This window comes from Dendrobates tinctorius, unplaced genomic scaffold, assembly GCF_039654945.1.
Source record: "Dendrobates tinctorius isolate UK_male_01 unplaced genomic scaffold, ASM3965494v1 ptg000037l, whole genome shotgun sequence".
Lineage (NCBI taxonomy): Eukaryota > Metazoa > Chordata > Amphibia > Anura > Dendrobatidae > Dendrobates > Dendrobates tinctorius.
In genome coordinates, this window is record NW_027361705.1 from 4,688,105 (window position 1) to 4,760,193 (window position 72,089).

The following is a 72,089-nucleotide window of genomic DNA, read 5'->3' on the forward strand; positions in this document are numbered from 1 at the left end:
GGATTCCTGCAGCCCGTAGAGAGCGGCAGCATCAGCTGATGTTGCAGTTCTCTACCCAAGATCTTCGTGGGACACACTCGTGGGCTGCTTCGGATCATGGGTGAGTATTTTTGTGGTTTGTTATGTTAATATTTATTCCGTAGACGACAATGGCTTCGGGGAACAATGTGACAAGTATTGGTAAGCATGTTACTCTATGTTATATGTACTGTATGTCTATGTATGTAGCATGTATGTAGTATATATGTGGTATGTATGTAGTATGTATGTAGCATGCATGTAGCATGCATGTAGCATGCATGTAGTATGTATGTAGCATGTAGCATGTATGTAGCATGCATGTAGTATATATGTGGTATATATGTAGTATGTATGTAGTATGTATGTAGTATGTATGTAGTATATATGTGGTATGTATGTAGCATGCATGTAGTATGCATGTAGTATGTATGTAGCATGCATGTAGTATGTATGTAGCATGTAGCATGCATGTAGTATGTATGTAGCATGTAGTATATATGTGGTATGTATGTAGCATGTAGTATGTATGTAGCATGCATGTAGTATATATGTAGTATGTATGTAGCATGTAGTATGTATGTAGTATATATGTGGTATGTATGTAGCATGTAGTATGTATGTAGCTTGCATGTAGTATGTATGTAGTATATATGTGGTATGTAGTATGTATGTAGTATGTATGTAGCATGCATGTAGTATATATGCAGTATGTAGCATGCATGTAGTATATATGTGGTATGTATGTAGCATGTAGCATGCATGTAGTATGTATGTAGTAGGTATGTAGTATTTTTTTTTTTTTTTAAACATTTAACACATTAGCCGGATGATGGGACTACTACTGTCCCATCATTGGCTAATGTGTCAATCACTGTCATGGTAGCAGGCATCGCCAGATGGGACTTGTAGTCCCATCGGACGATGCCTGCACAGACCCCCGGACATCAGCACAGCCCCCCGGCAGGCCGGTACAGACCCCCACAGGGTGCACAGACCACCGGCAGGCCGGCACAGCCCCCCGGCAGGCCGGTACAGACCCCGGGCAGTCCACACAGCCCCCCGGCAGGCCAGCACAGCCCCCCGGCAGGCCGGCAGAGACCCCCGGAAGGCCCGAAATGACGGCGCATCATGATGCGCACACACCGCGCATCATGATGACGTCATTTTGGCTGTCAATCAACTTTGAACTTCCGATTCCGATGCCCGATATTGAAAAAATATCGGATGTCGGTATCGGAATTCCGATACAGCAAGTATCGGCCGATACCCGATACTTGCGGTATCGGACTGCTCAACACTACTTAACACTCAATTTTTAACCATTTTTATATCACCTATTCCAGAGAGTTTCTTCTTGTTGTTCTTCTCTTTTCTCCACCTAGAAAAAAGATATTTGATACTAGTTTTAGCTATTTACACATGATTTTAAACATTTTCTCCTTACTTTCCAGTTTCACATGTAGCATAGTGGACTAATACCATGAGTTATATCCTCTGAGGCAAGTTCTAATCCACCCCAGGACTCGAGAGCCACTTTTTAATCTTTTACCTCGTGATCCCCCGTGTCTTTTTAATTTTTAATCACGTTTTTTATACCAACACTCTTTTTATGGCATTTTAAACATCGTTTTTAATGTGGTTGTAATAAAGTTTTATTGTTTTGTATGATTCATGTATATGTATCCATGCTGACGTGTCACCCCACTATTCTTGGTGCCTCCCCTTTTTTTATGTATATATACCCCTGCAATGATCTCCTGTAACATGCCCTGATGAAGTGAGCTGGGACTGGCTCAGGAAATGCGTTGGCAATAAAGATATCTTGAATTCTACCACAGCAGCGCAGTCTCTTATTGCACTACCAGCCTTCTCTTTGAACCTATGCAATGTGATAGAGTTTTGTCTAGGGCGCAACGTCAGGAGTTCAGAAGGCATAATAAGCTGTGTTTTTTCTGTGGAGATGCCTCTCATATAATTTCTGTCTGCCCTAAACGAGAGAAACGTTTTGCACACACATTTGCTGTGGGTGGTGTTCAACCTAAGTTTCTTCTGGCAATTACTCTGATCTACTCCCTGTCCACATTTTCCGCTAAGGCTTTTGTGGATTCGGGAGCGGCTCTGAACCTGATGGACTTGGATTTTGCTAAACGTTGTGGGTTTCCTATGACACCTCTGCGGACGCCTATCCCTTTGAGGGGTATTGATGCTACTCCTTTGGCGAAGAATAAACCTCAGTTTTGTACCCAGGTGGTAATGCGGGTCCCTTCAGACCATCAAGAAAATTGCAGATTTTTGGTGTTGCATAATTTGCATGATACCATTGTTCTGGGATTTCCCTGGTTGCAAATCCATAATCCAGTTTTCGATTGGAAATCTGTGTCTGTGGTGAGTTGGGGTTGTCGGTGTGCTCTTGGTGACGCTCCTGTTTTCTCCACCTCTCCCCAGTCTCATGATGTTCCTGACTATTTGGCTGATTTTTATGATGTATTTAGTGAGAATAAGACTGCGTCTTTGCCTCCTCGTAGGAGTTATGACTGTGCAATTGAGCTGAGCCCTGGGTGTAAATTTCCCAAGGGTCGACTTTTCAATTTATCTGTACCCGTGCACGAGGCTATGCGATCTTATATTAAGGAGTCGTTGGAGAAGGGTCACATTAGACCATCTTCTTCACCCTTGGGTGCTGGGGTTTTTTTTCGTGGCCAAGAAAGTTGGTTCATTAATGCCTTGTATTGACTATCGTTCCCTCAAAAAAATTACTGTTAAATATCAGTATCCGTTACCCCTGATTTCTGATCTATTCTCCAGAGTTAAAGGTGCTTGCTGGTTTACCAAGCTTGACCTCAGGGGGGCGTATAATCTTATTCGCATTAAGCATGGGGATGAATGGAAGACGGCATTTAATACTCCGGAGGGACATTTTGAGTATCTGGTGATGCCTTTTGGGCTCACTAATGCCCCTTCTGTCTTCCATTGCTTCATGAATGATATTTTCCGGGACTTTGTGGATACATTTTTGATCATCTATCTGGATGATATTTTAATGTTTTCCAGGGATTGGGACTCTCATGTGGAACATGTTCGGACTGTATTCTGGATTTTGAGGGAGAATTCCCTGTATGTTAAGGGATCAAAATGCCTTTTTGGTGTACAGAGGATTTCATTTTTTGGATTTATTTTGTCTCCGTCAACAATTGAAATGGACCCGGCCAAGGTACAGGCCATTTATGATTGGGTTCATCCCACTTCTTTGAAGGCCCTCCAGAAGTTTTTGGGTTTTGCTAATTTTTATCATAAATTTATAGCTAATTTTTCTGGTATTGCCAAACCATTGACTGATTTGACTAAGAAGGGTGCTGATGTGCTGAATTGGTCTCCAGAGGCTGTTTCTTCCTTTCAGGAGCTGAAGCGGAGGTTCACTTCTGCTCCGGTTTTGCGGCAACCTGATGTCTCACTCCCATTTTCAGGTAGAGGTGGACGCTTCTGAGATTGGTGCAGGAGCTGTTTTCTCCCCAAAAGATCCGGTAACATCTAAAATTAATCCCTGTGCTTTCTTTTCCCGAAAGTTCTCCCCATCCGAACACAACTATAATGTGGGGAATCGGGAACTGTTAGCCATGAAATGAGCATTTGAGGAGTGGAGACATTGGTTGGAGGGAGCTAAACATCAAGTCTTGGTCTTTACTGACCACAAGAATTTGATTTATCTTGAGTCGGCCAAACGCTTGAATCCTAGACAGGCTAGTTGGGCCTTGTTTTTCACACGTTTTGATTTTGTGGTCTCTTTTCTTCCGGGCACTAAGAATGTCAAGGCAGATGCCCTCTCTAGGAGTTTCTTTGCTGATTCTCCTATTGTGACCAAGCCTGCTACCATCTTAGGTGAGGGGGTAGTTCTTTCTGCCATCTCGCCCGATGTGAGACGTGCTCTGGAAGAGTTTCAGGAGGACAAACCTGAGCGTTGTCCCATTGGAAAATTGTATGTTCCTGACCAGTGGAGCAAGAGAGTAATGTCTGAAGTTCATTGCTCCGCATTGGCTGGTCATCCAGGTATTTTTGGTACTAGAGATTTGGTGAATCAGTCTTTTTGGTGGCCCGCCTTGTCTCGTGATGTCAGGAATTTTGTGCAGTCCTGTGGGACTTGCTCCCGGTCTAAACCTTGTTCTCGCTCTAGTGGGTTGTTGATGCCTTTGCCGGTGCCCAGGAGGCCATGGACCCATATTTCAATGGATTTTATTTCTGATATGCCTGTCTCTCAGAGAATGACTGTTATTTGGGTGATTTGTGATAGATTCTCTAAGATGGTCCATCGTGTACCACTCCCTAAGTTGCCATCTTCCTCAGAGTTGGTGCCCTTGTTTTTGCAACAGGTGGTTCGCTTGCATGGGATTCCTGAGAACATTGTGTCTGACAGAGGAGTTCAGTTTGTTTCTAGATTTTGGAGGACTTTTTGTTCCAAGCTGGAAATTCAGTTGTCCTTCTCCTCTGCGTTTCACCCTCAGACCAATGGGCAGACGGAGAGAACAAACCAGACTTTGGAGTCTTATATGAGATGTTTTATTTCTGCTGATCAGGATGATTGGGTTTCATTTTTGCCCTTGGCCGAATTTGCTTAGAGCTAGTTCTGCCACTTTGATGTCACCTTTTTTTTTTTTTTGTAACTTTGGGATTCATCCTCGATTCTCTTCAGGGCAGGTGGAGTTTTCTGCCTGCCCAGGTGTTAACACTGTGGTGGAGAGAATGCACCAGATCTGGGACCAAGTGGTGGATAAGTTGTCTCTCTCCCAGGAAAAGGCCCAGCGGTTTTCCAACCGGCATAGGACCATTGGTCCCTGGTTTAAGGTGGGTGATATGGTTTGGTTGTCATCAAAGAATATCTCTATGAAGGTGGCTTCTCCAAAGTTTAAACCTAGATTTATTGGACCTTACAAGATTTTGGAGATTCTTAATCCGGTCTCTTTTCGATTGGCTCTTCCTGTTACATTCAAGATCCATAACGTGTTTCATAAGTTTCTGTTAAAGAGGTTTGTTGAGCCAGTAGTTCCTGTGGTGGCACCTCCTGACCCTGTATTGGTTGAAGGTAATGTGGAATATGAGGTTGAGAAGATACTGGATTCTCATCTGGCTAGACGGAGAATCCAGTATTTGGTTAAGTGGAAGGGTTATGGCCAGGAGGATAATTCTTGGGTTTCTGCATCCGATATTCATGCAGAAAGATTGGTTCATGCTTTTCATCGGGCCCATCCTGATCGCCCTGGTGGCATGTATGAGGGTTCGGTGACCCCTCCTCAAGGGGGAGGTACTGTTATGAGCTCATTTTCTCCTTCACCTTTGATGTCCGATGAACTCCCTCTGCTGGTGAAAGGAGGTAGTGAAGTTGATTTGGATGGGAAAAACCTGTCATCTGAACAGGTGGAGTGTGATTGGACATCCGGAATCTCTGAGTGGATATAAGGCTGCCGACGCCCTGCTGGGTTGCTGGTGATCCTCTCTGCTCTGAGCTCTGGCCTCCAGTTTAGTCCTGTCTACTAAAGCTAAGTTTTTGCTCTGCTATTGTTCTATGAGATTTTGTCTGTTTACTTAGTGTTTGTGTTCAGCCAGCCCTGGTTGGGACTGGCTGAACTCCATTTTTGTCTCTGATCAGTTGATCTCTTTGCTCTGTCTTCAGAATATACCTGAGTGCTGATATAGTGATTTTGAAGTCTAGTGACTTCAGGGCCTTTTCTATCAGACGTGTTGGACATTATTTTTGGCAGGGTTTTTGTGTGATTGCAGACTGTTGCTTTTCTTTCCTGTCCTATCTAGTTAGTGAGGGCCCCATCGTTTGCTCAGCCTGTCTTTCTGTCTGTGTTTGTGTTTTCATCTGTTTTCACCGTCAATACTTGTTGGGGGCTGTCTATTGCTTTGGGGTCTGCTCTGAGGCAGTTTAGATTTCCCCTTTCTTTCTTTAGGCTTATTTAGTTCTCCGGCTGTGAACGAGGTGTCTAGGACCACCGTAGGAACACCCCACGGCTACTGTTAGTTGTGAATAGGATCAGGGGTCTGCCATCCACTAGCTACCAACCTCTCCGGTTTTCTGGACTTAGCTTGTATTTTTGTTTCTTCCTCCTCCGGTGACTCATTCATAACACTCTTCCTTTGCGGACATCAACTACCCCTCTGGCTGTCAGGACAGTGGGCCGGCTATCAGAGTACACTGGCTCTACCAATGCTGGGTAATCTTTTCCTCTGAGGTCTATGGCTGCCCGACACCAAATTAACATTTCACATCTGGGGGGTATCGCAATGGGGAAAGAATCACTCACTCTGACGCTGCCAATTTCTCCACCAGACAGTTCTACCTGCTGTCTTTGCATCAGGGCCTTGATCTCCTTCTGCAGGACTCGTTGTTCACTGGAACCAGCAGTCTCGGCTACCTGTTGCAACAGAATAATAACCTCAGCAAGACAATTTTCAACTACATTAGTACCTAAGGTCATCATTGGGTTACATTCCCGTCAATCAATGTCTACAACTATCAGACCTTGAGATTTTAACTCCACTCGCCCCACTTTAACCCCTTCATGACCCAGCCTATTTTGACCTTAATGACCTGGCCATTTTTTGCAATTCTGACCAGTGTCCCTTTATGAGGTAATAACTCTGGAACACTTCAACGCATCTTAGCGATTCTGAGATTGTTTTTTCGTGACATATTGGGCTTCATGTTAGTGGTAAACTTAGGTCGATAATTTTTGCTTTTATTTGTGAAAAAACAGAAATTTGGCGAAAATTTTGAAAATTTCGCAATTTTGAATTTTTATTCTGTTAAACCAGAGAGTGATGTGACACAAAATAGTTACTAAATAACATTTCCCACATGTCTACTTTACATCAGCACAATTTTGGAAACAATTTTTTTTTTTGATAGGAAGTTATAAGGGTTAAAAGTTGACCAGCGATTTCTCATTTTTACAACAATATTTACAAAACCATTTTTTTTAGGGACTACCTCACATTTGAAGTCACTTTGAGGGGTCTATATGGCAGAAAATACCCAAAAGTGACACCATTCTAAAAACTGCACCCCTCAAGCTACTCAAAACTACATTCTAGGAGATTATTAACCCTTCATGTGCTTCACAGGAACTAAAGCAACGTGGAAGGAAAAAATGGACATTTTATTTTTTGCACCACAAATTTTCTTTTATCATTAATTTTTTTCATTTTCACATGGGCTACAGGATAAAATGGATCCTAAAATTTGTTGGGCAATTTCTCCTGAGTGCACAGATACTTTATATGTGGCTATAAATCACTCTTTGGGCGCACGGCAGGGTCCGTAAGTGAAGGAGCGCTATTTGACTTTTTGAATGGAAAATTCGCTCCAATCTTTATCGGACACCATGTCGCATTTGGAGAGCCCCTGTGTACCTAAACATTGGAGCTCCCCCACAAGTGACACCATTTTGGAAACTAGACCCCTTAAGGAACTTATCTAGATGTGTAGGGAGCACTTTGAACCCCCAGGTGCTTCACAGAAGTTTATAAGCAGAGCCGTGAAAATAAAAAATATATTTTTTTTTCTTAAAATATTTTTAGTCCGCAATTTTTTATTTTCACAGGGGTACCAGGATAAATTGGACCCCAAAAGTTGTTGTACAGTTAGTCCTGAGTACACTGGTACCCCATATGTGGGGGGGGACAACTGTTTAGGCACACGTCGGGGCTCAGCAGGGAGGTAGTGACATTTTGAAATGCTGACTTTGATGGCATGGTCTGAGGGTGTCATGTTACATTTGCAGAACCCCTGTGTGCCTAAACAGTAGAAACCCCCGGCATGTGACCTCATTTTGGAAACTAGATCCCCCAAGGAACTTATCTAGATGTGTGGTGAGCACCTTGAACCCCCAAGTGCTTCACAGAAGTTTATAACGCAGAGCCGTGAAAATAAAAAATCATTTTTTTTCCTCAAAAAAAAAAGATTTTTAGCCCGCAATTTTTTTTCACAACAGTAACAGGATGAATTGGACCCCAAAAGTTGTTGTACAGTTTGTCCTGAGTACGCTGGTACCCCATATGTGGGGGGGAACCACTGTTTGGGCACACGTCAGGGCTCGGAAGGGAAGTAGTGACATTTTGAAATGCTGACTTTGATGGCATGGTCTGCGGGCGTCATGTTACATTTGCAGAGCCCTTGATGTACCTAAACTGTGGAAACCCCCCACAAGTGACCCCATTTTGGAAACTATACCCCATAAGGAAGTTGCCTAGATGTGTAGTGAGCACTCCGAACCCCCAAGTGCTTCACAGAAGATTATAACGCAGAGCCATGAAAATAAAAAATAATTTTTTTTTCCTCAAAAAATGATTTTTTAGCTCTCAATTTTTTATTTTCACAAGGGTAACAGGAGAACTTGGACCCCAAAAGTTGTTGTCCAGTTTGTCCTGAGTACGCTGGTACCCCATATGTGGGGGGGAACCATTGTTTGGGCACACGTCAGGGCTCGGAATGGAAGTAGTGACGTTTTGAAATGCAGACTTTGATGGAATAGTCTGCGGTCGTAATTACGTTTGCAGAGCCCCTGATGTGCCTAAACAGTGGAAACCCCCCACAAGTGACCCCATTTTGGAAACTAGACCTTCCAAGGAATGTATGTAAGATGTGTTGTGAGCACTTTGAACCCCCAAGTGCTTCACAGAAGTTTATAATGCAGAGACGTGAAAATGAAAAAATCATTTTTTTCCACAAAAATGATTTTTTAGCCCCCAATTTTTTATTTTCCCAAGGGTAACACGGGAAATTAGTCCGCAAAAGTTGTTGTGCAATTTTTCCTGAGTACGCTGATACCCCATATGTTGGGGTAAACCACTGTTTGGGCACATGTCAGGGCTTGGATGGGAGGGTGCACCGTTTGACTTTTTGAACGCAAAATTGGCTGGAATCAATGGTTGCACCATGTCGCGTTTGGAGACCCCCTGATGTGCCTAAACAGTGGAAACCCCTCAATTATAACTCCAACCCTAACCCCAACACACCCATAACCACAGCCCTAACCCTAACACATCCCTAACCACAAGCCTAACCCTAATTCCAACCCTAACCCTAATTCCAACCCTAACTCCAACCCTAACCCTCTTTCCAACCCTAACCCTCTTTCCAACCCTAACCCTCTTTCCAACCCTAACCCTCTTTCCAACCCTAACCCTCTTTCCAATCCTAACCCTCTTTCCAACCCTAACCCTCTTTTCAACCCTAACCCTCTTTTCAACCCTAACCCTAATGGAAAAATAAAAATAAAAATATTTTCTTTACTTTATTAGTTGTGCCTACCTATGGGGGTGATAGTCGGGGGGTTTATTTACTTCTTTCATTTTGATCACTGTGAGAGTGATCAAAATGAAAGAATGGAATCTGCAGCCGGCAGATTCGGGCGGGCGCACTGCACATGCGCCCGCCATTTTCAAGATGGCGGCGCCCATGAACCGGACCCGCCGGACACCAGGAGCGACAGGGGGACTTAGAAGGTGCTGGGGGAGGTGATATGGGGTGAGGGGGTTATCGGAAGCTGGCGGGAAGCAGAGGGAATGGGAGGGGGGCAGATGACAGCGGCGGCAGATCGCCGCTGTCATTCAGTTGCGGGGGGGCGATCGTCGGTGGGGGGGTGGAATCGGTGTCTCCAGCCATGTCCGATGCTACAGCAGCATCGGCCATGGCTGGATTGTAATATTTCATCAATTTTCATGGATGAAATATTACTATCGCTCTGATTGGCTGTTTCACTTTTAACAGCCAATCAGAGCGATCGTAGCCACGTGGGGGCGAAGCCACGCCCCCTGTGGCGAAGAACAAAGCCCCCTGTATCTGCGGGTCGGGTGACCTTTCAGTGACCTAGGTCACCCGACCCGCAGGGGGGCTTTAAAGTCATGACGCTACATAGGCGTCATGGGTCGTTCTGGCACGACTTTTCATGACGTCTACGTGGCGTCAAAGGTCGTGAAGGGGTTAATGGTAATATCTTTACATCCCACTTGCGGTAAAGACTGACCATTGCTGGCAACTACTGTCAGCTCATCATTTGGGTCGCGAGTAAGTTCAGAGTCAGCCCAATACTGTTTTTAAAGGATATATGGCATAGTTGTCACCTGAGAGCCAGTGTCCAGCAAAGCGTTCATGGGGATGCCATCAATCACCACTGGGAGGACCGGTCGCCCTCCAACATACTTGGCTCGTCAGTTCTTTGGGCCTTGTGGTCCTACTCCTGAGGGTTGGCCCTCTGCCCCAGGGGATGCTTGTTTAAATAACAGAATCTTGCGATGTGGCCTGCCTTGCAGCTGTGACGACAGATGGGACGTCCGTCCTGGTCATAGCGATCGTTGTCTCTCCCTCGGAGTGTGGCGGGATCCTCTTCTTCCGTAGCCATGGGGCATCCTCTGGACTGGAGGCCAGCTGGATCTTCTCCTTTGAGGACACCTGCATGGACTGCACAGTTTTGGCAAGTGCAGCCATATTTTTGGTCAGCTCTTGGATCTGAAGGTGCAGTTCTGTAGATGGATCATTATCCAGAGTCTGTGCGTAAGCCTCCACAGGGCTCGGAGGGAAAGATGCTGCTTCTTGGTGGTATGTGATCGCTGGGCGCCTAGAGGGTGCTGTACAGCTGACATTTGGTTCATGCAGCACCCGGATAGCCCTATCTTTAAAGTCTGCAAAGTCTAGATCAGGGTTCTGTAGGGCTATGATGCGCAGCTGTGCTCTGTTGGTACTAGATAGGAGTCCCTCAATAAATTGCTCCTATAACAGCCTGTCTCCATCTTTCACACTGTCTGGGTCAATCTGCTTTATGGCTCGCAGCGCCTCCTGCAGGTTAAGAGCATAGTCCCCTATATTGTCCTGCACTCTTTGCTTACACCCAAAGAATCTCATTTTTATTTCAGCTGCAGTGCGAATGTCAAAGGTGCTTCTTAGCTTAGCCAGAATCTTTTTAACAGTCTCTTTATCAGTGTCCTGCCAGGACTTTACTTCTCTTTGCGCTGCACCAGTTAGCTGCCCAATAAGGATGTTCACTTTTTGGCTTTCAGACAGATATTACACCTCAAACTGCACAGTCTCGCTTTGAATTCACTCAGGGTATGTGACTCCCCTGAGTACTGTGGTAACCAGGCCGCTCCTGGTATATAGGGCATGGACAGCGGCATTATGGGGACTGCTGCGGTGGGCGCTTGTTCTTGCGATTCTCTACAGGCGGCGCTGGCCGCTGGATTCTGCGGTGTCATTGGAGCCGCAGCTGCGCTGGCCTTTGCATTTTGTGGTGCTGTGGGGGTGCAGTGGCGTTCACCGCTGCATTTTCTCTTGCCTCAGATATTCTCTTCCCTCCCTAATTAACGTTGGCCAGGCCCCGTGTTTCAATGGCTTACCGTTTGCCACTCCGCAGGCTGGATGATCCGGGGACGCCGGGACTGCAGGCCTCTGCTCCTCACTTCCCACCCGCTGGTCTCTTCCCGCGCAGCACCTCACTTTTCGCGCTTTCTTACAGGCTCTGCCCACGACGGCACACCCCTCTGGCTTCCCGGGCACGCCAAGTGGCGGGGTAATGGCGGCAATTGCACAATAAGTCTATGGCACACAATACAGTCTCTGGCACACAGGACCCGGGGGCACCGAGCTTCGCAAATCCTGTTCGTGACGCCAAAATGGATCGCTCACCAGGGCAGTGGGCTTACTCGGTACTGGGCTGGCGTCTCAGAGGGATGTGTCTCGGTGGCGGCGACCCGGACCGTGGCCCAGGGTGTCCATGCAAATGGGGTGAAACGTGGCTGAATAAAGTTTATAGGTGGATGATACGTGACACCACCTGTGGTGCTCGGCAATGAAGGGGATAAGCCGACGCTGCAGGCCGATCCTCTGGGACAGATGGTGTAAGGCAGCAAGATGTAAGAGCTCCCCACAGGTAGAGCTGTAGTCCCAGGGCAGTAGTAATAGGTGTTGAGGAAGAGGGTGCAGTGTTAGGTACAGAGATGTAGCAGTGCTGAAAGGGTTGCAGGAAGAAGGCAATGGCACAACAGGGTACAGTTTCCTTTACCTTTTTACTTTGCTTTGTAAGTGCAGTCCAGGATCCAGATTACAGATGAAACAGGAGTTGATTAGCCTGGAAGCAACTTAGGAATCTCTCTATGCAGATGGCTTGTGTAGTCTCCTTTCTAGCGCTTATCTGAGGTACTTGCAGTACCGACTTACACTGAAGTTCCTCTTGCTTGCTCTCTTTAGAACTCCCCTCGTATGGCAGACAGCCGTAGCCTCCTATTTCTGGCTCACACAAGTTTCTGCTGTGCCTCCGAGTCTTAGCTGTGAGCAGAGCATTTACAGCCTCTTGTTCCTCTGGTTTCTGCTGCAGGACCATCAGCATCCATACAACCTCGGATACCGGACCCCGGACCATGCACTACAGCTAGAAGTGAGCCTGAATTCTGCTTAGTCCTCCAGCTCCTCTCCCTCCATCCACACACTTTATCCTTTCAACACGAACTGAACTAACTTCCCTTTCCTGGCCCCAGAAAGCAGCTCCATCCCCAGTTTGGTTCAGAGCTCTCTCTGCTGGCCTGGAGTGGGAACTGTGCTGTTTGCTGGATTTACCTGACAGAGAGATCCTTCATTGCTTCCAAGCATGACATCTCCCTCCCTAGGAGGAAGGTAATGCCACTGTGGCGACCATACTCCTGGGGGCGCCACACATGCGTATGCAAGGACATGCCTACGCATGCGTTGGAAACGCATGTGTTTTTCACATAATGAGACACGCCCATTGAGTGTGGCTTGTGTCAAGGAAATTCTCCAAATGCATGTGCTGAAAAAAAAAAGTAAACGCATGCAAAAAAGCATGCAAACGCAGTTTTTTTGCCGTTATATGTAAGCTGATGTGGATAAAAAATGCTGCGTAAACATGCGCTTGTACGCGTTTTGACATGCGTTTGCTCATGCAGACGCTGCGCAAACAAACGCTATTCTGAACCTTGCCTTATACTCGAGTATATACGGTAGATTTTTTTCCACAGCCTCTTTTGAAGCCGAGCCACAGCCTGGGTTTTAAGGGAGCCCCATAATGATAAGCATGGAGGTCGTCAACAGGCCTCAGGATGTTATAGCAACCCAATGGTGCCCTAGGCACACGGAGCACAAATAGGCTCATAGAATGATGCGCCCCAATGTTGGCACGCTTTTAATGCCACTGGCAGAGTTTAACAGCAGCATTTAACAGGTTAACAATTGAGGATAGCACTTCACTCTACCCATAACGGTTAGGGTCAGGTCCTGGCTGTAACAGACAGCCATGACCTGCTGGGTATGGAGGAGCTCACCCCGTAAGCCTGCTCCATACACCCACTACCAACTCTCACCTTACATGTACAGTGGATTTCGGCAAGGGTTTATAGGCAAACCTTGGCTCTTGGTTGTTTTTTTAAATGTACCTACCTCCTACCTAAACTTTGTTGCAGACCAAGTACAGCCCTTTACAGCAGGAGTATTCCCTAAAGACAATGATCTCTCTAAGCAAAATAATGCATCATTTCTTGCAAAAACTGTTAAGGAAAGGTTTGAAGTACGTGATGTTGAAGTGGCCTCCAGACTCTCCAAATCATATCCAATTAGGCATCTATAGAATGTGTTGGAAAAACAGACGTTCAAAAAGAAATGGTGCAGTATCCTCTGATGGTGCAAAGTTGGGGACAGGTGGATATTTCCAAGAGCCCATCACTTTGTTCCTCTGGTCATCAACACTGCATGAACTTGTGTAGGAAGCGCACAACATTAGGCACTGACTGGGCTTCAAGCAATTTTGGTTTGATATTTTTTGTTTCTATTAAGATGATATACAACAATGTAGAGCAACATTTTAGGTGATATACCCTACATCAGGTATAAACAGTTTGAAGGGAGTAGAGGAGAGTTGCCACACTGCTGCTATTTTATCTTTGGGGTCCCTACATCTAATGGTTTGTCTTAGGGAATACCACCCCCAACTTTGGACTCTTGACTAAGCCGTCCTCCACTATTCTCTTCAACCTCTGTATGCCTGACGGAGGGTATGTTACCCAAAAGTAGTGTTGAGCGATACTTTCCGATATTGGGAAATATTGGATCGGACCGATACCCAAAAAGTATTGGGTATCGCCGATTCTGATACCGGAAACCCATGCAAGTTAATGGGGCAGAAATATCGGAATTAAAAAAAAACCCTTTCTTTACTTGCACATCCAGTTCGGGAGGGGGGAAGAGTGTGGGTGGTGCATGGGTGGAAACTGTGCGTGTCTGTGTGAGCGGGTGGGGTCTTACGGGCCTCTCAGGGGGTCTGTGCGGGCCTGCCGGGGGTCTGTGCGGGCCTGCCGGGGGTTGTGTGTGTGCGCAGGCATCGTCTGATGGGACTACAAGTCCCATCGGGCTTTGCCTGCTACAATGACAGTAATTGACACATTAGCCAATGATGGGACAGTAGTAGTCCCATCATCCGGCTAATGTATTGAATGCAACAAAAAAAACATACATACTGTACATACTACATTCATACAACATACATATATACTACATTCATACAACATACATACTACATACATACTTCATATATACTACATTCATACAACATACATACTACATACTGTATATACTACGTTCATACAGCATACATACATACTACATACATACTTCATATATACTACATTCATACAACATACATACATAGTACATACTACATATATACTACATTCATACAAGATACATACATACTTCATATATACTACATTTATACAACATACATACTACATATATGCAACATACATACTACATACATACTACATTAATACAACATACATACTACATTCATACAACACACAAACATACTACATATATACTACATTCATACTACATACATACTACATATATACTACATTCATACAAAATACATACATACTTCTTATATACTACATTCATACAACATACATACAACATGCTACAGACATACAACATACATACAATACATTCATACAATACATACATCTAGACATACAGTACATATAACATAGAGTACATACTCACCATCACTTGTCACTTTGATCCCCGAAGTCAGTGTCATCTGTAAAAAATATAAAAATAACAAACAACCGATATACTCCCTGATCCACAGAAATCCACGAGTGTCCCATGACGATCTCCCGTGGAGAACAGCAGCATCAGTTGATGCCACCGCTCTCATGGGGCCCCAGGAATACAATGACGGGTGGTAGGTATCCTTCCAAACTGTATTCCTCCACCACTGTAAAAAAATAGTCCCTAGTCTCACTTTTGGCATTGCTGTGTGAGAAAGTTCCCACGCAGCTTTTGCCATAAAGTGAGACCAGTGAACTATAGTAACCTCTCAGTGATGCACTGCAGGAGATCGCTGTGGACACTCGTGGATTTCTGCGGATCAGGGAGTATATCAGTTGTTTGCTATTTTAATATTTTTTACAGTGAGATGACACTGGCTTCGGGGATCAAAGTGACAAGTGATGGTGAGTATGTAGTCTATGCTACAGTATATGTACTGTATGTCTATATGTATGTATTGTATGTAGTATGTATGTAATATGTAGTATGTATGTTGTATGTATGTTGTATGAATGTAGTATGTAGTATGTATGTTGTATGAATGTATGCATGAATGTAGTATGTATGTTGTATGAATGTAGTATATATGTAGTATGTATGTATGTTGTATGAATGTAGTATGTAGTATGTATGTTTGTTTTTTGTTTTTTTGTTACATTCAACACATTAGCCGGATGATGGGACTACTACTGTCCCATCATTGGCTAATGTGTGAATCACGGCCATTGTAGCAGGCATAGCCCGATGGGACTTGTAGTCCCATCAGACGATGCCTGCACACACACACACAAACCCCGGCAGGCCCGCACAGACCCCCGGCAGGCCCGCACAGACCCCCCCGGCAGGCCCGCACAGACCCCCCCGGCAGGCCAGCACAGACCCCTGGCAGGCCCGCACAGACCGCGCATCATGATGACATCATTTCAGCAGCCAATCACAGCCACAACACTGGCTCATTGCATTATGGGAACTTCCGATTCCGGTATTCGATATTGTAAAAATATCGGTACTCGGTATCGGAATTCCGATACAACGAATATCGGCCGATACCCGATATTTGCAGTATCGGAATGCTCAACACTACCCAAAAGGTTGCTTTTCCTCACTGTTCATCATCCTAATATGGTATGAATCCCAGATATAAATGAAAAACGTAGTTACTTACCGATAATGGTGTTTCTCAGAGCCCATGACCACACCAAGGAGAGGGGATCCGCCCTTCAGGGACAGGAAAGCTACAGATAAAAGGGCGGTACCTCTCCCTCACATCAGTTGGTTTACAGAGCATTGGAGGACCTCCAGGTTAGTGACAACAACAACATATATGTACATTATCGTATTGCTTATCATAAGAAACACTATGCCTATACAAAAAACACACTACGAACAGTAAAGTATTAAGTTACGTACCGGTAACGGTATTTTTCGGAAGCCCATGACAGCACCACGAGAGAGGGGATCCGCCCTATAGGAACAGGAAACCTACAGATACAAAAGGGCGGCACCTCTCCCACGCATCAGTTGGATTACAGAGCTTGAGAGGCTACCATGGTTAGTACACAACATATGATATATACAACCTATCTACCCTATTTGACCGAATTATTTCATACCATCTCCCACATATGGTGATTCTATGAACAATCTTCTAAAGGAGTGCACCCCTATACGTGAACAAGGGAGGGAACTAAGGGTGCTGTCATGGGCTTCCGAAAAATACCGTTACCGGTACGTAACTTAATACTTTATTCGGACTCCCATGACAGCACCACGAGAGAATTACAGAGATGTAAACTAACTTAGGGAGGGACTACAGCCTGCAGCACCCTTAGCCCGAAGGTGAGGTCTGAGGAGGCACCCATGTCTAACCGATAGTGGTTAAAAAAGGTGGAAGGAGATGACCAGGTGGCCGCCTTACATATTTGATCAATTGATACTCCAGATCTCTCCGCCCAGGATGATGCCATGGCCCGAGTGGAATGTGCCCTCAGGTTCTGTGAAGCCGGACCGCCACCTGCTGTGTAGGCAAGAGAGATAGCCTCCCTAATCCACCTCGCTAATGTGCGTTTTGATACTCTGTATCCTTTTCTGGAACCTTGGAAGGACAGGAATAATGCGTTCTCCTTCTTCCAAGGATCCGTGGCTGCTAAATATGTCAGTAAGCATCTTCTAATATCTAACGCCTGGAGTTTCTGTTCTTTAGGGTTGGTTGGGTTAGGGAGGAAGGAAGGCAGAACTATCTCCTGTGTCCTGTGGAATTGTGTTGCTACCTTGGGAAGGTATGCTGGATCTGGCCTTAGGATCACTCTATCCTGTAAGAACTCTGTGTAAGGAGGCAATCTGGAGAGTGCCTGTATGTCGCTCACCCTACGTGCGGATGTTATTGCTACCAGGAATGCTGTTTTAAGGGATATAATCTTTAGTGAGGCGGAATCTAAAGGTTCAAACGGACTTTCTGTCATGGCTGTAAGGACTAAGTTTAAGTCCCACGGTACGCATCTGTCTTTGTGTATAGGTCTCGATCTGGCCGCTGCTCTGATGAACCTTGCTACCCAATAATCTTTTGCAATATCAGCTGCAAACAGGGCCCCTAAGGCTGAAACTTGTACTTTTAGCGTGCTTGTGGAGAGACCCAATTCGAAACCTTTCTGGAGAAATTCCAGAATATGTTTCGTGGGAATTCCATCTCTGATGTCAAAGTGAAAGGTGGATAGGAAGCGTTTCCAGGTCCTAGCATAGATATTAGTGGTGGTTAATTTTCTGCTTCTTAGGAGGGTGTCAATTAAGTTCTTGGAGAACCCTCTATTTTTTAATAGTGACCTTTCAAATACCACGCCGTCAAATGAAGTCCCGCTACTTGTGGGTGGCTGACTGGCCCCTGGTAGAGGAGATCCGGAAGGTTCGGCAGTACCCAGGGATCGCCTACCGACATGGTCCTCAACCATGCGAACCAGGTCCTCCTGGGCCAAAAGGGGGCAATCAGTATGACTCTTGCCTGATCCTCTCTGATCTTCCTGACTACCAGAGGAAGAAGATTCAATGGTGGGAAGGCGTATGCCAGAGAAAAATCCCATCTTATCAGTAGGGCATCCACCGCCAGGGGATTTTCCCTGGGGTTCAGAGAGCAGAACAATCTTTCTTTTCTGTTTTTTCTGGTGGCAAAGAGGTCTACCTCTGGCTGGCCCCATCTGCGGACAATCTGGCGGTAAATATTTTTGTTCAAAGCCCATTCTCCTTGTCTTAGAGCCTTGCGGCTTAAAAAGTCTGCTCTTACATTGTCTTTTCCGCTGATGTGGAGCGCGGTCAAAGATAGACAATTTCTCTCTGCTATCTGGAGGAGCCGTTCTGTTATCTGCATCAGAGCGCTGGAGCGGGTTCCACCTTGGTGGTTGACATATGCTACCGCTACCTGGTTGTCCGAGTGTATCCTCACATGATGGCCCTGCAGGTAGATAATGAGTTTCTTGACTGCCCGCTCTATCGCCAATAGTTCTTTCTGGTTGGATGAGATTTCAGAATTAGAATCCCACTGGCCCTGTACCACTATGTCCCCCATATGGGCTCCCCAACCGAAGGAACTTGCGTCTGTGGTTATAATACGGGTTATCTGTGTTATCCAGGGCACCCCTGACGCTAGGTTCTCGCTCTCAAGCCACCATCTCAGTGATGTAACAGTTGAGGGGCTTAGACACATCCGACCTTGTAAGGAGCCTCCAAGGGCCCTGCTATTAATCAAGACGTCATTTTGAAGGGTTCTGGTATGGAACTGTGCCCATCTTACTGCTGGGATGCATGAAGTTAGAGAACCTAACAGGGACATGGCCTGTCTGAGGGTCATAGATGGATTATCCATTGCCCGAAGAACCTGCTCCTGTATCTTTTGTATTTTATCTAGTGGTAGCAGGCACCGCTGAGTGTCTGAATTTAGTATCAACCCTAAAAATTTCTGTATCTTTAAGGGCTGGAGTCGGGATTTCTCGTAGTTTAAAATCCATCCCAGGTTTTCTAACTTGGATTTAGCTTTTTCTATCTGGGATTTACAATGACCCACCGATTTTCCTACAATCAAGAAATCGTCTAAATATGGAATGATTAAGACGTCCACCTCCCGTAAGTGAGCCATAACTTCGGCCACTAACTTTGTAAAAACCCTGGGTGCTGCTGAGAGACCAAAGGGAAGGGCTCTATACTGAAAATGACGTACTGTGCCCTCTACTGAAACTGCCACCCTCAGGAACTGCTGGAAGTCTGTATGGATAGGTACATGATAGTACGCGTCTTTCAAATCTATGACTGCCATAAAACAACCTTTAAACAATATTTTTATTGTTGTATTAATGGACTCCATTTTGAATTTATAATTAATCAAAAATTCGTTAAGGGAACGAAGGTTTATAATCGTTCTGAATGTGTTATCAGGCTTCTGGATTAGAAACAGGGGAGAGTAAAACCCTCTTCCTCTTTCAGCCTCTGGAACCTCTACCAGAACATTTTTCTGACATAGGCTCAAGACTTCCGCTTCTAAAGCCGCTTGTTCGAGATGAGAAGATCTTAAGGGGGTCAGTTTAAAGGTGTCCCGCAGGATCTGGGTAAACTCCAACCTAAGCCCGGTGGATATTACCTTACGCGCCCAGTCACTATTCGTAATCTGTGACCATGCCGGGAAGAAGGATGACAGTCTACCCCCTATGGGAACCGCTAGTCATTGATTTGGTTTCTTTTGATCTCTCGACGAGCGTGTAAACATATAGCCCGTACCTCGTCTCCTTCTGTCTTCCCATCTGGGTCGATCTCTAACAGGCGAAGAGTTGCGCCTTCTCCCCTGGCCAAATCTCCTTCTACCAAATGGGCGACGGTAGGACGCTGATGAAAGGTTTGGGAACTTTTTCTTGTCGTCCCCCGCCTTTTCAAGCAGTTCGTCTAAGACAGTCCCAAACAAATATTCGCCCTCACATGGAATCGCACAGAGCTTTGCTCTGGACTGGATGTCTCCCTGCCAGCACTTTAGCCACAGGGCTCTGCGAGCTGCGTTAGAGAGACCTGCTGCTCTGGCAGCCATTCTCACTGCATCCGCTGAGGCATCTGCCAGGAAGGCTGCTCCCTCTTGGATGGTCGGTAGGGCCCCAAGAATTGTCTGTCTTGATGTACCCTGTTTTAGCTGTGACTCTAACTGGTCCAACCAGACCATCATGGACCTGGCCGTGCACGTTGAAGCCACTGCTGGTCTTAAGGACCCGGCCGCCATCTCCCAGGTGTTTTTCAGGAAAGTATCAGCTTTCCTATCTAAGGGATCTTTAAGGGCTCCCATATCCTCAAAGGGGAGCGAGGATTTTTTTGATGCCTTCGCAATGGCAGCGTCTAATTTGGGGGCTCTGTCCCAAGAACTTACTGCCGGATCGTCGAAGGGGTATCTCCTTTTGAGGGCGGGTGGTAGCGACCCTCTTTTGTCCGGTTTTTTCCACTCTCTGTGGATCAGATCCTGAATCTTTTGATTTAACGGAAAGACTCTCCGCTTCCTCTGTTCCAGCCCACCGAACATGACATCCTGCATGGATAAATGGGGATTAGGCTCCTCTACCTCCATTGTCCCTCTGACTGCTTTGACCAGCCTGTCTACCCGGTCAAGAGGCAGACAAAATCGCCCCGAGTCCTCTTCTCCTGAGGAGGATGAGGGAGATGAAGCCTGGGAGTCTCTGCTTTTTCTCCACTCTACCGAGGAATCAGATTCCGCCGGGACCTCGCCCCTTAGACTTTGCGGCTGAGACAAGGACTTTAGGGTTTCCCTCATTTCTACCCTGACAATGTCTCTCAAACTCGCCGCTACCGCAGGCGACTCATCTGCCACCGTCTGCTGAATACAAGGGGGGCACAATCTTTTGAGGCACGCATCCGGTAATGGGCATGCACAGAGTGCGCATTCCCTATGCTTATTTTTATTTGTAGCTTTCTTTCCCTAGAAAAGAAAAACACAGAAGGGGGGTCCCGTCACTGAGTGAACTTTCACGAAGATCACTTACCAGTGCCACAATCAAGTACCGGAGAACGAGGGGGATCTCTTTCGGTCGATGTTCCTGTCTGCCTGGAGGAGCTCTTACGAGTGGACTGGTCACTTCGTCCCGCATTACTGTCACGGGACCCTTTCTTTTTCTGTTTGACCTGCCGAAGGTCATCCAGGGGCGGCAGTGATGTTTGACGCTGCTGCCCTTGCTTTTGCCGCTGCTGCTGCTGCTGCTGCTGCTGCTCTCGATCGCTTTCCATTACCACTGCTGCTGCTGCACACTGCTGCATGTAGTAATGTGGCCAAGGCAAGGAACCCTGCCCGGGTCCCGCCTAAATACCCCCTCCTCCGGTCAGCAGTATCCACCCCGCGCCCCTCCCCCCCCTTAACGGAGCTCCCTACCCCAGCTGGCGCCCGAACTCGCGCCATCGGTGTTTCCGATGGGCGCCGCCATCTTGGGATCGCCTCGCATGCGCAGTGGCGCGCTGACCCGGAAGCGCCTCCTCCGCCCGCCCCCTGACGTCACCGCTACCCCGGAAACGCCGGAAGCACCGCGGGACGCCCGGGAGCTCCGGAGCAGCGCCCGGTCGCAGCCCCCTGCACGGCGCTGCCAACCCATGTGCGCCGCCGGAGCCGGAATCCCCGGGGGGGTATACTTACCGGCGGCGGCTAAATTCCTGGAGACGGACATCCTCCGGACGCCGCTCCCTGCTGTCCACGCCACCGCCGTGACACCCATCCTGGGCCACCGTGGCGTCTTCCAGGAAATCCGAACCAGGCCGAGGTAGGAGACCCCCTCGCTACCGGTGTCGGCTGGCCGGCCTGGGATCCAAGTCTTCTGTAGGATCCCGTCCCCTCAGGAACAGGAAACCAACTGATGCGTGGGAGAGGTGCCGCCCTTTTGTATCTGTAGGTTTCCTGTTCCTATAGGGCGGATCCCCTCTCTCGTGGTGCTGTCAAGGGAGTCCGAATAAAATGTGCTCACCATACGTGATGGGAGGGAATAAGCGGGTGCTGTCATGGGCTCTGAGAAACACCGTTATTGGTAAGTAACTATGTTTTTCTCAATCCCCCATGACAGCACCACGGAGAGAATTACAGAGATTGGAAGCTTAGGGAGGGACCACAGCCTGAAGGACCCTTCTCCCAAAGATCAAGTCAGATGCAGAGGCTGTATCTAATCGATAGTGCCTTACAAATTTGTTCTATCAATACCTCTTACCTCTGTGCCCATGAGGTTGCTATGGCCCTTGTGGAATGAGCTTTTAACCCATCTAGAATGGTGTTCCCGGGGGATGAATAGGCCAGGGCTATCGCATCTCTTATGCATCTTGCCAGGGTACTCTTGGACGCTTTGAGTCCCTTTCTAGGCCCCTGGAAACACACAAAGATCCTTCCTTCTTACACCTCTGGGTGCACTCTAGGTACTGAACCAGACATCTTTTAATGTCTAGGGTGTGAAATCTCTCCTCTTTCCTATTTCTAGGATTTGGGCAAAATGAAGGAAGGACTACCTCTTGGGATCTATGGAATCGAGATACTACCTTGAGTAAATAGGCCGGGTCAGGCTTTAAAATAACTCTATCATCTAAAATCTCTGTAAAAGGAAGGCCCGCAGATGGGGCCTGAATGTCACTTACTATGTGGTCTTATGCTAGTGTGGCACCCCCAGGAGTATGGCCGCCACAGTGGCTTTTCCTTCCTCCAGGGGAGGGTAATGCCAGGCTTGGAGGCAATGATGGGTCTCTCTCGCAGTCAATAATAATAATAATTTTTATTTATATAGCGCCAACATATTCCGCAGCACTTTACAATTAAATTAAATTAAGTCAATCCATACATGCAACACAGTTCCACTCCAGACCAACAGGGGGAACTCTGAACCTGGATTAAGGGGAGGGGTGCCCTCTGAGGGCCAAGAGGAAGGAGTGGTCAGTTAGTCTGCGGAGGGTGAAGTGTGCAGACATGTGGGAAGAAGCTGGAGGTTGAGCTAGGAAGGAGAGCTCCCTCAGCTTGAGAGCGCACGAACTGGAGCCTGGTCTCCACGGCTGTACGGATACTAACGGTCCTACAGCAGATACCAGAGGAGTAGGATGCTGTAAATGCCCTACTCCCATCTAAGACTTGAGGCACAACAGCAGCTTGGATAGAGAGCCAGGACTAGAGAAAGAGAAGTCCGCGAGAGAGGCTACAGCTGTCTGCCATGCAAGTGAGGTTCTTGGGAACATCTGACAGGAGGAACTCTAGAGTAACTAAGTACTGGAGTGCTTCACACCACAAGGCGCTAGGAAGGAGACTGCACAGCCCATCTGTGAGAGAGAGACCCTGAGTTGTTTCCAGGCTAGCCTGCTCCAATACCATCTGTTATCAGGACCCTGGACTGCAGTTATCAAGTAAAGGTACAGAAATTGCACCCCGCTGTGTCTTGTCTGCTTCCTACCCTTACGGCACTGCTACATCACCGTGCCAACCACCTCTACACTGCCGTGGGACATTAGCCCTGCCTGTGGAGGGCTATACCATCACTGCTGCACCACACCATCTGTCACAGCGGAGCTGTCTGCAGCGTCGGCTTAACATCTCCCTTGCCAAACACCACAGGTGGCGTCACAAACTATTCCATTAACTACAACCCCCATTACTTGGGCGCCCAGGGCCATGGACCGGGTCACTGCTGCTGTGACACATCCCCCCTGACACCGGCCCAGTACCAAGTACCCCACAGCCCTGGGAGGGCGACCCATTAGACCTACCAGGGGAACGGACTTAAAGGATAAGATTTTGAGGGGGCTGTATCTATAGGCTCGAATGGGGGACCCGTTAGGGCGGATAGGACCAGATTCAGATCCCAGGATGGTAGCTTTTGACTACTGGTCTAGATTTTGCTGTAGCTTTAAAGAACCGTGCTACCCATGGGTTACTTGCAATGAGATTATTTAGTGCCCCTTAAGCTGCCACCTGTACCTTTAAAGTACTGACTGCCAGGCCTCGTTCTATTCACTTCTGTAGAAATTCAAGTATTTCAGTAATTGAGGCCCCGCTCTGGACTTTTACTTCGGAGGTGGACAGAAACTTTTTCCAGGTTTTATCATAAGCCTTAGTAGTAACTGGTTTCCTGCTTTTTAGCAGTGTAGAAACTAGGTTTTCTGAGAACCCTCTTTCAGCAGCACCCCTTCAAATTCCATGCTGTTAAATGAAGGTTCGCTGCCTGAGGATCTGAAGAAAAATATATATCTCTTCCTTACTTACTTTCAAGTAAGTGCACGGTTGAGAATTAAAAGTAAAAGCAATGTTGAATTGAGGATAAAATAAATCTTGTTTTAATTGTTCATTCAGAAAGTGATTACAAAAATGAAGAAAAGTAAGTTCATGACATGCAATAATTATTTGAAGAGAGAAACAAGCATCGTTCTTACATATAGTCTTGAGCAGCTGTGGTCCGGGTGTTCGAGAGTCTCAAGGGATATGAGATCTCCTGAACAAGAGTTAGGTCGGTTTATATACTATTTTGACCTATAAACTACAACCACATATGGTGGCTTGCCTCTATGTTCATAACTTCTTCCATATTAAGTGAACCCTAGTTATTTTAACAATATGCATACAGTTATTTATGCATTACCTTAGTCTGAGAAACTTAAACCTAAAGCCTGAGATCTTTAGAACCATTCATTACCTCTAAATAGTCACATTTTGACAGTTTTGACAAGTGACCTATACATTTTGACAAGTAAGAAACAGCTGTATGAGCCAAGGCACTCAGAATAACTCAGTCACTTCTCTAAAGTAAGCAGAGCCTGTTAGCTAGACTCTGTATGAGAGAATTAATCTATATATTTTTTATTATAGAAATACTGATATTTTACAGTCCCCCCTGATTATGATTTGAGAAATATCATAATTAATCCTAACTCATTCTCTCACCATTCGTATCACATTCATTCTTTATTCTGAAAACCTTGTATCACCATCTGCCCTGAATGTCATCTGAATTTTCAAACCTATTGTAAAAACAAAAATTAGATCAGAGAGTTATATTTTTTCATTTTAACATCTCTCTTAAAATATCATCTTCCTTTTTCATTTCTATCTTTATATTCTTATAAATTCTCCTAATTTTACACATAACTATTTGATATATTATACACAGCAAAACTATGATAAATAAAATAACAATCGGATTAGATAATACATTTCCTGCTGCCATTTTCGCTGAAGGCTGTGACCAACTAGTTACAGATTTTTCTAAATTTCTCCACCAAGATGAGCCTGACATAGTCGTCCATTCATGTTCAATATCATTTAGATTACCTTGTTCATGTCTAAATACAATTTCAGCTTCTTTTAATTGTTTTGTCAGCAGATTTAATAAACCCTTGTCTTTCTTTATCTCCTTTGTCCACAAATCCCAAGGAAATTTATTGACTTGTGACAAATTGAACTGGATCGGAAGGATTTTCAGACGTCTTGAGCTTATTGACGTAATATTAATACTTACTTCCTTCTTTGTGAGAGTTTTAACATTTCCCTCAATACAATATAAACCTATTGTCAGATTTTCAGCATGTACACAAGATGAGAAGAATGCAGAAACCACTTCTTTTCCTGACATGACTTGGAAACAAGTTTTGTTAGCGCTTACTGGTGTCACCAAGTCATGTATCGTGTGGACATTCTCAACTCTGGCATGACAAGAAGTATGATTATGGAAACATGAATGATAAATGACTTTATCCTGTCCAGGTAGACACATTACCTTGGAAACAAAATTTAAGCATGACGAAATGTCTAATTGTTCAATGTTTATACCATCAAATGCAAAATCTGTGTACTGTAATTGATAATATAACAATTGTGTAGGACTGACAGGAAGTCCCAGAACACCTATAGGAACTAGGGTTTCTTCTCTTCCTGACACTGGAATCAGTGATGTTCCTACACAAATGTTCTGTTCACATCCTAGCCACTTATTTACCCACAAATCTGTATGGTTTAACGCAAAGTTATATTCTATAGGCAAATTTCTCATTAGCCCTAAAGGTGTAATTCCACTTTGTAAGGCTTGTGCAATCATTTTCAGATTGGTGGAATATTCAATCTGAATTTCTAGACATGTTTTGGCCACTTGAGATTCCTGTTCACTTTCCATTAAAGCTAAAGTAGCATCTTGAAGATGTGATACAGAAGATCCCAATACAGCAGCAGTGTTCAAAACCATCTTTTCTGAATCTTTACCCCTTTTCCTCCAATATACCCAATATTTCCCAGATCTGATTTAAGTGTATGAATGTCCATAGTGTTAATTAAACTTCCTACTGTTCCTAATCCCCCCAAAATACCTTCAAACACTCCCCTCTTACTCCTAACCTGTGTTGAAGTTCTTTTCCCAAACCATTGTTCTATTCCCATCTCCATGTTAGTGAGATGTGGTTGACACTGGGGATATTTTGAAGAAATTTTCCAGTTGGACATATTAAAATTCCATATCATAGTCAGAAACACTCCATCTCGTAATAGAGGTTTAGTTTGGAACTGATTGATCTGAAAAGGAGTAGATGGTTGAAATCTTGTCTGTGTGCATACATTATCTACTGCTGACCATATATTTACCTTTACATCTCTACATTGTTTGTAGTTATATTTCGTTAAAATGCAACATTGGTAAAGTCCAGAATCCTTAGGAGATGGATTATCTACAGAAAAAATAAAATCCTTATTTAACCATCTCACGTTACCAGATTGACCTCTGTGTATAACATTTGTTGGACCATTTGAAAAACTTCCCAAAAATGATTTATCTTTGGTCCATATTAACAGAGATTCTGAAGGTAGCTCTAACCTCGTGCTGCATTTTAGTAATAAAGGAGACATATTTTCTTGACTATATACTGCTTGTGGTGTAACCCTTACTTCTGGAGCTATAGTATTTGAAACTGTAAAAACTACAGATACCTGTACTTGTACTGGTTCTCTTGTTATCTGAAAGTTCCATGTTTTTACCCAATCCTCGTCTCCTTCTGTAATAGAAAGAAATGAAGGATCTACAACTTTCCCAAAAAGTTGTGTCTTTAACCAAGCATTTGTCTTGGATGTTTCAACTTTCCCTTTTGCGATCATATCATTTGTAATATCGCCTGACCACTCAGCTTTCTCTTCACCTCTTATCTCTATATTCCAGAATAACACATCTGTAGGACTACATTCCCATGTGCCTGTCTTATTATTGTGTATATAATCTCCTTGTAACTGTGTGAACTTCGTCTTAGGTCCTGTGGCTGCATGTAATATTATGTTAGTATCACGTATGAAGTGTAGCTCAATACAGCATTTTGCACCAAAACCCATGCAAATGTTTCCAGTAATATCTACTGAATCGTCCGGTATGTCCTCTTCTATTAAGTTTTGTAGATTCGTTCCTCTTGGTTTCCTTGGATGTAAAGTTCCTTTGAAAAGTTCATTCACTTCACTAGTATTTGTTCCATGGTGTAAAATATCTTCAGTGTAGATCACAGTTGAAACAGTACAAAACAGCAGAAATGTGATTCCCATCAGATAGTAGCTTTTCCTGGGAAATTTCTTTTACTCCTGAAGGATTGGTGTTGAATCCCTTCCATCAAGGATGTGGAGTTTCGTATTCCAGTTCTTATTGGAATCCATTTCTTCCTAAAAGAAATGCAGTATCATTATTTTGCAATATACAGTTTGCATTGATCAACATGTACCCACAATTTTTGTTGTCTGCGGGTATTATTAACCACCTTAGATGCTCGTTGCACAAGAATCATCACTTGTCCTATGGTTTCGATAATTTCAAAGGGACCTTCCCAATTACTTTCCCAAGGTCCATTCTTCCTGAAAGTTTTAATCATCACTAGAGCCCCTTTCTTGAATTTGGATATATATGGTGGCTCCATTCTCTGCATTCTTGATGCAGCATGTGGAAGAATCGTTTTCAAATTTTCCTGCAACAATTGCAACCATTTGGACCTTGCAACAGCATCTTTTTGTGGTGTAGACAAAAATGGTTCATGAGGAAAAATCAATGGCATTTTTCTTCCTGTCATCAGTTCAAAAGGAGTAAACTGAGTTGTGGCAGAGGTTGTTCCTCTTACACTCAACAGTACAAAAGGTACTGCATCAACCCAAGTATTACCTCTGTCCAATAACATCTTGGCAATTCTGGATTTTATTGTTCTATTCATCCTTTCCACAATACCAGCAGACTGTGGATGGTAGGGTACATGAAACTGCTGTCGTACCCCTAGAATAGCACAAACGGCTTGCATGATTTTTCCTGTAAAGTGACTTCCTCGATCAGAGGTGATCATTCTTGGGATCCCCCAAGTACAAAAGACATAATTAACTAATGCTCGAGCTGTAGACAAAGCATCATCTTTCCTGACAGGTAAAATTTCAACCCACTTAGAAAAAACATCTACTACAACCAATGCATACCTAAGACCATTTTTACCTGATGGTAATGGTCCAATGTATTCGATTTGTAACGTAGACCATGGACCATCTGCAGGTGTGATTCGGAGTAATGGCGGTTTCTGTCCTTTTGGTCTTGGATTAATTTGGGCACAAATGAGACATGATTGAACAACACTTTGCACTGTCTCTTCCATCTTTTCCCAGTAAAATTTCTCTCTGAGAATGCCTAACAATTTTTGTTGGCCCAAATGACCCAAACTTTCATGATTGTATTTTGTGAACTCAACCTGTAGATGTCTTGGGACAACAGGACGCAACTCCCCGTTTAAGTCATGACACAAAACCCCGTTTTCACAAACAAAGGGAGGTTTTGGATCAACCCGGGCAGCAACAAGAGATGAATCTTTTTCTTGTTCTTCCGTAAAAGAAGGGATATGCGTGTCTGTTCTTTGAACTGCTGAAACCTCGAGAGGTTCAGGTTCAAACACCTCTTCTCCTGTCAGGGCTGCCTCTTTGGCTAGCATATCTGCGGTTGCATTTCCAACAGATAATTCATCATCAGATTTTTTATGGGCCGGAACTTTGACAATAGCAAAACCATTAGGGTTTTTTGATGCTATCCTGAAAATTGTCTTCACTGTGAACAAGAGTCTTATTAGATGAATCTACATAGCCTCTTTTTTCCCAAACTGACAAGTAATCTGTCAGTGATCTTACAACATAAGAGTTATCACTGTAGATTGTAATGGGACACTGATCATCTGCTTCATTCAGCTGTAGTACCATTTTTACTGCTTCTAGCTCTGCCCTTTGAGCTGAAAAATGACTCAGTAATTTGTGCTTCACAACCTGTCCTCTTTTGGGATAAAAAATGGCATATCCTGAATAATAGTGCCCATCTGAATAGAATCTGGAACCATCTACAAAAATTGGTTAGTTTGTTACCTCTGCCTTCCATCTGAAAAGTGATGGACTTGGATCCTGAAAAGACTGTAAACAATCATGAGTTTGTCCTTCATATTGCATCAGCTGAGGAAGAACATATTTAGCCTTGTAATCTACCTCAAATTGTTTGGGAGACAATGACAGAAACCAATGAGCAAATCTCTGATGTGACACACCTGGGATATTATTCTCAAAGAGAAGTTTTAGTGTAGAATGAGGAGTTTGCAAAATGATTTTGTTGAACCCGACAATATGTTCGGTTGCTTTGACTGCAAAGTACACACCTACCAAGTGTCTTGCACAGGTCTCAAAACCTTTTTCAACAGGTGAGAGAAGTTTTGAAAAATAGCCCAAAATTCTCCACTCTTCTCCCTGTAATTGCAGCAACACAGCAGAAACAGAAATCTCCGATGTGTGCACTTGCAAAGCAAATGGAGCCGAAGGATCTACTGTGGACAAAGCAGGTGCATTTTGTAAATTCATTTTCAATTGTTCAATGAGGTTTGCTGTTCATCACCCCAAGGACCAAAGTAATCACTGTTTTCACCTTTCAAAAGATCATATAAAGGTCTGGCCTTGTCTGCAAAATTCTCAATGAAATCCCTTGAATAGTTCATAAGACCTAAAAAATGTCTCAATGCCTTGTGTGATGTCGGAATTGGTAGGGAAGCAATTGCCTCAATTCTTTCCTGCAGTGGCTGCCTTTTTCCTGGACTCAACAGCACCCCTAAAAATCTGACCTCAGTCTGCATTAATTTGACCTTTTTGGTGTTCAATTTCAACCCTGCATCATGCAACAACTCAAACAATTCTGTCAGAAGAGAAACATGTGCCTCTTTATCCTCTGTAGACAATAAAATATCATCCACATATTGCAGAATGCAATCAGGCCTCGAAAATCTGGATAATACCTTTGCCAATGCCTGATGAAAAACACTAGGTGACAAATGTGCTCCTTGAGGTAACCTGCAAAACAGATATTGCTCGTCCAAGAAAGTAAATGCAAACTTATACTGACAATTCTTTTCAAGAGGTATACTGAAAAAACCATTGCTGATGTCCAGTACAGAGAAGTATTTGGCCTTTGCATTTAACCTTGCCATCATGTCATGAGTATCTGCCACAATTGGTGCTACATTGGGGGTATGCTTATTGGACATCCGTAAATCCAATATCATTCGATAAGAACCATCAGATTTCAAAACACACCACAAAGGATTATTACTTACAGAATTAGCCTTTCGGATAACACCTTGATCTAACAATTCCTGTATGATCTTTGACATAGAATCAATTGATTCTGGAGGCAATTTATACTGACGCTGTGGCGGGGGATCACGTCCCTCCACATTCACAATCACATTTTTCATTGTTCCAACCTCATTCCTGAACTGAGCCCAAAGAGAAGGAAATTGCTGTACAATTTCTGTCAATACCTTGTCATCATTAGTGTCAGGCCACAAATGGTCTGATGACACCACATCATTCAAGCAAATACTTCCAACATGGCTATAATCATTAGGGTCAATGACTACCGGTTTACAACCATTGGAATCTTTCCAGATCACTTGATTTCCTAGGTCAACTACCCATCCGAATTTCTGCATAAAATCTGTGCCAAGTATATTTTCAGAATCACGACAATACCAGATGTCAATTTCTGTTTTGAAAGAACTAGGTATTTCCAAAATCACATTGGGAACTAACGTTGCTTTAGTTCCACCTTTTCCACTGAAACCGACAATAGTACAAACTGGTGAATCTGGGTTTAGCTTCAAATCAAGGTTTGTAACACTTAACTGAGCTCCTGTGTCAATGAGAAATACAGCATTCTGGCCTGCTAAACTTACTTTAATAAATGGTCTTCCACAGTCATCCAATGTAACTCGAGTCACAAATTCCAATGGATGTGGTACAGGAATAGTCTGTGATTGTCAGAAAGATGAAGGAGATGGGAGAAGACCAGTGTCCTTTTTAAAAGACCTTGGAATTCTATTCCTTGACTCTGTTTCCTTCACTGTCATCTCTCTGATCTGTATGATTAATGGTGCATATGGTGACTGTGTTTGTCTGTTGGCAGTATGAGTAGGTGCAGAAGATTGTAATGCAGGTGCGGAAGGTGTGGTGTATGATTTTGGCATGAGTCCGTTTTCCCTTCCAAGCTTACCTGTTCCTTGTGTACCTATCTCTGATTCTGCTCTCAAAAATTTCCTGCACTGCCACTTCAAATGTCCAAGTATACCACAAAAATAACAATGGATATTGTTCCTTTGTGTAGTATTTTTACCTCTATGCTCAATGTGATCCCTGCTCTTGGAGATTACTGTGGCTCTAGGTTTCAGTTGACTGTCTTCTTTCTCATGAACTACCGCTATTTTAGCTTTGACCTGGTTTTGTTTCATGGATCTCCTTATTTTGTCAATAAAAACTGTTGCTTCTTGCAATGATGGCTGAGTGTTAGCCAATTGCACTGAGGCAGGATCTAAGTACTTGAACTTCTTTACAAAAAATTTGATCATGGATGCTGGCTCTTCATGAGGCCCGAGATCCATTACCATCCTGTAGGCCTGTTCAAATTTTACCAAAAAAGAGAACGGATCTTCAGAAATATTTGTTTGTAAACTCCCTAAAATATCAACTGTAGGCATGTCTTCTCCAGTTGTGAACAATACTAATTGTCTCAATCGGTCTTCTTTTGTACTATGTGTCATTTCATTCTCATCATTTAATCTGGGTGTGGTCTGTAATCTTTTTCCCATATGTGAAGGTAACCAAACTTTGAATATTTTATTCTTTTGCTCGTCATTCAGATTGTATTTGTCTGTGTTTGATTCAAAAATGTCAGCATTATAAAAGGCATCCATCTTATCATTGTAATTTGGAATGTCTTTTACAATTTTCATTAACTGATCGTGTATTTTCAGATTAATGCGTGCTGCTCTGTCATGTAATTTTTTCCGTTGTAATTCTCTTACTGAGAAAAACCTTTTATCAATTTTAACATTTTCGGCCTCACATTGATTATACAAACTAGACCATAATTGGGCATCCGTATGGTTATGAACAAACTTGAAATCTATGTTACTTTTCTTACAATAATCATGTATAAAATCCATTTTCTTTTCTCACCTATGGAGAGTCTTTCCCGTCAATGGATGGTCCTCTGTGTCCTTATGCAATCCTCAGATCTCCCTTTGGATGGGACGCATGCAGCTCTTTACGATCCTCACCCGTCGTCTCTAGGTTGTCTGATCCTTGTGCCGTGAAATAGTGGAATTCCTGAGGAGGCTTTGTGCAACAGGTGTTTTTAGCAGAGTTCTCATGCTCCCCCCTTGTACAATCAAGGAAGGAATGCCAGCCAAAATTAGCACAAAAGAGCAGTCCGGCTAAGGCTCGCCAAAATGAAGAAAAATATATATCTCTTCCTTACTTACTTTCAAGTAAGTGCACGGTTGAGAATTAAAAGTAAAAGCAATGTTGAATTGAGGATAAAATAAATCTTGTTTTAATTGTTCATTCAGAAAGTGATTACAAAAATGAAGAAAAGTAAGTTCATGACATGCAATAATTATTTGAAGAGAGAAACAAGCATCGTTCTTACATATAGTCTTGAGCAGCTGTGGTCCGGGTGTTCGAGAGTCTCAAGGGATATGAGATCTCCTGAACAAGAGTTAGGTCGGTTTATATACTATTTTGACCTATAAACTACAACCACATATGGTGGCTTGCCTCTATGTTCATAACTTCTTCCATATTAAGTGAACTCTAGTTATTTTAACAATATGCATACAGTTATTTATGCATTACCTTAGTCTGAGAAACTTAAACCTAAAGCCTGAGATCTTTAGAACCATTCATTACCTCTAAATAGTCACTTTTTGACAGTTTTGACAAGTGACCTATACATTTTGACAAGTAAGAAACCGCTGTATGAGCCAAGGCACTCAGAATAACTCAGTCACTTCTATAAAGTAAGCAGAGCCTGTTAGCTAGACTCTGTATGAGAGAATTAATCTATATATTTTTTATTATAGAAATACTGATATTTTACAGGATCTAACACTGGTCCTTGTGACAGAAGGACAGGGAGATCTGGTAGGACCCAAGGGTCGGTGATTGATAGTATCCTCAGCCAGGAGAACCAAGTTCTTTTTGGCCAAAAGGGGGTTATTAATATCATTCTTGCTTTGTCTTCTCTGACTTTCCGTATGACTGCTGGCATAAGGACAATCGGGGGAAAGGCATATGTCAGGTTCTGAGTACATGGAAGCATAAAGGCGTCTACTGCCCAAGGATTTTCCCTGGAGTTCAGAGAGCAAAATGCTTCTACTTTTTTATTTTTTAAATCGGCAAATAAATCTATTTACGGAGTCCCCACATCCTTTCTATCTGAACAAAAATGGACTGGTTTAAAACCCACTCACCCTGCCTTAGTTGAGTGCGGCTCAGAAAATCTGCCTTTTGATTTTCTACCCCCGAATATGTAGTGCAGAGAGGGATAGAAAGTTTTTCTCCACTAAGCTGAGCATCTTGGAGGAAGTGTCCATTAGAGTTCGGGACCTGGTTCCCACCTGATGGTTTATATAAGCCACCGTTACTTGGTTGTTCAAGAATATGGGGACATGATGTCCCCGTAGGAAAGGTAGAAAAATTGAAAGAACGTGACCCACAGCCCAGAGTTCTTCCTGGTTTGAGGAAGCCCTGACTTCTCCATTCCCCCTGAGCAACTCGGTTGTCCATGTGAGCTCCACATCCCGTGGGACTTGCATCAGTAGTAATTGTGTGGGACACTTTTGTTACCCAGGGAATCCCCCTGGATAGGTTGCCAGCATCCTTCAACCAAAGTAGGGAATGAATAGAAGAAGAATTTAGAGTTATGTGACCCTCTGGGTGACCTCTTAGTACCGACTGATTTCCTAATATATCTCAGTGGAGATCTCTTGTGTGTAGCTGTGCCCACTGGACTGCTGGTAGACATGCGGAAAGGGAGCCTAGTAGAGACATTGCCTTCCTTAGTGTCATGGAGGGGTTCTGTAAGGCCTTTGCCACTATGTGCATAATGTTCTCTTTTTTGCGAACTGGGAGATGGCATTCTTATTTTTGAGAGTCCAAACTTAGCCCTAGGAACTCTTGGATTCTGCTGGGTTCCAGCCTCGACTTCATTAAATTTAGAAGCCAGCTCAGGTTCACCAGGGTGCTCATTATTCTGTCCCTCTGTTCTCTGCTGTTTTGCACTGTCATTCGCAATCAGAAAATCGTCCAGGTAGGGGATTATTAAGATATCTTGCTTTCTCAGATGAACCATTAATTCTGCTACCAATTTTGTGAATATGTGGGGAGCTATCGATATTCCGAAGGGGAGAGCTCTGTATTGGAATTCTCTTATTTCCCCATTTATGGAAACTGCTAGTCTTAGGAATGTCCTTGTGGATAGGGACGTGATAATAAGCATCGCTGAGATCCAAGACGGTCATAAAACAGTTCGGGGACAGTATTTTGATGGTGGATTTTGATTGATTCCATCTTGAATCTTTGGTTCCTGACATATCTGTTCAATTTCGGCAAGTTTTTTATTGTCCGATACGTGCCGTCTGGTTTGGACACCAGAAATAGTGGGGAGTAGAACCCCCCTCCTTGTTTCTTGAGGGGGAACATCCTGGAGGACTGATTTCCCTACAAGGTTTAGGACTTCGCCTTCTAAGGCTTTTTGTTCTCTTGCTGAAGATCTTAGGGAGGTCACCACGTAATTTTTTTTTTTGGGGGGGGATCTATCTTCAAGTCTGACTTGATCAAATTTAGGATCCAGGGGCTGTTTGATATTTTTTCCCAAGCCAGAAGGAAAAGGGTTAATCTTTCCCCCACCCTGAGGAGACCTTCACTTGGAGGGTTTTTTGTCTCGAGAAGAGCTGCCAAAGAGGAACCCTCTATCTTTCCTTGTTCCCTCATCCCATCTGCTTTGCTCTCTGGGGGGTTTTCTCAAGCTCTGAAAGGACCGTTTAAATGAAGATGGCCTTAAGTTCGGGAATCCCTTTTTCTTATCCCCCGCTTTTTGGAGGATATCGTCCAAAGTCTGAACAAAAATTTACCCTCACAAGGAATCGAGCATATTTTAAGTTTTCTTTGTAGATCTCCTGGCCAGCTTTTAAGCCATAAAGTTCTCCTGGACGCATTTTAGAGGGCTGCAGATTTAGATTTTAAGCAGACAGAATCTGCCAATGAGTCTGCTAAAAAAGCTGCTGCACCTCTTATCAAGGGAATGGATTCTATAATCTTATTCCTGGGTGTCCCTTCCCTCAGCTGTTTCTCCAGCTGATCCACCCATATCATTAGGGATCTGGAGGTACATGTTGATGCTATGACCGGCCTAAGGTTCCCTCCTGCTGACTCCCAGGCCCCTTTTAAGGAAGGTGTCAGCTTTTTTATCCAAGGGGTCTTTAAGTGTACCCATATCCTCAAAAGGGGAGGGCGAACTTTTTAGAGGCTTTGGCCACGGCAACATCAAGCCTAGGGGCTTTGTCCCAAGATGTTGATGCTTCTTCTTCAAAAAGATATTTCCTTTTAAGGGAAGGAGTTTTTCCTATCTAGTCTCCCCCATTCTTTTTTAATTAGGGTTTGGACATTTGGGGTTATTGGACGCACCCTACATTTTTTCTTTCCTAATCCCCCAAACATTATATCCTGAACTGTCTTATGAGGAAGAGGGTCTGCTACCCCCATGGTAGATCTCACTGCTTTCACCAGGGTATTCACTTCATCTAGGGGAGAGCAGTGATGCCCCCCCATTTCTTCACCCGAGGAAGATGAGGAGGAGTCTGATATGTCCGAGTCAACATCTCCAGAAGTAGAGGGGTCAGATTGGGAGTATAATGTAGACTCCTTCTTTTTAACTTTATCCACCTGGCTAAGGGACATAAAGGCTCTCTGGACTTCTGATCTGATTGCAGATCTCAGTTCAGAGGCAAATCTGGGGTTTCCTCACATAGTACTTGTTGTATACAGGATTTACAGAGCTTCTTGTTCCAGGATTCTGGTAAAGCTCTGTTACAGGTGGGACAGCACCTATTTTTCATTTTCCCCAATCTCTTCTTTCCCTAGTAAGGGAAGAGAAGGAACCCCAGTACAATGGTGAACTTTCTCGACTGTCACTCACCATATAGATGCGGTCGCAGGTACTGGTTCTGAAGGGGGGATAGAACCTTGTAGAGGAAGATCCAAAGATGGTGACTTGCGCACTGCAGCAGATCTGCTGCACTGCGTAGAGTGGCTGCTAGACCGGCTTCATCGCTTGTCTTTGTCCTTTGGAACATCCGACTGCTTGTGGTGGCGCTGCTGCTGCCTAGGCTACTGCTCCAGGTCCTGCTGGTGATCCCTGTCTTCCATGGTTCACAGGGACTGTATGCAGCAAGGATGCCTGCACCTTCCCCCTTTTGAATTTACCGCCCAGCGTTCAGTGTTTACTTCCGGTCCCGCCCCTCCTCCTGCGCCGTGTCATCAGGGGAGCATTCAACTGCGCATGCACCTGCCCAAGAACCCAGTAGCCCCACTCTACTTCCGGAGTGGCGGCCATCTTTGTACACCTTTAGGAGCGCACACTGCCGACACGTTCCCCCCCGGGAACCCGGGAGCCCCTGCCTCCTCTCCAGAGCGGTGGCTGCGCTTCCCCCCGCTCACCCTGAAGAACCCATCGGTCCCAGCCGTGGTGGTCTCAGGCACAGCACCAGCCACGGCAGGGGCCTCCCCGCTGCCGAAACCTGGACTTACCGGCCCTGGATGGTCTTGCTACAAATCTCCTCTCAGGCACCACAGAACAGAAGCTTTCCCGCCAGGGACAGGAAACCAACTGTCGCTGAAGGGCGGATCCCCTCTCTTCGTGGTGCTGTCATGGGGGATTGAGACAATCAAATAAAAAATGTTTGAAGCATGATTGGTGTAAAAAAATAAATGTTAAATATATGGAGGAATGTTCCAGGAATGGCGCTGGGCACGGGCCGCAAGCACGTACACTGTCCACAACAGTTTGTGGTCTCTTGGAGTAGTCTCTAGGCTGTGCCGATGGTATCCTAGCCGAAACAATATTATTTATTATTATTATTATTATTCATTTTATAGCGCCATTTATTCCATGGCGCTTTACATGTGAAAAGGGGCAAATATAGACAAGTACAATAAACATGAGCAATACAAGACACACACAAGTACAGGAGAGAAGACCCTGCCTGCAAGGGCTCACAGTCTACAGGGGATGGGTGAGGATACACTAGGAGAGGGTATCCGATGACTTGCTCACTGACGGTAACTTAATAGCATCAGGGGAAATCTCAAAGGCTTGGAAGCAGGGGGGTCGTCAGTAGGAGCTGAGGAGAGGGAGTCAACCGTCTCCTGTCGCCTTCCCGCCAAGTCTGCCTCGTTACCGCGCTCAGTCCCCCTTAAGTACCCCGTGCCCCCTGCTGTCTGACCAGATGGTTTCTCCTGCCCAGGGGAAATCTCCCCCGCTAGCAGTGGTGACAGCCCCGATAGTTACAGCCTTAAAGGGCACTGCACACCGCTGATTCTGTCTTGTCTCATCTTCTTATAAGTGTGCTTACAGTCCCTGCAGACAATGCTGTTAGCGGTGACTAAAGGTGTGCCAGCACACCTGCATGACTGAAAGCCGGAAGCTCCTGGGAAGAATAAGATTAATTTTCTCCTGGGTACTGCACTTTCAGTACAGTGGCCAGGAACTTTTCTAACTCTGTTAACCCCTTAACGTCCAATGACGGACACAGTCTGTCATTGGACATCTCCCCTGCTTTAATAAGGGCTCCGGCAGTAAGCCCACATCAAAGCCGGGACATTTTTTTTGAACAGCTGACATGTGCCCGCAATAGGCGCAGGTGGAATCCACCTGCGCCTATTAACCCGTTAAACGCCGCTGTCAAACACTGACAGCGGCATTTAACCAGCACTTCCGGCCACGCAGCCAGAAATGAGCACATCGCCGACCCCGTCACGTGATCGGGGGTCAGCAATGCGTTGCCGTGACAACCAGAGGTCTCATAGAGACATGTATGGTTGTTGCCGGCACATTGCTATGGGCGCTACCCTGTGGTCAGCGCTCACAGCAATGCAGTAATTCTGCTACATATTGGCGATCTGCTCAATGCCTATATGTAGCAGAGCCGATCGAGTTGTGCATGCTTCTAGCCTCCCATGGGGGCTATTGAAGCATGCTAAAATTTTAAAAAAAGTTTTAAAAAATATGAAAAAAATTAAAAAAATAAAAGTTTAAATCCCCTCCCTTTTGCCCCATTTAAAATAAAACTATTAAAAAAAACAATCACACATATTAGGTATCGCCGCATTCAGAATCACCCGATCTATCATTAAAAAAAAGTATTAACCCGATCGCTAAATGGCGTAGCGAGAAAAAAATCAAAACACCAGAATTAAGTTTTTTTGGTTGCTGTGACATTGCATTAAAATGCAATAACGGGCAATCAAAAGAAAGTATCTGCACAAAAGTGGTATCATTAAAAATGTCAGCTCGACCCACCCTCCACCCCAGATCATGAAAAATGGAGACGCTACGGCTCTCGGAAAATAGTGCAATTTTTTTAACAAACTTTGGAATTTTTTTTCCACACTTAGATAAAAAAGAACCTAAACTTGTAATGACCTGGATAATCATAATGACAGGTCACTTTTAGCATTTAGTGAACCTAGCAAAAAAGCCAAGCAAAAATCAAGTGTGAGATTGCACTTATTTTGCAATTTCACTGCACTAGGAATTTTTCTCCCGTTTTGTGGTACACGACATGGTAAAACCAATGGTATCGTTCCAAAGTACGACTCGTCCTGCAAAAAACAAGCAAGTTATGGCTCTGGAAAGAAGAGGAGGGAAAAATGAAAATGCAAAACCAAAATTACCCCTGGTCGTTAAGGGGTTAACCTGCAGATTAACCCTATATCTGCAGGTAAATAGCTTTACAGGTACCCTGTCCTATCCCATACGATTCTCCATTCCTTCAGCCAAAGTCATGCAATGGTACCCAAGTTCTTCTCTGTGGGTTCCCAGCCGCTAATGTGTCTCTCCATTCTCTGCTACACCCTGTGTGATCTGCAGTTATCTTGCCCAATTCTGAAGAAGAGATGAAATGTAAGACATAGAGTAAACATGGGAGTTCTGCTGCAGGGTGAGACGACACAGAGTTTTATTGTAGTCTTTTACCCTAGAAACAGATCTTCATGGCAACTGTAGAGTCAAAATGGTAGGAGACTTTTATGGACTATTTACAAATGACATCAGTTTTCATTTTAGATGCAATATGGCACCTTGAATGGTTGCAAAAAAATGCCAATAGCCTTAAATATTTATTCAGCTCATAGGCAGACTCAAAAAAGGGTAGTTAAAGAGTTAAAATGAAGAAGGAAGACGTTTAGCATTGTAATGCAACTCTTCTTTTATAAGGTCAAATGCTGAAATGCCACAAGGAATATCAGTGCAAATGTCATATGTCAGCTGCTTGGCTGTGTCCATAGATGGTAGTAGATGAAGCATTTATCTCATGATCTGCGTCTTCTCATCCAGCAGGGAAGAGGTTACGAAGGACACAGTAATATTCCACCAGAAATTGACCTTGCAATTGGAATTAATCACTTATGCTTCCTCCCCCAAGACAAATTTTTACTGTAATTAATCTCTAATAAGATTGAGCTTTTCAATTCCGTCAGATTTCGTATGACTCTGGGTATTCCATGTTGTATGAAGTGGCTGAGCCGCCTGCTATTCTGCACGCTGCGAGCCCTGTATGCAAACAGCAATTATCTGTAATTAGCATTGGGGGAAATCCAAAAACAGATAGAAGGTGGCATTGTATGGGTCGCCCTCCCATGGCCGTGGGGTTACTCGGTACCGGGCCGGTGTCAGCGGGATGTGTCACAGCAGCGGTGACCCGGACTGTGGCCCTGGGCACCCAAGTAATAGGAAGATGTGAATGGTGGAATGTAGTTAATGGAATAGTTTGTGACGCCACCTGTGGTGTTCGGCAATTGAGGTGTTAAGCCGACGCTGCAGACAGATCCTCCGGGACAGATGGTGTGGTGCAGCAATGATGTTATAGCCCTCTACAGGCAGGGCTGTTGTCCCAGGGCAGGATAGGTGAAGAGACACTTAGATGGTGTAGTATTTGGCGCAGGGGATGTAGCAGTACGAGGTGGACGGATGCAGGAAGGAATGGAGGACACCAGGGCATGTAGTTCCAAAGCTTTACTCACAGTCTGTAATGCCCACTTTTGTGCCGTGTCCTCCGGGTCAGGGACTCAGTCAACCTCCAGGCAAGATGGAATGCTCCCTTCCACACTCCGCCAACTTATGTGCCTTTTCTGAACGTCTCCTCTACAGCACCTTTAAGTGTGAAGATCTCCTAGTACTGAGTTACACTGGAGTTCCTCCTGACAGATGTTCCCAAGAACTCTACTTGTACGGCAGACAGCTGTAGCCTGCTTCGGGGACTCTCTACTCCTGAGTCCCGGCTCTCTATCTGGGTCGCCCTCCCAGGGCTGTGGGGTACTCGGTACCGGGCCGGTGTCAGGGGGATGTGTCACAGCAGAGATGACCCGGTCCGCGGCCCTAGGCGCCCAAGTAATGGGGAGATGTAGTTATTGGTAGAATAGTTCGTGGCGCCACCCGTAGTGTTTGGCAAATGTGGTGTTAGGCCAACGCTGCATACAGATCCGCTGGGACTGATGGTATGTGCAGCTTAGATGGTAAAGCTCCCCACAGGTTGAGCTGTAGTCCCAGGGCAGTGTAGATGTAGCTGGCACAGGGATGTAGCAGTGCCGAAAGCGTAGGGAACAGACAAGACACAGCGGTTGTAGTTTCTGTACCTTTACTGAGTATATGCAGTCCAGGGTCCTGATTACAGATGGTATTGGAGCAGGTTAGCCTGGAAGCAGATCAGGATTCTCTCTCAGCAGAAGGGCTGTGCAGTCTCCTTCCTAGCGCTTGTAGTGTGAAGCACTCCAGTACTTAGTTACTCTGAAATGCCTCTCTTCAGATGTTCCTAGAACTATACTTGTATGACAGACAGCTGTAGCCTCTCTCGGGGACTCCGCTCCTGAGTCCTGGCTCTCTATCCAATTGCTGTTGTGTCCCAAGTCTTTGCTGGGAGCAGGGCATTTACAGCCTCCTACTCCTCTGGTATCTGTGGCAGGACCGTTAGTATCCATACCACCGTGGAGACCAGGCTCCAGTCTTTGCGCTCTAGCGGTGAAGGAGCTCTCCTCCCGGAGCTCAACCTCCACCCCGCTCCACACGTCTGCACACGTGGACCTCCTCACACAATCTGACTACTCCTTCCTCCTGACCCTCAGAGAGCACTCTGCTCCTCAATCCTGGTTCAGAGCTCCCCCTGCTGGCCCAGAGTGGAACTGTGTTGCATGCATTAGGTTAACTGCTGGAGAGACCCATCACTGCTTCCAAGCCTGCCATTACCCTCCCCTGGAGCAAGGCGAGGCCAGTGTGGCGACCATACCCCTGGAGGCGCCACATATCCGTGTTGCTGTTGTGCCCCCAAGCCTTTGATGGGAGTAGTGCATTTACAGCCCACTACTCCACCGGTGTCTGCTGCAGAACCATAAGTGTCCATACAACCTTGGGGACCGGGCCCCGGCCTTGCGCTTAGAACTTCTAGGCAGGGTTCTTCCTCTAACCCACGTCCTCTGTGTTCCCTTTCACTCCTACGTTCCGTACTTGTCTTTCCCTCCTATGGAAGCTCAGGCTTCGGTTCAATGTCTTTCTCCTTTTTTCCTTTCCCGTGCCAGCTGGCTCAGATCACTGAGGCAGCTGAAGCACTCCTTCCTCCATCCCTCTTCCAGGGATCCCCACTCCACTTCGAGTGGCTTCCTCTCTCAGACTCCCCGTCTGACTGACTGACCTCAATCCTAAAACCTTCCCGCTCTTTTATGTGTATTCTCAACTCCACCCACCTCCCAGCATATTTAGTGTTCCAAGCAGGGTACCACCAAAGGTGCTCTGCTTCTCTCTAAGCAAGGAGCCGCAATGTGGTTTGCTGAACTACTCTATTGTGTGGGGTGCGAGTGTTGGAGCGTGGTCAGGAGCCTCCAACTTACCTGGATGGTGGGTCACCACACCTTAGGAGAAGGTGCAGTACCTCTGTGGCGCCACATGTACATGACCACATCTTCCAGGAAGAAAACATACAAGTTACAATAGCTCCACAGCATTTTAGGGACATGAAAGCTGATGTCTCCATTTATTTACTTGTCTGCAATGTTCTGTTCCCTGTTATCTCCAGCTTGTGAGATGTTGATTATAGTGTTCCTCAATGGGATTCCTGATACAAGGTCCAGAAAACTACCAGCTCCTACTATCACTACTCAAAGGGGCATTTAGGGTATGTGCACATGCTGCGCGGATTCTGCTGCGGATCCGCAGCGGATTTGGCCCTGCAGATCCACAAGCAATGTACAGTACCATGTTAGCCAATGGGATTTATAAACCACAGTGCCCACGGTGCAGATTTTTCCTCATGGATTTGCTGCGGTTTTAAATCCGCAGCATGTCAATTCTTTCTGTGGATTCCGCAGCGGTTTGCCACCTGTTCCATTGTCCAGGTGTCAAACCGCAGGGGAAAACTGCTGGCATATCCGCAGGAAAACCGCTGGTCACTTTACCTGCAGTTTTACCTGCAAATCCACGTGGAAAAATCCGCAGGTGAATCCGCACTGTCTGAACTCACCCTTAAGCCCCCTTTACATTTAGCGATGCACCAGCGATCCCGACAACGATATGACCCGGTCAGGATCGCTGGTGCATTGCTAAATGGTCGCTAGTGAGCTGCCACACAGGCAGATCTCACAGTGACGTAGCGACGCATCAGCGGTCGTTACTTACCTTTGAGACGCGGCGATCCTGACGTCCTCCTGCCCGCGTCCATGCGTCGCTCGTCGGCGCCACAGGAAGCCCAGCAGGAAGCGCCCGATGAGAAATGGAGCTGCACGATCTCATGCAATCAGCGAGAGACAGTGGGGGAGCCGGTCGGAGGTATCACACATAGCGATATCGCTAGCAATATCGCAGCTGCGTCACAAAATCGGTGATGCTTTAGCGATATTGTTTGCGATATCGCTATGTGTAAAACCCCCTTTAGACTGTAAATACCACTGGGCAGACTGCTGGGACCCCCACTGATCAGCAGAACAGGTGGTCTTGAATCTCTATCAATGGAGCACTGCTAGCACAGTGAGAAAAATTCTCATGATGCAGCGGTGAGTTCACCATGAGATTTCTCCCGGTAAACTCGCCTCTGCACCATGAGACTTTTTTCATGGTACTAGCGAGGATCTCACTGAGGTCACCGCAGTTCAGCCCAGCTGCGAATGCAGCCTCAGTGACTGGAGGTAACCTCAATGATATCACCATTAGTCACTGATGCTGCGCTTGCTGCAGTTCATTCACCAGTGGTTTTCAGTCTGGACGATCACATTTTGGCACCATCCAGGTTGAAAACTGTTTATTCCCAGACATGGTTTACAGCATGGTACAGAACGACGGACAGGTGAGGTATATTGTTGTTTTTTATTTTATTACAGGGGATGAGGGATTCCATGGAAATGGGTGTTAGGTGAGTATAACTATGTTTGTTATTTTTAAATAAAAATGGAAAGCTGTGTTTTGTTTTTATTTCAAATAAAAGACTTTATTCTGGCTGTGTGTTTATATAAAAGAAAAAAAAAAGCAAAGGGGTGTGTGGAAAAACCACATAAACAACCAATGACTAAATATTATACAAGATATATACTTTATTTGGGATTAACAAGACAGGAACAAGAACCCAAGGTGGGGAACATGTGCAAAGCAAGCAAAAAGTGCCATAGTGCAAAAGAGGACACGTAGACTCCAGGACCTCCACATACATATGTTTGATACATTGTGACAAATTGTATGTTATTATTGCTGCCCAATATTAAACTACAAACCTAAGTAACCAATATATTCTTTGTAGCCAGAGACTATTCACATTTGGTGCATGGGTCAGACAGATTGCGACCACTAAGGTATATAGGGCTGTCTACAATTAGACTAGCAAATTGTAAATACACATTTTATTATTCCATTTGGTCACACATCAGCTCATCCATCCACCGTATGTCGTGTCTCATTAGGGCAAAGAAACTCTATGTATGTGGAGGTCCTGGAGTCTATGTGTCCTCTTTTGCACTAAGGCACTTTTTGCTTTCTTTGCACATGTTCCCCACCTTGGGTTCTTGTTCCTGTCTTGTTAATCCCAAATAAAGTATATATTGTAGGGATTCGCTCTGGTAGGTAATGGCAGGGCTGCAGTAACGAGGCAACACACAGGCTTAAAGTCCAATTTCAGTGGTTTAATGTCACGTTGCAAACAGCAGATTAACAGAAAGTAAGGAAAAACGTAAATATACTCCAGCTTTGAGAACCACTGGTCCCAGACTCACCCCTTGCACAGGACGGGCTTAACTAAGCGGCCGGAGGTCCGCGGCATCCACCAGGTGCCATTCCCAGGGTTGTTGAGAGTGTTGCTGTTATAGTCCTGCAGCACGGGGATCCTGTATACAAGTTCAGGCTAAGTCCAGCCAAGTTCCTGTAACTTCTAGACACACTCTCACCATGTGCCAAACCCCAACCTCCACTACATAGCCCATAACCCCTCCCACAAGTGAGGTAGACATCACATGGGCTGATCACGTGACCATGAAATAATCGCAGGTCCTGTCTTTAGGGAAAAACCCGGCCAAACATTAATCTGCTGGGAGAAATGTATCTCCCATCCAGTAAAATGCCCTTTACTGTACCACAATATCTTGTATAATATTTGGATTTATTGGTTGTTTATGTTTTTTCCACACCCCTTTGCATTTATGATGCTACTGATCCGTAAAATGTACGTAAAATACAGCTCATATGAGGTACAATAACTTGTACAAATTTCAGTACATATAAAAATGCAGCTGCTTACCATTTTTCTTGTACTATGTGTTTATATAGCATATAACTATAGGATTAGTAATGGATAGGTGTGTTATAGATGCCTTTCCATTACTAAGGCATGGGCTTGATGTCACCAGACAATACAAAGGCGACATCAACCCCACAAATATGGGGAGTTGGAAGTTTCGCCCCCAGGTACACTTCGCCCCCGAACATTTCGCCCCCAGCATTTCGTCCCCGGATGTTTCGCCCCCGGATGTTCGCCCCCGGATGTTTCGCCCCCAGCAGTTCGCCCCCGGATGTTTCGCCCCCAGCAGTATGCCCCCAGCAGTTCGCCCCCGGATGTTTCGCCCCCAGCAGTTCGCCCCCGGATATTTCGCCCCCAGCAGTTCGCCCCCGGATGTTTCGCCCCCAGCAGTTCGCCCCCAGCAGTTCGCCCCCGGATGTTGTGCCCCCGGATGTTTCGCCCCCAGCAGTTCGCCCCCAGCAGGTCGCCCCTGGCTGTTTCGCCCCCGGATGATTCGCCCCCAGCACTTCGACCCCGGATGTTTCGCCCCCGGATGATTCGCCCCCAGCAGTTCGACCCCGGATGTTGTGCCCCCGGATGTTTCGCCCCCAGCAGTTCGCCACCGGATGTTTCGCCACCGGATTATTCGCCCCCAGCAGTTCGCCCCCGGATGTTTCGCCCCCGGATGATTTGCCCCCAGCAGTTCGCCCCCGGATGTTTCGCCCCCACAGTTCGCCCCCAGCAGTTCGCCCCTGGATGTTTCGCCCCCAGCAGTTCGCCCCTGGATGTTTCGCCCCCAGCAGTTCGCCCCCGGATGTTGTGCCCCCGGATGTTTCGCCCCCAGCAGTTCGCCCCCAGCAGGTCACCCCTGGATGTTTCTCCCCCGGATGACTCGCCCCCAGCAGTTCGCCCCCGGATGTTTCGCCCCCCACAGTTCACCCCCAGCAGTTCGCCCCTGGATGTTTCACCCCCAGCAGTTCGCCCCCGGATGTTTCACCCCCAGCAGTTCGCCCCCGGATGTTTCGCCCCCAGATGTTGTGCCCCCGGATGTTTCGCCCCCAGCAGTTTGCCCCCAGCAGGTCGCCCCTGGATGTTTTGCCCCTGGATGATTCGCCCCCAGCAGTTCGCCCCTGGATGTTTCGCCCCCACAGTTCGCCCCCAGCAGTTCGCCCCTGGATGTTTCGCCCCCAGCAGTTCGCCCCTGGATGTTTCGCCCCCAGCAGTTCGCCCCCGGATATTTCGCCCCCAGCAGGTCGCCCCTGGATGTTTCGCCCCCGGATGATTTGCCCCCAGCAGTTCGCCCCCGGATGTTTCACCCCCAGCAGTTCACCCCCGGATGTTTCGCCCCCGGATGTTTCGCCCCCGGATGTTTCGCCCCCAGCAGTTCGCCGCCGGATGTTTCGTCCCCGGATGTTTTGCCCGCAGCAGTTCGCCCCCGGATATTCACCCCCGGATGTTTCGCCCCCAGCAGTTAGCCCCCGGATGTTGTGCCCCCAGCAGTTCGCCCCCGGATGTTTTTCCCCCAGCAGTTCGCCCCCGGATATTCACCCTCAGATGGTTCGCCCCCAGCAGTTAGCCACCGGATGTTGTGCCCCCAGCAGTTCGTCCCCGGATGTTTCGCCCCCGGATGTTTCGCCCCCAGCAGTTCATTCCTGGATGTTTTGCCTCTAGCAATTTGCTCCTGGATCTTTCGCATCCGGGAAAGACCTGCCTGAACTGAACATTGGCAGGTTTGCTTATCACTAATAATACACCATATGAGTCTAAGATATAGAATTCTGATCAAATTAGTTTTTTTTATTCTCAAACTTTGTTTTCTAGATGAGTAATTTTACAAACAGACAGGAAAATAGTAGGATTTCATTGGTTACTAAGGAGGTCGTGCCCCCTTGGGAGCAGAACGGATCCTGGCTCCCTATGATACATTCAGGGCTGCTTGTTCACAGCCCTCTGCAAAGCTCCCCTTCACCCTCCGCTCATGTGCTCTGTCCTGGACAAGAGGAGGGCTCCCCCCTGCCTGTGTAAAGCCGTTACAGGACGGAACACATAGGGGGGCTTTGCAGAGGGCTGTAAACCAGCAGCCCTTTATACATCATAGGGAATATATTGTTAGCTGCATGCTCCTGTGCAGCCACGCCCTCTAGAATCCATCCACAAGTACTGCTACTAAGGAGAAACAACCTCCTTAGCAACCACTGAAATACTGCAGCACATGGAGCTTTAACTTGGATGAGACTTTTCACACAGAAGTGAAGCTGCTGGAAGGTCTCCTTTGGAAATGAATATCATGGGCACAGGTACTATATTATAACATGTTTTTTGTAGAGTTATGCTTTAACTGTATATATCAAAACTGTTTTAACAAGAAACAAAAAGATATAGAGGGGAAGGATTAGAGAAAGAGAGAAAATACAAATTACAGGTTATAATGCTTAAATTATTTTACAGCTAAAAACACTGCTCTCAAAACATACAATATGTGACCATGAACTAAAAATCAAAGCTGTAGGCAATGCCTCTCAGATAATCCATCAAGCTTCTATTATTGAAATCTTGCACGATACGTTTAACCCTTGCTGAAATTGCAGCATACTTTTTGTTTCTTGCAGCGATGGGATTTCCTGCTATTATCTGAATAATTTCAAAACTATGGAGCTCTTGCTGATGTTTCAGACAGTTAATGAACTGGTATATATTTTGGAAAAGAGTAGCACATGTTTCTCGAAAGCTACGGTGCCATCCTTCGACATCATTATTTGTTCGCTGTTGATCATTCAATGTTCGTTCATACACATTCCAGAATTGAACTGGAAACAAAAGTGCTTGACGTCCTCTGCGATTCATTCGACCGATAGAGCTGTCTTCAAAATAGTTGGCAATAGGTATTGCTTCTTGTGGAAAGTCAGGATCTTCCACCAATTCTTCAAATGATTGCACAACATTCTGTGGTGGTAGAAAGGCCAGGGCAGGTATCATGCGTATCCAATGGGCAAATTCATGGTCACCTTGGTATTGCATCTTGAGTCCTTCATTTTGAACTTTACGCCAAACCGACTGTGATAGGTGGAAAAAGCAACCAGTCTTCACAAGCTTGGGGAATTGACTTTCAAATGCCTGTATTGCAGCTAGTTCAAAATCCAACATCAGGTTGTCTGGCTGCAGTCCAGGCTGCAAGTTCTTCAGCTCTTGCAGTAACCTCTGGTATGTAGAACAGCTCTTGTCTGTCAGCAAGGTGTACACTACAGGAACAACAAGGCCGCTGTGGACTACATGGATTGTGTAAAGTTGCTTAAACAAGGCTGGTGTAGTGAAAAACATGCCATCAGCAAACTTTGTGCCAGTAGATGGAGATTGTCTCTTGTTCCAAATATCAACATATGGCTGTGTCCATTTCCTAATTTAAAATGAAAGTATTAGTAGAGGAAATAACAGAAAAAGTGTAACAAGCAGCAGACAGAGTTTTGGGATAAATTCACAAAAAAAATCCTAATCAGAAGCCTCTGTTCATATCTCACATTAAATACTCACATTTTGCTCCAGATTTTCTGATTTCATAATAAAAAAAACTGAAGCAAAATCTAGTGTGAAGGGGCCAGCCAATAGTTTTTTACAACACATATTGTCTCAGTGGAAAATTATATATTTTTGTTTAAAATTAAAATTACTTCCAAACTTGAAATAGGTCACATTTTTAGGGTACCTTTAGACCATGGGTCCTCAAACTACGGCCCGCGGGCCACATGCGGCCTGCCAAGGACTTTTATCCGGCCCCCCGCCAGGCCAACATTGAACTCATGAACTGCACTGCAGTTCAATGCCGGTGGGCCCTGTAATCGCGGGTGGGACGAGGCGCCGAGGAAAGGCGTTACGCAGCCCTCCATATGCAGCAGAGCACAGTGCACACAGACTGCGTGATTGTCATCATGCCGCCTGCGCGGCCTGATGACGTCACGCCGCCTGTGCAGGAAGAAGACTGAGATGAGCGGGCGCCTCTTCAGAGCAGCGGGGGACATAGGTGAGTACTTTTTTTTTTTTTTTTTTTTTTTTTTTTTAACGCCGGGTCCTATTGGGGTCATTTACCTGCCTAATGGGGACCTGTGCTGCCTAATGGGGACATTTACCTGCCTAATGGGGACATTTACCTGCCTATTGGGGACCTGTGCTGCCTAATGGGGACATTTACCTGCCTAATGGGGACCTAATGTGGACATTTACCTGCCTAATGGGGACCTAATGGGGACATTTACCTGCCTAATGGGGACCTGTGCTGCCTAATGGGGACATTTACCTGCCTATTGGGGACCTGTGCTGCCTAATGGGGACCTTTGCTGCCTATTGGGGACATTTACGTTCCTTTTGGGGACCTGTGCTACCTATTGGGGACATTTACCTGCCTACTGGGGACCTATGCTGCCTATTGGGGACATTTACCTGTCTATTGGGGACCTGTGCTGCCTATTGGGGACATTTACCTGCCTATTGGAGACGTATGCTGCCTATTGGGGACATTTACCTGCCTTTTAGGGACCATGCTGCCTATTGGGGATTCTTGCACCACACCAGTCTGAGCCTGAGGTAAAAGTGGAGTTCCACCAATATGGGCACTGGTGAGGCTGCATTGATAGGCACTGATCAGGCTGTATTGATGGGCACTGATCAGGCTGTATTGATGGGCACTGATCAGGCTGCATTGATGGGCACTGATCAGGCTGCGCTGATGGGCACTGATCAGGCTGCGCTGATGGGCACTGATCAGGCTGCGCTGATGGGCACTGATCAGCCTGCATTGATGGGTACTGATCAGGCTGCATTGATGGGCACTGATCAGGCTGCGCTGATGGGCACTGATCAGGCTACATTGATGGGCACTGATCAGGCTGCATTGATGGGCACTGATGAGGCTGCATTGATGGGTACTAATCAGGCTGCATTGATGGGCACTGATCAGGCTGCGCTGATGGGCACTGATTAGGCTGCGCTGATGGGCACTGATCAGGCTGCATTGATGGGTACTAATCAGGCTGCATTGATGGGCACTGATCAGGCTGCATTGATGGGCACTGATCAGGCTGCATTGATGGGCACTGATCAGCCTGCATTGATGTGCACTGATCAGGCCGCATTGATGGGCACTGATCAGCCTGCATTGATGTGCACTGATCAGGCTGCGCTGATGGGCACTGATCATGCTGCATTGATGGGCACTGATGAGGCTGCATTGATGGGTACTAATCAGGCTGCATCGATGGGCACTGATCAGGCTGCGCTGATGGGCACTGATCAGGCTGCATTAATGGTCAGTGCAGTCTGTATGTCTCTGTGTGGGCAATTTTATTGCTGGTATATTGTTTTTGTAGCGCTGTATATATGTTGGTATTTTACTAATAGTAATTTTGAATCCCTAGGAAACAATATCAAGAAAGAGAAAAAATTGATTCGAAGTGTAGGATATTCGAAGAACCCAAAAAATCAGTAAGTTTGATGATTTAACTTCATTTTTAATATTGTATTTGTTCCTATTTTTGTTTTATTACTTCTAAATAAGATATGTGCAGTGTGCACTGGAATTTATTCATAATTTTTTTTAAACTATATTCCGGCCCTCCAACGGTCTGAGGGACCGTAATCTGGCCCCGTTTAAAAAGTTTGAGGACCCCTGATTTAGACCCTTCAACTAGACGGCCGTTCAGCACGGCCGATCGCCGCCATGCTGAACGGCCGTCTAGTTGACAGCCACATCCAGACGCGGCGTGCGGCTGGACGTCTGAATGAACGACTGGGCGGGCCGCCCGCCTGAATGGGGCATTCCATTCAGGCAGATGGGCGTGCGCTAGTCGTTGGGTGGGCAGCGCGGACGTTCGTGACGTCCGCGCTGCCTATGCTGTCTCATTGAGAGGATTGTGCAGGACGCAAAAAACGCCAGTAAAATCACCAGTGTGCTTTTAGCCTAAGGCATAACTGAATGGTCCATTAGGCTGGGGTCATATGCAGCATTAATGTGTAAATCCCGTCCACATGCTGATGAAAAAATTTTGTTTACAAAAAAAAAACATGCAGTGCAGCATGTCAATGTATGCTGCCATTATACAAACAAAATTCCAGCCATTCAGACAAGGGGCTGAAATCCTGCACTAAAACCTGCACCTAAATCCATAGAGTTAAGTGAAGATTTTGATACAGAATTAGGGTACCACAATAGTGGCCACAATTGCAGGCACAAATAGATTCCTGTGGGATCTGCAATTGCTACCACAATTACAGCCGCTGCGGAGATGCCGCTCCGCAATCCCCTTCCGTCAGTGGGCACGAGGCCTCAGGCTTTATCCAGACAAGCTGGATTTACAGGCGTATTCCGTGCTGTGTTTCCTGCCTGAAACCCGCCCTTTCATGTCTATGGTGCGGGTTACGGGCGGATTCCGGCCGGGGCCGGAAAACGCCCCACCGAAAAATAGCTTCAAAGCTATTTTCCGGCGGATCCCAGAAGGAATGGGAATGGGCAAGAGGGAAACCTCCTGAAAAATGCCTGCAAACCACGCCAAATACGCTCGGTTTAGGCCATAGCATGGCATGGCCACGCCCATAGCAGAGCTTGGCCACATCACATATTTTTTTTTTTTGCCAAAGCGCTTGCAAAGTGCTTAAAAAGTGCTTGGAAGCAGCAGGCAAAACGCATCTGCTAATCCTGGCGTATCTCACCTGAGCTCCGGAGTTCAGCCCGACCTGTCCACGGATCTGCAGGACTGAACTACGAGAGCCGAGGAATCAGCCGGCGATGGCAGTTCAGCCCGTGCATGCCACAGACAGGCGAGGTTGAACTCCGGGGCAGCATCCAGGACAGGTATGGCCAGTACAATGCTGCATATTTGGAATTAGTGTTGGCCGGTCTGATCACTGAAGATCGTAATTTATTACGATTTTCAGGCTGATCGTTATTTTAAATTACGATCCGATTTGTAGCCAGATCATGATGATGATCTGAATTAGAAATCGGAATCCTCTGTAATCTGAAAACACTGTCCGGGCATACACTCCCGAACAGTGTGCGTATATATATATACACACACACACACACACTATACGGGTGTACAGCGTGTGTGCATATTTAGCTTTAGTAAATGGCTCCAGGCTGCGCTGTTAAAAAATAAACAAACCCAGTTACTCACCTCTTTCTCCAGTGTCCAGTACTGGCTCCGGCTCCTAGCCCAGCGGTGCAGGGAATCCCGAAATCCGGGCGGCGCATCGCCGCCTCTGTGCCTGCCATACTATAACTACAGTGGAGAGTGATCCCAGGACCGCTCAATAGACGGTCCTGGGAAAGCACCACATCACGTCACAGAACAGCCCGACACATGTGCAGAGGTGGTGATGCACAACCCAGAATGCATAGCGTTGGGATTTCGGAATTCCCTGCACCGCCGGAGACAGAGCTAGACACCGGAGAGAGAATTGAATAACTGGGTTTGTCTATTTTTTAACAGCGCAGCTTGGGGCCATTATATATATGCAAGAAAGCTGGAAGAAGAGTGGCTCAACTGAGATTGTTGCTGAGGACTCGGTGTGCTGCTAGAGCAGGGGTTGGCTTCTGCCCGTACTTAACATGCATCCATGAAGAAAGACCTCCGTGCTGCTAAAGTCCTATACAAATCCTTTATTGCATTTCAAAGTTCCAAAAGTGCCAGACCACCATATATATATATATATATAGCTCTGGAGATTGGATCTGAATTAATTCCAATCTTTCGGTATGATCAGCCCTATCTGATCCTATCTTTCCAGTGATCGGCCAACACTAGTTGGAATCAGTAGGCCTCACTACATTATATTACCCTCAAAGTTTCCCTTGAAGGCAAAAATCACATAGTATTTTATATCAGCACCTTATAATGTAGCATTTTTCACATTTGTGCAAAATAAACTTTGCAATAATTATGCATAATGGAATTGTTTTAATGCAATGTTAAATGGTTAAGTAGTTTACCAGAGTCATGCAGAAGGAACTGCTGCTGGACACCATCAATACTGATCTCCTGGAACTCCAGGGGGATAACAAGTTGATCAAGGGTTTGAAGTAACCTTGGGATATTGCCAAGTTGCCTTGCTAATCGTATTGTCCTCTTCAGTGATGCTTTCCTTGGGAGAAGTGCTGCAACATTAGAATGGGCTCCTGAAACGACGTCTGTGAGAATGTGTTGTGGTGTCTCCTGTGTTGTCCTTGCCCTGGTCACAGCCTCATTAACAAGTCGGATTGCTTCAGGTCTTGCAGCTTGTGCTGCGTGATTGTGAAGATTGACTACTTTCACAACTTCGCCAGATTCTTCATTGGTCCAAACACGTCCCTTGCAAGTCGACCGTTTTTCACATACCCAGATGGAATGGACATCATCAGCGGTTCGTTTGGAAAATAAGTAAATGTGATTCTCATGGACCAACTTCCTCCTTCCACGTTTGGACAGAACTGAATTCATAGTTGTAGAAAGTGAATTGCTGTGGAAGCTGACTGATTTTTTGTGGCAGTACACTTCTCTCTTTGTGGAGATTTCAGACACTGCTATATTCTGATGTACAGATGGAATGAAAGCTAGTCTAATGTAACTTGCAGGACATGTGACCTGCTACTTGTTACATCTGCAACAAAACTTGCAACAAAGCAGGTCAGTGCTGGATCAGGTAAAAGTTCAAAATTGTTTAGATTTAAAGCTGTGTGCACACGCTGCGGAAAAGGTGCGGATTCATCCGCGCGGATTTTGTACAATCCGCAGGTGAAACCGCAGGTCAAAAGACCTGCGGTTTTACCTGCGGATTGCTCTGCGGTTTTGTCCTGCGGTTTTTCATCTCCTCAATAGAGGAGATGGCAAACCGCAGGAGAATCCGCAGAAAGAATTGACATGTCAATTCTTTCTGCGGATTGAAAACCGCAGATAATCCGCGCGGAAAATTCCGCACCGTCTGCACTGCGGTTTTTGATTCCCATAGGGAATCATTGTACTGTACACCGCAGCAGAAACTGCTGCGGGTCCGCAGCGGCCAAAACCGCTGCGGAACCGCAGCAAAATCCGCAGCGTGTGCACACAGCCTTAGGCCTCTTGCACACTGTAATTTTAGAGTGGTTTCACACTTGTGTTTGTGGCCGCCAAAGGTCAATCCGCTCTGGATCTGACATCCAGCTGACCCCGGGGCAATGCTGGCTGAATGCTGGCATTCCGCTTGCATTGCCCATAGAAGTGAACGGCTGGGTTCCGCGATCTGCAGCCGCCCGTTCGCTTTCAAAAATGCCGCATTCCGCTATCAGTGTCAGAACAAAAAGAAGAGCATTTTCTTCTTTTCGTTCCGCTGCAGGTTAGCGGAATGCGGCATTACAGAAGCAAACGGGCGGCCTGTAGTGCATATGTAGCGGAAGTGTGAAAGCACCCTTATGCTGCCACTGTTTTAGAACTCCAAAGCACGTGCTTTACTGGCATTTTTCAGAGCGCTTTTGTGAGCGCTCTCGGTAATGACCCATAAGATACAGACTATTGATGAACGCTAAGTGCTCAAAAATAGCTCCTGTAATAAAATAAAAAGAGCTGGCCGAAACAACACCTCGATTTTCTAGCCATTGACTTATCTACTATATAATTGTCTAAGGGTCACTTTCGTCTTTCTGTCTGTAACGTTTTATTCGTATATTCATTGGTCGCGGCGTCTGTCTGTCATGTAAATCCAAGTCGCTCATTGGTCGTGGCAAAACGCCCACGACCAATCAGCGACGGTCACAGTCTGCCATAAAAATGGCCGCTGCTTCACTGCCCTGCACTCACCGCTGACCGCTCACACAGGGTTAATGCCAGCGTTAACGGATCGTGGTGTACCGCACTCCGTTAATGCTGCTATTAACCCTGTGTGACCAACTTTTCGCTATTGATGGTGCCTATGCAGCATCAATAGTGAAAAGATGTAATGTTAAAAATAATAATAATAAAAAAAAAAGTTATTCTCACCCCCTCCAACGTCGCGCTGTCCTCCGTGCCTCTCTCCGATGCACGCCGTGCTTTCCGGTCCGAACGATGCTATGCGTCCAGGGCCTGCGATGATGTCACGGTCATGTGACCGCGACGTCATCACAGGTCCTACGCTCAGACCGGAAGCCACCGCCAGCACTGCAGAGAGGCGCGAGGACTTCAGGGCCCGTGGCTGAGGTGAGTATATCTTTATTTTTTTTTTTAAACACGAATATAGTGCCCACATTCCTAGACTACGTGGACAGTGCAATATACTACGTGACCAGTGCAATATACTACATTGGCTGGCCAATATAATACGTGCGCTGTGCAATTTACTACGTGGACTGTGAAATTTACTACGTGCGCTGTCCAAAATACTACGTCGGCTGTCCTATATACTATGTCGCCTGTGCAATGTACTACGTGGACTGTCCAATATACTACATAACCTGTGCAACATACCACATGGCTGTGCCTTCTAGAATACCCGATACGTTAGAATCGGGCCACCATCTAGTATATTCAAAATTGGCAATCTTCTTAGCGATTTTCCAGTGCTTAGCACTTGGGAAAGTGGCTACTGTGAAAGCGGTCTTAGGGCTAAAACACAAGGCCGAAATTCCCTGCCTAATTTGGGGCCGAAACATCTGGGGGCAAAAAGCAGGGGGCAAACGGCTGGGGGCGAAACATCCAGGGGCGAACTGCTGGGGGAGAACTGCTGGGGGCGAAACATCCAGGGGCAAACTGCTGGGGGCGAAACATCCGGGGGCAAACTGTGGGGGCGAAACATCCGGGGGCAAACTGCTGGGGGCGAAACATCCGGGGGCGAAACATCCGGGGGCGAAACATCCGGGGGTGAACTGCTGGGGGCGAAACATCCGGGGGTAAACTGCTGGGGGCGAAACATCCGGGGGCGAACTGCTGGGGGCGAAACATCCGGGGGTGAACTGCTGGGGGTGAAACATCCGGGGGCGAAACATCCGGGGGCGAACTGCTGTGGGTGAAACATCCGGGGGCGAACTGCTGGGGGCGAACTGTGCGGGGGCGAAATGTGCGGGGGCAAAATGTGCGGGGGCAAAATGTGCGGGGGCAAAATGTGCGGGGGCGAAGTGTACATGGGGGCGAAACTTCCTAAAACCCAAATATGAACCCCACTTGCTACTGCCACACGGCAATTGGGAAGAGCAGGGCAAAGCACCAGAATTGGTGCATCTAATAGATGCACCTTTTCTGGGCGGATGCAGGCTGCTATTTTTAGGCTGATGGGGGCCAATATCCATATCCCCTTACCAGCCTGAGAATACCAGCCCCCAGCTGTTGGCTTTAGCTTGGCTGGTTGTCAAAAATGGGGGGACTCCATGCTGCTTTTTTAAATTATTTACTTAACTTATTTTAAAAATGGTGTGGAGACCCCTCTATTCTTTATAACCAACCTTGCTAAAGCATACAGCTGAGGGTTGCAGCCCACAGCTGTCAGTTTTGCCTAGCTGGTTATCAAAAATACATGGGGAAGCCACGCCATTCTTTTTATAAATTATTTAGAGAGCAGGCGGCGGCTGATGAATACTCCTATCATTCACTGCCTGATCTCATTGTTATTAGCAGCAGCAGGTGCAGGCTGATGGGAGTAGTAGTCCCATCAGCCTATGCCAGTGACCAGAGGTAAACTCTTTACCTCCAATCACAGCTGAGGGCTCACGCTGTTATTTGATAGGGTGGCAAACTCTGGATGTTCAAGTCCCCCATTCAAGTGAATGAGGTCCGGGTTCAGGTACTGTTCTGGTACCCAAACCAAACTTTTATTAATTTTTCGGCAAAACCAGCAGGACCCGAACATCCAGGGGTTCGCCCATCTCTATCCGTTATTATGGACTTTCGATCAGTCAGAAGTTTCAATCACAAGATGGTGGCATGGGACCAGAGGTGTGTCGGGAAGAGCTAAAGATGGTGAGCATAACATTGGGTGCAGGGACCTTACACTAATAACACCACTTTAGAGCTGAAATTAAAAAAAAACTCTGGAGTGGTGCTTTAAAGGTGCCCATGCACATTAAATGAACACTAACTGAATCCAGCAACTTCAGCGGGACTGAAGAATCATCTATTATGTAAGGGGGTGTCCTGACTATGCTCCAGTGACAACAGTTGGATTCAACATATCTGATCCTTTGAATTTATAGTGTAGTGGTCTGTGCCAGATGTGTCGCAATTGTTTACTCCCTTCTCAATAGTATGAGCACAGGCACACTCAAATAAACTGAGCATGCATATGTATGGGGGGGTCGAGGGATAAGGGCCACAAGCACAATAATCTAATGTTGGCTGATATCAACGGGTTCTGCAACAGTCTGGTGTGTATGGGTGAACCCGAAAGATAATTGCTGGGGGAGTTAAAGTTCCAGCATGTCTGATTCTCGACTGCCAATCCTTTTTTTTCCTTGAGACAGTCCACCACTAGAGTTGTCTGGCAGGGGTTGTTTCATAGAGAAGATAGGAGCATTCGGCAGAGTGCGCCCTCCTGTGTATGGGAGAGTCGAGCAATACAGACCAAAACGTCATTCATCCAACAGCTATCTAAGGTGTATGAAAGGCTAAAAGGATCAAAACTGTTGGGTGAATGAACGTTTTTGCATTTTAAACTAGGGAAGAGATTTTTTTCTTCCCATTTACTTATCTATGAATTGTCTTTCCTGGGATTTCATGATCAGATCATGACTTCATGACATGTTTTGAAGTGGTATATAATACTTTACATTTCCCAGCCAGAAGCACTGATGGAGCAGCTCAAGCCTCTTGGCAATTGTCAATCAAGCACCATTCACATCAAAGGGAATTTTTCTTTTCATGGTTTCCTCACTTAGCACCGTGACCTAAGCACAATTTTGTCTCAAAAAAGTGTTTGTGCTTTTCACTAACAAGGAAAGTGAACTTGCCTCTGAATTGCTTTAATAAACTTCAAGAAGTTTCCCCTAAATATGGAACTAAACCTGCTGACATGCTTACGATAATGCCAAAGCGATGAAAATCAAGAGAAGACACAAAAAGTGGTTAAAATATAGTGAAATTACAATAATATAAAGTGCAGAATTTTGGGAAGCTAGAAGTAAAATGGCTGCCTCATCAGGAGATCCCTGTCCATGTGTATTATTAGAGCAGATGGATCTCTGGTAGCGTGGTCGGCCCACCTGAGACAAACCCCTGACACATGAATAGCTGCATTCTAACCCTGCAGCAGCCAGCTCAGGTTAGGCTACTTTCACACTAGCGTCGTGTGACGTACGTCGCAATGCGCCGTTTTGGAGAAAAAACGCATCCTGCAAAGTTGCCCGCAGGATGCGTTTTTTCTCCATAGACTTACATTAGCAACGCATTGCGACGTATGGCCACACATCGCATGCATCGTGCGACGGATGCGTCGTGTTTTGGCGGCCGAGACGCACAAAAAAAGTTACATGTAACTTTTTTGAGCGTCGTGTCCGCCATTTTCGACCGCGCATGCGTGGCCGAAACTCCGCCCCCTCCTCCCTGTACATTACAATGGGGCAGTGGATGCGTTGAAAAACTGCATCCGCTGCCCCCATTGTGCAAATCTTTCACAACGTGCTTCGGTACGTCGGCCCGACGCATTGCGACGGGCCCGTACCGACGCTAGTGTGAAAGTAGCCTAACCTTTTTTTGTGCGTCGCGGCCGCCAAGACACGACGCATCCGTCGCACGATGGATGCGACGTGTGGCCATACGTCGCAATGCGTCGCTAATGCAAGTCTATGGAGAAAAAATGCATCCTGCGGGCAACTTTGCAGGATGCGTTTTTTCTCCAAAACAGCGCATTGCGACGTACGTCATATGACGCTAGTGTGAAAGTAGCCTTAATGTCTGGCTGATCACAGGTGCCCATGGGAAAGTTTTAGGAGTTGCCATGAGGCAATAAACTTTTTATAGAAACTATTTTGTTCAGTGAACATAGGTGGCCCCTCCGCTGTGATCTGATCATTCTCCCTGTGGACACCTTCTCCATGTGGCCTAACAGGGTGCAAGGAAAAGGGGGTCCTAGGTTAACAAACATTTTAACCCCTTAAGGACCAGGCTTATTTTCGTTTTTGCGTTTTTGTTTTTCGCTCCTTTCTTCCCAGAGCCATAACTTTTTTATTTTTCCGTCAATATGGCCATGTGAGGCTGGTTTCACACTTGCGTTTTTTTTCGCGGTATTTTAGCGCTAAAAAACGCATGCGTTTTTTTTCCTATACTTTGCAGGGGATGCGCTTATGTGCGCATACACATGCGTTTGTATGCGTTTTTCCGCGCATGCGTTTTTTTGCGGTATGCGCTCGGGCGCACAAAATGCATCCTGTTGCATTTTTTGGGCGTCCGACTTGCCTCAAAAAAATGCATGCGCACGCAATGCGTTTTTTTTCAGCAAGACACCCATTATAAGTCTATGGGTGCGCATATGTGTGCATTGGCATGCTTATGTATGCGTTTTTTTGCGCATGCGTTTTTTTTTTTTACCATTAGTTGGACAATGGAATTTAGGGGTTTGGGTTAGAGTTAGGGTTAGTTAAGGGGGTTTAGGGCTAGGGTTAGGGTTAGCTAGGGTTTAGGGTTAGGGTTAGGGTTAGTATGGTTTGGTTAAGGGTTAGGGTTAGGGTTAGTATGGTTTGGTTAAGGGTTAGGGTTAGGGTCAGGGTTAGGGTCAGGGTCAGGGTTAGGGTCAGGGTTAGGGTCAGGGTTAGGGTTAGTAAAGTCATGGTTTGGGTTAGTGTGAGGGGCCACCTAATGTTGGAAAAACGCAAACGCGGTAAAAACGCACTAAAAACGCATACAAACGCATAAAAACGCTGCATTTTTTTCATGCATGCTCATAAAAATGCTTGAAAAAAACGCAGCATTTGTATGCGTTTGTATGCGTTTTTTGAATGCGTTTTTTTGCGGGAAAAACGCGCTGCAAAAAAAAGCAAGTGTGAAATTAGCCTGAGGGCTTATTTTTTGCGAAACGAGTTGTACTTTTGAACAACACCATTGATTTTACCATGTCGTGTACTACAAAATGGGAAAAAAATTCCAAGAGCGGTGAAATTGCAAAAGAAGTGCAATCCCACACTTGTTTTTTGCTTGGCTTTTCTGCTAGGTTCACTAAATGCTAAAACTGACCCACCATTACGATTCACCAGGTCATTAAGAGTTCATATACACCAAACATGTCTAGGTTCTTTTTTTATCTAAGTGGTGAAAAAAAATCCAAAGTTTCGTCTCCATTTTTCGTGATCTGGGGTCGGGTCTGGGCTTATTTTTTGCGTGCCGAGCTGACGTTTTTAATGATACCACTCATGTGCAGACACGTTCTTTTGATCGCCCGTTATTGCATTTTAATGCATTGTCACAGAGATCAAAAAAATGTAATTCTGGGGTTTTGACTTTTTTTCTCGCTACGCCGTTTAGCGATCGGGTTAATGCTTTTTTTTCTATTGATAGATCGGGCGATTCTGAACGCGGCAATAACTAATATGTGTATGTGGAATTTTTTTTTACTGTTTTATCTTGATTGGGGCAAAAGGGGGTGATTTGAACTTGTAGGTTTTATTTTTTTTTACTTTTGGCATGCTTCAATAGCCTACATAGGAGGCTTGACGCATGCACAACTTGATTGGCTCTGCTACATATGGGCGATGAGCAGATCGCCCATATGTAGCAGATTTACTCTTGTGCTTTCAGCGCCAACCACCGGGCGTCGCTGAAAGCCATCAGCCTGGAACAACCATAGAGGTCTCTATGAGACCTCTGGTTGTCCAGGCAACATGACGCCGACCCCCGATCACGTGACGGGGGTCGGCGATGAGCTCACTTCCGGCCCGGCAGCCGGAAGTGCTATTTAAATGCCAGCTGTCAGCTTTGACAACGGGATTTAACTAGTTAATAGGCGCGGGCGGATGGCGATTCTGCTCGCGCCTATTGCGGGCACATGTCAGCTGTTCAAAACAGCTGACATGTCCCGGCTTTGATGCGGGCTCAGCGCCGGAGCCCTCATCAAAGCAGGGGAGATGTCTGTCATTGGACATTAAGGGGTTAAAGTGAATACATGCCGCCAATTCATGGACATGTATCAGAAGCTGTCTGTATGATATCACCTATGTAATGCAGCGGTGTCCACGCTGTGCAGTTGGGTCGCCCCGCGGCTCGCCCAGGGCTGTGGGGTACTCGGTACCGGGCCGGTGTAAGGGGGATGATGTGTCACAGCAGCGGTGACCCGGTCCATGGCCCTGGGCCCCAATATCAATGGCGGTGGTGTTTGTTTGTAATGTAAAGTTCGTGACGCCACCCGTGGTATTTGGCAAGTGAGGTGTTAGCCAACGCTGCATGCAGATCCTCTGGGGCTGATGGTGTAGATGGTGTAGCTCCCCACAGGTGAAGCTGTAATCCCAGGGCAGTGTATAAGTGATGGGCACAGGGATGTAGCAGTGCCGACAGGTTAGGAAGCAGACACAACACAGCGGGGTGCAATTTCTGTACCTTTACTGGGTAACTGCAGTCCAGGGTCCTGATTACAGATGGTATTGAGCAGGCTAGCCTGGAAGCAACTCAGGGATTCTCTCTCACAGACGGGCTGTGCAGTCTCCTTAATAGCGCTGTGTGTGAAGCACTCCAGTCCTTAGTTACTCTGAAGTTCCTCCTGTCAGATGTTCCTAGAACTCTCCTTGCACGGCAGACAGCTGTAGCCTCTCTGGGACGCCTCTCACTCTCTGAATCCCCAGCTCTCTATCCGTTTCACTGTTGTGCCTCAAGTCTTTGACGGGAGCAGGGCATCTACAGCCTCCTACTCCTCGGGTGTCTGTGGCAGGGCCGTTAGTACCCGTACCACCGTGGAGACCCGACTCCAGTTCTGTGCACTCTCAAGCTGAGGGAACTCGCCTGGTGCAGCTCAACCTCCAGCTCCGTATTCCCCGTCTGCACACTTCACCCTCCGCAGACTAACTAACTCTACTTCCTCCTGGCCCTCAGGGATCACTCCTCCCCTCAAACCTGGGTCAGAGCTCCCCCTGCTGGTCAGGAGTGAAACAGTGTTGTATGCATGGATTGACTGTGAGAGAGCCCATCATTGCCTCCAAGCCTGGCATTACCCTCCCCTGGAGGAAGGCAAAGCCAGTGTGGCGACCGTACTCCTGGGGGCGCCACACAGTGATGAGGCATTGACCCAAGCAAGTTGAAAACAAAACATGTTTAATGTCCAAAAAACTCACACAGTGCACAGCACGCTGTATCCTCCGGATCACAGCCGGAAAACAAAAGACAGTCCGGGACCGATTGCCGCGAGCGACCGCACTGCCGTGTACGCAGAGCTTGCCAGACCTTTTGGCTTCCGTTGGCCCTGTGTTGCCTCACACAGGGAGTGCTCTGCAGACCATCTGCTCTGTCTGCATGCAAGATCAAAACTGACACACCCCATCTCTTCCTGCAGGATTTTGTTCACTTCTCTCCACTCTGTGGCCATGAGCCACTTATAAGATCTGAGCTGGAGGAAATGGACAGGACCCCACTACTTTCCTGCAGTCCGTTTAAAAAATAAAAGCCCATACCGGGTTTTCCTGAACAAACTCCTTCTTCAAAAATAACTTGACCAGGTTCAAACTTACTTATATTCTGCCTTGTGACTCACAGGCACCCTGTTGTGACCACAAGGCACTCCAGCGGAGCTAATAAGCTTTTGAGCGCATCCTGGGGGACACATAGCGAACCTCGCATATGACTCCAGTCAATGCCTCACACCAGGTATGTTTGATTCTGAAATGCTGTGTCTTTTAAGAAAAAAATCAAACATTCTTTAACCCCTTTCTGACATCAGACGTACTCTTCCGTCCATGTGCCCTGGACCAATTTGACCATGGACGGAATAGTACGTCTCATGATTGCAGCATTCCGGGAGCAGACAGAGGGCTGACAGCCGCTCTGCCTTTGGATCAGAGACCCCACGGGGTCCCTGTATTGCCAAGTTTTAACGCTAAGGTTCGGATACGGCTTTAAAGAGGGCTACTACTTGCGATATAATGCAATTTTATTACAAAGTACAAAATTAAAGGAATTGTATGATTGGATGGTATGATTGCATACACTTTTGTATATTTTAAGATACAAAGGTTAAGTACATATAAAGATTGAATACATATAATGATTAAGTATATAAGAATATTAACTATATACAGTATACTCACATCATCAATCACCAAGAGGCTTTTAAACATCATCCGTCTGGAATATCAAAGAAGCAACACCAAGACAGAGAACCCCTGGGAAATTCACAACACTGCACGGGCGTCCCCACTTATGCAGGTATAAACACTGTACATGTGTACAGGTGTCCAGTTTTGCTTCTGTCTTAGTCATGTTTCTCTGGCCTTATATACTAAATTACACTTATGTGTAACTAGCTTCATCCCAACCCTTCAAGTGGCCGGCTTTCAAGATTGGATGAAACTGATAACATGGCATCATCAGACAATGGGTCCTAAACCCTCACAATATAAAGCCCCCGTCACACATAGCGAGATCGCTGTGTGTGACACTGACCAGCGACCGGCCCTCCTGCCGGTTATCGCTGATCGTCCTGGAATAGCCAGGACATTTTTTTGATCGCTGGTCTCCCGCTGGCCAGCACACATCGCTGCATGTGACAGGTGGGAGACCAGCGATCAGCGCGCTGGTAACTAGGGTAAATGCAGGGTTTCTAAGCAGCGTGAGTCACTTAGAAACCCGATGTGTACCTTAGTTACCAGCGCGCTGATGCAGGGAGCTGGTAACCAAGGTACACATCGGGTTTCTAAGGCTAGTTTCACATTAGCGTTTTTTTGCGCAGCGCATCGTGCGCATAAAAAACGCAAAGAAAAACGCAAAACAAACGCGCTTTTTTTAACGTCATGCGCACGCTGATGCGTCAAAAAAACGCAGCGTTGCTTGCGTTTTACATGCGTTTTTGCATGCGTTTGCGTTTTTTTATGCACATGCGTTTTTAGGTGTGACATTTTTTCCATTGTCTAGAGAACATTCTAGACTTGTTTCACTCAAAAAACGCATGCGCAAAAAAACGCAACCGTGCGCAAGACCATGCGCACGCATGCGTTCCCATAGACTTCAATGTGTTGTTTTTGCGCATTCCGTGCGCAAGCGTGCGCATGCGTTTTTTTGCCGAGACAGGGCGCACCAAAAAATGCAACATGTTGCGTCTGGCGCGCCTGGCGCAAAAGACAAAAAAAGCATGCACACGAAAACGCAAGTGTGCGCAAGACCATGCGCACGTCATGTTAAACATAGGTGCGCAGTGCGCATGCGCACGGGTGCGCACGATGCGCTGCGCACAAAAGCGCAAATGTGAAACCAGCCTAAGTGACGCGCGCTGCTTAGAAACCCGATGTGTACCTTAATTACCAGCTCCCTGCATCATCGCTCTGGTAACGAACGTACACAGCGACGCCGCGTGCTCGGTGTCGCTGGTGCTGATCGCTGATGAAGCTGCCTGTTTGACAGTTCACCAGCGATCATGTAGCGACACACCAGCGATCCTGACAAGTTGATATCATTGTCGGGATCGCTGGTGAGTCGCTATGTGGGACGGGGCCCTAAAAGCCACATGGATTTAGATAAAACCAACACAGACAGAGGTTAAATAAACCTTAATGTTTTACAATGACAAATACAGAAACTTAAGCCCCCATCACACACAGCGAGATCGCTAGTGAGATCGCTGCTGAATCACAAGTTTTATGACGCAACAGCGACCTTACAAGCGATCTCGCTACGTGTGACAGGTAGCGGCGAACGGGCCCCCGCTGTGAGATTGCTGTTCGTTTAGGAATAGTCTGGACTTTTTTTGGCCGTTGAGGCCCCGCTGGGTAGCATGCATCGTTCTGTTTGACACCTAGCCAACGACCTCGCTAGCTACTTGAAGTGAGAAACATAGGTGTGTTTAAGCGAATGGTGGTCGCTACTGCATTCTGATTGGCGTCCTTGCCCTTAAAGAAGGCAACACAGTGGCGCTTTTCTTCTTTGTTCCTGACCCCGTGAAGAAGGCAGCATAGCAGCGTTTGTGTTCTTTGTCCCTTCTCGCTGGTTACAGATCGAATTAGCGTTCTCCGGCTGCGACTCCACACTGATTTTTCTATTCATCAACGGTTCTTCTGATCACAGTAGTTATCACCTGGGGTCTTAACTGCGTTTTCATTTTCACAAATTTATAGAACAGCTACCAATTATCTGCTTTCGTTGCTCTGGTTGAAGGGAGGGTGTGGTTTCTTTGTCTGTGTGGGTATAACGCCTGGTCAGCCATTTTAGGTGGTCTTGTGTGCACGCACCCAACCCCCAACAAAACAACTATAGTAACTTTTTTTTCTGTTTTGTTTCAGTTTGCACCATCATGAACAATATGGAGTGTGCTGTCGTGGTTGCTGCATTACTTGTTGAGGAAGCTCGGCGTCAAGAAGAGTCACGGATGCAGGAGAGGCGTTCTAAAAGAAAGCGTCGCATGTGGACAAAAGAATGGCTGCAGAGGAGGTCCGAATTGTCCCACATGCAGTTGGTGAAAGAGCTTCAGGATAAAAATCCTCATGATTTCCGCAATTATCTGCAGATGTCTGACGAATCCTTCACATTTTTACTTGAAAAAATTACTCCACTAATCGAATGCAAGGTTACAGTCATGCATGCTGCAATCCCAGCAGATGAAATATTGGCAGTCACGCTGCGATTTCTGGCCACCGGACGCTCCTTGTAAGACTTGCATTTTTCTTCCGCCATTTCAAGGCCACTGCTGAGCATTCTCATTGCGGAATCGTGTAAGGCGATTTTTAGTTGTCTTCGGAGCTACATTGAGTTTCCCACCACGGAGACGGAATGGAGCAAGATCACCAACGATTTTGATCAGCTGTGGCAGTTCCCTAACTGTGGTGGGGCTTTGGGTGGTAAACATGTCCGTATAACTCAACCACCTAACAGCGGATCATATTTCTTCAACTACAAGGGCTATTTCAGCATCATCCTGATGGCCCTTGTAAACGCAAACTACGAATTCATTTATGTCGACATTGGAATGAACGTAAGGTTTTCCGATGGTGGAGTTTTGGAGAATACGTTATTTGGAGAACATTTGTATAACGCTGAACTTCACTTGCCTCCCAACTCAAAGACTAGAGGAAACCTGAACTTTACTTTTATTGGCGATGAGGCTTTCCCGCTTCATCCCAATCTTATAAATCCTTTCCCTCAAAAAACTCTCACACCAGAACTGAGAATTTATAATTACCGTTTATCGAGAGCACGTCATGTTGTCGAAAATGCATTTGGAATCATGGCTAATCGCTTTCGGGTTTTGCACACACCCATTAACATGAAACTTGAGTCTATTGACTCTGTTGTTTTGACCTGTTGTGTGCTTCACAATTTTTTTCGCCGTCGGGATTCTATTTCATACTGTCCTCCTGGCTTTGTGGACTCTGTGAACCAAAGTAACAGAGAAGTTCAGCTCGGCGAATGGCGGGCAAACGAACACGCAATTGCTGGCCTTCGACCTTTGGGACCCGGAAGAAACACACAGGATGCGAAGACCTGCATGCGAAGACCTGCAGAGACAATTACTGTTATTATTTTAACGGTCCCGGTGCTGTTAATTGGCAGCACCAGAACTTATAGTGGACTACTACTGATATAGTTAACAGTAATTTCATTTTTGTACATATTTGGATAAAAAATGTGTTTTTTGCTTATGGATATTATGTTTCTCTTCAGTATTTTTACAGTTTTCTAATGCTTTGTCTAATAAAATTTGTTTTTTAAGTAGCAAAACCTTGGTTTCTCATTGTTTCTGTTGTAAGGGCCCTTATTATTATCATTGGCATAAACATGGTACGGGAATCCGTGCGACTTTCTGTGTCGCCCCAGGCCAAATGTATAGATTGAGAATATTAGGGGTCCTAGAACATAGCCTTGGGGGACTCCAAAAGAGAGGGTGGGATGAGACGGAAGTGTGGGAGTGAGACAGGCTGAATGTGCAGTTGGAAAGGGCGAGGTTTTTAATGCCAAAGGAGGAGAGGATCTGTATTAGGAGGCAGTGGTCAACTGTCAATTTTGTAAAGTGGTCAATTTTGGTCAGGGCTGTCTCAGTGGAGTGATGGGGGCGGAAACCATATTGTAGATTGTCAAAGAGCATGTTAGATGAGAGATGGGAGGAAAGTTCAGCGTGGATGTGCTGCTCTTAAACCAACGTATCCTCAATTGAATACCGATATATACATAAAAACATACATATTCCTATACATACACATCTACACACATATATACAAACACACATATACACACATCCACAAATACACATTCAAACTTACAGACATACATGTATGTATACATATATAGTCATATGGATATATGTCTATTTAGAAAAAGAGATATATATCCATTCACTAAACATCCTTCATACAGCAACCTAGTGTTATTTTATGTCCTCAGAAGGTATATAGATGAAGCATCAATTTCAGGACGCAATTGCGTCGCAGTAATGAAAGTGAAATCACAGGCGAGTCTTTAGGGAATGCATTAGCGTTCTCTAAGAGCCAACGCACGTCAATAACACTGGGCGGAGCTGAAGCGTCGTGGGCGTGTCTTACAATGCTATTGCGGCCTAGTCTGTTTTCAGAGGCGTTAAAATGGCGGTCAGGCGACGTTCATCACCGTGGGGGGGGAGGCTGGGGTGCGTTACCTAGAATCATAGAATCGTAGAGTTGGAAGGGACCTCCTTAGCCATCTGGTTCAACCCCCTGCTCAAAGCAGGATTCGCTAAATCATCCCAGTCAGATGTCTGTCCAGCCTCTGTTTGAAGACTTCTATTGAAGAAGAACTCACCACCTCTCGTGGCAGCCTGTTCCACTCATTGATCACTCTGTCAAAAAGATTTTTCTAATGTCTAATCTGTGTCTCCTCCCATTCAGTTTCATCCCATTGCTTCTAGTCTTTCCTTGCGCAAATGAGAATAAAGATGATCCTTCTACAATGTGACAGCCCTTGAGATATTTGTAGACAGCTATTAAGTCTCCTCTCAGTCTTCTCTTCTGCAAGCTAAACATTCCCAAATCCTGCAACCTTTCCTCATAAGACAGGGTTTGCAGACCGGTCACCATTCTGGTCGCTCTTTTCTGAACTTGCTCCAGTTTGTTGATGTCTTTTTTAAAATGTGGTACCCAAAACTGGACACAGTATTCCAGATGAGGTCTGACAAAAGAGGAGTAGAGGGCAATAATGACTTCACGTGATCTAGACTCTATGCTTCTGTTAATACATCCTAGAATTGCATTTGCCTTTTTTTGCTGCTGCATCACACTGTTGACTCATATACAGTCTGTGATCTATTAGTATACCCAAGTCTATTTCACATGTGCTGTTGTTTAGCCCTATTCCTCCCATTCTGTATATGCTTTTTTCATTTTTATTGCCCAGATGTAGTACTTTGCATTTTTCCCTGTTAAAAACCATTTTTTTAGTTGCTGCCCACTGCTCCAGTTTATTTATATCGTTCTGAATCCTCTCTCGCTCTTCTCTAGTATTAGCTATCCCTCCTAGCTTTGTGTCATCAGCAAATTTAATCAGTTTACCCTCAATTCCTTCATCTAAATCGTTGATAAAGATGTTGAACAATACAGGACCCAGGACAGAGCCCTGTGGTACCCCACTTGAGACATTCTTCCAACTGGTTGTGCAGCCATGTACGACCACTCTTTGGGTCCGATCACTAAGTCAGTTATGAATCCACCTAACAGTTGCCTTGTTCATTCCATACTTAGTCATTTTTTCAATAAGGATTGTGTGAGATATTTTGTCAAATGCTTTGCTGAAGTCAAGATATTCTATATCAACAGCATTTCCCTGATCCACCCAATTAGTGACTCTGTCATAGAAGGAAATTAAGTTAGTCTGACATGACTTATTAGTTACAAACCCAGTGAAGAATAGTTGATGTTACATTTCCTTTCTGAGAGAAAACAGATGCAAAATAGGAATTTAAAAGTTCAGCCTTCTCAACATCCTGTCCTACCATTTCATCATTTTCATCCTGTAAAAATCCTATAGCATCTTTGACTTTTCCTTTACTTTTGACATATGCCCAAAATCCTTTATTATTGCTTTTGATGTCTCTTGCAAGCCTCAATTCATTGTCAGCTTTAGTAATCTGATTCGTGCCCTGCAGGTTCTGCAGACAGCATAATATTCTTCTTTAGTTATGCCTCCTTCCATTTTATAAACATTTCTTTCTTCCTTTATAGCATGTGCTTAAGTTCTGTGTTCATCCATCCTGGTTTCCTTAAACGCTTCCTATTCTTCCCTCTTTTCGGAATTGTTAACAATTGTGCTTTGAGAATTTCATTTTTCAAGATTTCCCATCCTTCCTGGACATTTTTGTCCTTAAGGATATGCAGCCATTGGATCCCTCCAATTCCTTTTCTGAATCCCTTAAAATCTGCCTTTCTGAAATCTAACCTTGATGTCTGAGTCTTCACAGGTCTTCCTCCTCTAGTTATCCAAAATTATAAAATAACATGGTCGCTACCTCCTAGGGTCCCAGCCACTTTTACCTCCTCAACCATTTCCTCCCTATTTGTAAGGATTAGATCCAAGGTAGCACTTCCCCTTGTTTTCTCCCCACCTTTTGGAAGATAAAGTTGTCAGCAAGAGAGGATAAGAATTTCCTTGACCTGTTAGTTTTGCCTGAGAGAGATTCCCAACAAATGTCTGGATAGTTGAAATCTCCCATGACAACAATGTCATATTTTTTGGAGAACTTGGCCATTTGAAGCATAAAGAGTTCATCCATATCTTCAGCTTGCACAGGCGGCCTGTATTAAATGCCTACAATGGTGTTCTTTCCATTGTTCTGTCCTTGTATTCTTTTTAGGAGATAGAACAAGAAAACACAGAATGACAGATTTGCAAAAATACTCTGCAATAAAAAATGGCAGTAATCAGCAAGTGCTGGATAACAAATACAGGGTATTTAGTCGATACGTTTCTTTGCGCAAAAAAATGTACACCAAGCTGCTCTACCTCGTCAAGTTAACACCTATCGAAGCAGTCCCTATCTAATGTATTGAAAACCTGAACATATGAACAGTGTCTGATATGAACAGGATTCAGACAGGCCGCTCCCTAGTATGGGCTTGTGGTCTGAGACAGCTCTTATGTGCACGTCACACAAGAGAGAGGTGGGGTCTCCCAAACCATGCTAAGCAAGGAAAGCACTTGCTGATTACTGCCATTTTTTATTGCAGAGTATTTTTGCAAATCTGTCATTCTGTGTTTTCTTGTTGTATCTCAGTTAGTGGGTGGTGTGAGCATTGTCTGATCGACGTGTTCACATTTGTGCATGTCACATGTGTGTTTTTAATCCGGTTCTTTTGGAAGATAAAGTTGTCAGCAAGAGAGGATAAGAATTTCCTTGACCTGTTAGTTTTGCCTGAGAGAGATTCCCAACAAATGTCTGGATAGTTGAAATCTCCCATGACAACTATGTCATATTTTTTGGAGAACTTGGCCATTTGATGCATAAAGAGTTCATCCATATCTTCAGCTTGCACAGGCGGTCTGTAGTAAATGCCTACAATGGTATCCTTTCCATTGTTCTGTCCTTGTATTCTTACCCAAACAGTTTCCATAGAACTCTCAGTCTCTGAAGCTTCAATCTCTGTGCAAATATTTGCGTTTCTAACATACAATGCGACACCTCCTCCTCGTTTATCAAGTCTGTTTCTTGCAAGTTGTATCCTTCTAGCCTTGTATTCCAATCATGTGTATTGTCCCACCAAGTTTCAGTGATTCCAATGACATCATATTTATTTTCCTGCGTTAATACATAGTTCCAGTTCTCCTTATTTGTTGCCCATGCTTTGTGAATTAGTATAGAAACATTTTAGTTTGTAATTGGTTTCTCTTTCTCCAGTATTTTTATTATTTAAATTTTTTGGTCTTTGTTCTTTCCTCCCACTTCTAATAGCAGAATTCTCAATAGCATTCATTTGTCAGGTGTATGGCTTTTTCTGGCTTTTTGCTTCCCTTCCCACATTGCTCTAGTTTAAAGCTCTCCTGATGAGTATAGCAAGGCGACTTCCAAATACATATTTCCAGTCTTCGTAAGGTGCACGCCATCTCTAGCAAGTAGTCCATTGTTTAGGTAATACACTCCATGATCCAAAAATCCAAATCCTTGCTGACGGCACCATCGACATAGCCAGTTGTTCACCTGCAGAATCTTATTCCACCTCCTTGTTCCATGGCCATCCACTGTGAAGATGGAAGAAAAGACCACCTGCGCTCCCAGTTCTTTCACTTTCTTTCCCAAGTTTTCAAAGTCACTGCAGATGGTTTCCGGGTTATTTCTTGCTGTGTCATTTGTCCACACATGTATTAGCAGGAATGGGTAGTCATCAGTAGGTCTGAAGAGTCCTGAAATCCTGTCAGACACATCTTTAATTTTTGCACCTGGAAGACAGCACATTTGAGGTTATATCCGGTCCGCAGATAGCGGCCTCTGTTCCTCTTAACAGGGAGTCCCCCATGACCACCACTCTCCGTTTCTTTTTTCATTTTTATTTTTTTTTCTCCATCCA